General features: G+C 33.3%; 2 protein-coding genes and 1 pseudogene across 2 annotated transcripts; 2 read left to right on the top strand and 1 right to left on the bottom strand.

Annotated features, from left to right (window-relative positions):
- The first annotated feature begins 24482 nt into the window (after nt 1–24482).
- On the top strand, nt 24483–26302 carry LOC120188320 (annotated as a pseudogene).
- A 1668-nt stretch (nt 26303–27970) lies between these two features.
- On the bottom strand, nt 27971–31141 carry LOC120188331 (protein RETICULATA, chloroplastic-like). The gene is made up of 8 exons (XM_039191786.1): nt 31057–31141; nt 30372–30960; nt 30153–30257; nt 29346–29566; nt 29119–29187; nt 28974–29044; nt 28561–28635; nt 27971–28241 (listed from the first exon to the last, which is right to left on the bottom strand). Exons 2-8 carry the CDS (start codon nt 30912–30914, stop codon nt 28048–28050), a joined length of 1278 nt encoding a protein of 425 aa, XP_039047717.1. The 5' UTR covers nt 30915–30960; nt 31057–31141; the 3' UTR covers nt 27971–28047.
- A 31274-nt stretch (nt 31142–62415) lies between these two features.
- LOC120188149 (delta-1-pyrroline-5-carboxylate synthase-like) lies at nt 62416–66922 on the top strand. Its single transcript, XM_039191664.1, has 20 exons — nt 62416–62540; nt 62631–62702; nt 62797–62900; nt 63021–63123; nt 63274–63435; nt 63503–63780; nt 63865–64015; nt 64091–64255; nt 64342–64419; nt 64516–64605; nt 64733–64819; nt 64912–64998; nt 65093–65189; nt 65280–65383; nt 65634–65709; nt 65834–65984; nt 66066–66134; nt 66214–66280; nt 66418–66488; nt 66652–66922. The coding sequence occupies exons 1-20, from the start codon at nt 62490–62492 to the stop codon at nt 66725–66727; spliced, it is 2139 nt and encodes a 712-aa protein (XP_039047595.1). The 5' UTR covers nt 62416–62489; the 3' UTR covers nt 66728–66922.
- The last annotated feature ends 5167 nt before the right edge of the window (nt 66923–72089 follow it).

Consider the following 72089-nt stretch of genomic DNA (forward strand, 5'->3'; position numbering starts at 1 on the left):
TCCCGATGTTACTGGGGTTATCATTGCCAGCTAGACTGAACCGAGTTTTCATCTATTTGGTTTATCATATGCGTTTCATCCCCAACATCAAGAATTCTACGGATATCTTTCCATACATGGCTCTTATAGTGGGTGTGTTTCTAATTCCTACAACGCTCATTACAGAGGAAAATGTGATCAATATCACACTTACCCTTGCCTGAGACAATATCAAGATCAATTGGTATCTCTTATTCAATTCATCACTAGCATATCTTGAGAATTTGATCAACTTTTTGGTCATACCAGCATCTCATTTGTATTCCTATTAAGTTTTGTTCTCAAGTGGTCTTGTGATGTCATTCAAAAGCTTTGAACACTAGGCAAAGAGCTTCAATGATTGAGAACATCTGAGCAGAAACTACAGGAAATGATGAATGTGTTGTCAAATGTTTTACGAACATCTGAGCAGAAGCCACAAGAAAGGATGAATGCGCCGTCAAATGTTTTATGAACCTGCTATTCTGATGTTGAACCAATGTTACGATCATATGGTTTCCATTTATTGATCAAGTCTGTCTTATTCCACCCCAAGATTAGAAGTGAGATATAATGAAGATTTCTTTCCACAGAAGGGAAGCAGAAATTTTAACAACAAGAAACTAGTGGCACCAACTAAGGTTGAACGACAGGTTGTTGTTAAACATCTCGACATGATATGATCCAAGTTACCGTATTCGAGATTGGATTAGATGTGGAGATATGAAAGGAATTAAGACAAATCCTCCTTGTGATATGTTTTAAGAGTCAAATCAGAACAGACTCTACTCTCCTAATTAATCCCTGCTGAGTCAAACATATCTACATCTACATTATTCAAAGATGATAGATTCTCTCTTCAAAGATGATAGATTCCCTTTTTAAAGATGACAGATTCTCTTTTCAAAGATGAAAGCTTTATCAGATTTCTGCACAACTCCAAGCAAAGAAAGTTGGTTTTATCCAAGACAAAATGGGGCATCAAGGTCATAGTTCTGACTACGACAAGAGTTCCACAAATGAAACAATTCTTCTGAGACTTTCATGAAGCAAAGAAGACATAAAGATACAAGTTGATCAGATGGTTCTTCAGAAATGCAAGCTTGATAGCATAAGTTGCTACACTGATATCCAAAGGTGACCCTGACAATAAAGATGAAGTGGAGGAAAACCAAGTTCACAATTTTGAAGTCAAATGAAGATTGCATCAACATTCATGCATCATATTTAGGCATTTGCAAAAATAGGTGCATTTTCATTCATTTTATCCATGTTGAATTTTGACAGGAATTTCAAAGATTTTAGCAAAGATTTAAATCCATCATTCAATGGATCAGCATTGCCAGGTCGAGTTCATAATGAGAAGAACTCATCTGAAGAAGAAAGAAGAAGTTCATAATGAGAAGAACTTGTTCAACTTTTCGCTTGAATTCATCATTCGATGGATCAACTTTTCCAGAGAAAGTTCATAATGAGAAGAACTCATCTGAAGAAGGAAGAAGAAGTTCATAATGAGAAGAACTTGTTCAACTTTTTGCTTGAATTCATCATAAGGTAGATCAACATCAACTTTGCCAGAGAAAGTTCATAATGAGAAGAACTCATCTGAAGAAGGAAGAAGAAGTTCATAATGAGAAGAACTCATCTGAAGAAGAAAGAAGAAGTTCATAATGAGAAGAACTTGTTCAACTTTTTGCTTAAATTCATCACCCGGTGGATCAGCTTTTCCAGAGAAAGTTCATAATGAGAAGAACTCATCTGAAGAAAGAAGAAGAAGTTCATAATGAGAAGAACTTGTTTAACTTTTTACTTAAATTCACCACCTGGTGGATTAGCTTTTCCAGAGAAAGTTCATAATGAGAAAAACTCATCTGAAGAAAGAAGAAGAAGTTCATAATGAGAAGAACTTGTTCAACTTTTTACTTAAATTCATCACTTGATGGATCAGCTTTTCCAAAGAAAGTTCATAATGAGAAGAACTCATCTGAAGAAGAAATAAAAAGTTCATAATGAGAAGAATTTGTTCAACCTTTTGTTTGAATTCATCATTTGATGGATCAACATTGCCAGGTAGAGTTCATAATGAGAAGAACTTGTCATCTGAAGAAGAAGAAATTCATAATGAGAAGAATTTGTTCAACCTTTTGCTCAAAACCATCACATAATGGATCAGCTTTTTCAGAGAAAGTTCATAATGAGAAGAACTCATCTGAAGAAGAAGAAGTTCACAATGAGAAGAGCTTGTTCAACCTTTTGCATAATTCTATCATAGAAGGAGATAGATTAGCATCAACCTTTCCAAAGAAAGTTCATAATGAGAAGAACTCATCTGAAGAAGAAAGAAGAAGTTCATAATGAGAAGAGCTTATTCAACCTTTTGAATGATACTATCTCAGAAGGAAATAGGTCAACATCATCCCCAGCGGAAAGTTCATAATGAGAAGAACTCATCTGAAGAAAGAGAAGAATTTATTCAACATCTCCATATTAATCAAGTGAAGTCAAATGAAAAAAAACTTATTATCTTTTTGTCTTTGCTCTATTCTTGTTAACACAAGAATAAGCAAAGAGGGGCAGCTGAAGATACTCATTTTTTTCATTTAAATATTATTTATATTATTATTATTATTATAATAATAATTATTATTTTATTATTAATAAATATTATTACAGGCCCAAATCAGACTGGACCAGCCCAGTTACAAAGGACCCAACTGGCCCAAACCCATCAAGAAACCCTAAAACCAATTTAGGGTTTCCATATCATCATCCAGCCACCTCAGCATCACAACCGTTGGATCTGAGAGATCCAACGGCCCCCACGCATCCAGCACAAACCCTAGGGTGATGATACCCTAGGGACCACGCGGTGCCGTTTCTACTTCCAGCCGTACAACTACCGAGATCTACTGCCACCGCCTCAACTTCTGCTGCCACGACGCCAACAGAAACTTCCAGAGATCCCAACACAACCGTCCACGTCGCAGCTATGGGGTGAGTCACCACATAGCTCGGTGACTCACCAAACTCCAATCTTTTACCTAGTCCGAGACAAGCGTCGGTGATGGCTATAAAGCCACCACCGAACCTGCAAAGAAGATAAGACAACGACCACAGAGGCAACCAACAGAGAAAAAAGAAAAAAAGAAACAAGAAAAAAAAGCAAGCAAACCAGTAACCACAAACGAAAAAGCAAGGAGAAAACGGATAGATACTTACTGAGGAAGCTGCAACATCACCGGAGCCTTCACACGCCATCGGAAACCTTCGAAAATCGAAGGTATTTTTATAGATTTGCTCCGATCGGGAGTCTTTTAAGGGAAACGGCCATCGGAACCATCAATAGGATGGTCCGATCTATATTTAGGTGTAAAAAAAAACTTTTCCGGCCACCGGATGCGGTGGCCGGCGGCGGTGTTAACGCCGGCGAACGGCTGCCGGCCGGTGTGCTTCTCTCTGTTTTAGAGAGAAGCGAGAGAGTTTTAAACTCTCTCAAAGAAGAGAGAGAGAGTAAATGAAAGAAATCCTTTCATTTGTAATTAATTAAAAGTTAAACCCTTTCCGCAGCCATCCTAATTTGTAATCTTTACATTTTAGTCACTAAATCAATTTATAATCCTTTTAATTCGGTTCCTTAATTTTAGTTTTATTTATTTTAGTCCTTTATATTAAAATAATATATTTAGGATAAATATCATATTTAGTCCTTTAATTTTAATAATTAATATTTAAACCCGAGTATATATTTTTAATTTATTTTAATATGATATTCGAATTTTATATAATTTTATTTTAGTCACCAAATTAATAAATAAGGAAAATAGCATGTTTAATCCCTGTAATTTTAAATAATTACGAATTAGGTATTTAATTTTATTAGATTATAATTTAGTCACTAATTTTAAATATTTTCATAAAGTTTTACTGCTTTTAAATATATATAGTTCTAATTTTATTTTTATTATTTATTATTTATGTTTTAATTGTACTTGTTTATATTTAAATATTGTTTTATTATTATATAGTCATATAAATATATATAATAAATAATAATTTATATTAAATCTTAATTTGAATTTACATAAATTATGTTTTTATCATATTTTAATATATATTTATTTTTCAATATCAAAGAAAAGGGCAGTCTTAATACAAATGGATGTCCTATTCTGGTATTTTAAAATTAAATATTATGATAAAAAATTATATTTTAATTTTATTAATATCGAAGAAAAGAGCTGTCTTAAGGCACCTAGAAGTCCTTTTCTGATATTTCTAAATAAGTAAATATCTTATTTATGTTTAATATATTTTCTAAAAAAATATTTGAATTAAATAGGATTATAAATTAAATATATTTTGAAATTTTAAATATCTAATAATAGAGACAATATTTAATTAATAAAGTACCAATTTTGGGCGTTGTAGGGGTGCTAATCCTTCCCTAAACGTAACCGACCACGAATCCCTTTTTTATTAAAAAGAACGAATTTTTGGTTATAAACGAAGATCAGTTCATCTTTTAACTGATGTTTTCTTAAAACTCTTTTAAAAGATAATTTTTAGGTATTCGACCCAACCTGACCCAAAAGGCCGATGGCGACTCCCAAATTATTTTATTTTTTAAAAACCATTTATTCATATCACTTTTCCCGCCAAGAAAAAATTCGTGCCCGGACGAAAACCGGTTACGACAAGTATTATTAAAGTATAAATGCAACATGATAGAGAATATACTAACAATTGATACGGTATGTGTCTTTAATGGATGATTGAGTAGATCGTAACCCAACTCTTGAGTCAAGCAAGATCAAGGGCAAAGATAAAGTTGCCAAGTAGTTGGACATCCTTAAAGCATACAATCGAGGCATACCAGGTGAGTGCATTTATTATGTACAATAAGAGTTATAAATGTGTGTGTTAAAAGTATATGTTACAATTGTATATCAGTACTATGTGTACTTTTAGCACTATTTGTGTAACCCACATAATTCATCAAAAGTTGATGAACAACCGTTTTGGCACTATGTGTACAACCCACAGAATTCATCATAAGTTGATGAACAACCGTTTTGGAACTATGTGTGCAACCCACGAAATTCATCATAAGTTGATGAACAACCATTTTGGCACTATGCCACTATGTGTGCAACCCACATAATTCATCATATATTGATGAACAACCGTATAGGCACTATATGTTACCCACGAAATTCATCATATGTTGATGAACGACCGTATAGGCACTATGTGTGCAAACCACATAATTCATAATGTGTTTATGAACGACCGTATAGGCACTAAGTGTGTAACCCACAGAATTCATAATGAGATTATGAATGACCATATCAGTACTACGCGTGCACCCTAAAGAACATATAATGATATGAAAATAATTAAATTCGTATTTGGATAGTTATGATATACTTATGTTTTGATTAGGGATTTAGGTACAACTTATGCACCAGACATTTTCATTTAATATATATATTGGGCAAGCAAATGATAAACTAGAAAAATACTAAATAATAGGTATGCTGGGCATACTAAAGATAGTTATCATGTTATTTGATTAAAGATTTGTTCGCCAAGCCTATTTGATGTATTGGTATGAATTATACAATTTTCATTTATATTTTGATAATTTGGGATATACTTATATTTAAGTATAATTCATTTTGTATTACTATGACTCACTAAGTAAATACTTAACGTGTGTTGGTTTCACGCCTAGGGAAAAGTTGCGATTAGAAGTAAAGAGTACCGAACAACTCCAAGCATCAAGGAATATACTGCAATATCAGTAAGACATCCTATGATGGAATTTTTGACTTAGTTTAGTGGCATGTACTTATGAATGTCCTATTAGCTCTATTTTAATATTTTGGAAATTGGTTTGTAATAGATTAACTGGACCATTTTATATGGATAACATGAACTGATATTGCTAATCGGAGTAGAAGTGTTTAATATCTTATTAAATGGTTTTATTTAAAGAAAATGGAAATTTTACTGATTTTCAAGTATAGAGAATGTTTTAAAAGTCATGTGACATCTATGACTCATGTACGGAAACGTATACGGGAAATGGGTGTTACATTTATTGGTATTAGAGCTACAGGTTTAGTCGTTTCTGGACATGAAACGAGTATTAAATTTGTTAAGAATGTATACATGCCACTAGGATGTCAAAAGTTTACTGATATTTGTATATATACTGTGATGATGCTTATAAGGGAGTAAAGTTACTTTTTATTAATGTAAGATGATTTTGATTGTGTTTAGATGCCGGAAACTAAAAATAAAGGTAAGAAAGTTGGTAATATCAAAAAGAAGGTTGAGATAAAAATCGACCTAAGAGAATCCAACATGATTTCAGTATCGCGCCTTAGAAGGACAGAAGTTGCTAGGGAATTTCCTCCATTTTGTGGAAGGAATACCCCAGTGTTTAACAACGTTTCTGCATTTGAGAAATCCATTAAAAAGCTTGAACAGTTTATAAGAGAAGTTGAAATGGATGAGGATCTAGAGGAGATTTTTGAGTCTAGTGATAATTCTGTTGAGTTAATCGATTGACGGAATTGGACAAGAGGGGCGTGAATTGGCAATTAAAAATTTGGTGGAAGCTTTTGTAGAAAATTGAAAGTAATTGCACAGCGATTTAGAGTGGTTCTACTTTCTCAATCAAAGTTTACGTCCACTACCTTAGCTATCCACACTAAGAATTTTCCAACAAATTCACTAATTTGTTCTTTCTTTTGAGGCCAAAGAGATAACCTTACAACACCCTCAAGAATATACCCCAATTCTTGAGAACACTCTTTCCCAAAGAGAAGATTACAAATTTGCAAACTTACAAGGAAAACCTCACAAGTTAAGCTGTTTGCACAATTCTAGAACAAGAAAAGAACACTCACAAATAATTACAAATGAGCACAAATGGTGTTCTTTGAAAGCAAAATGAATATTGAAAGGAAAATTGGCTTGATTTGCACAAACTTGGTGTTTGATGCTTTCACTCTTGTTTTTCTATGATTTCTTCTTGATCAAAGGCTTCAGAACTTGTTTAAATACACCTTGAATCACTTCTGAACGTTGGGGATGATTAGTGAAGATCATATAGCCGTTTTAGTGTGAAAACAATTAATAAAACAGCTTGGAGCGTGGGGGGAATCGGTACCCCCTATGGGGAATCGGTTCCCTAAGTGTAAAATTCAAATATTTTGACCGTTATACAAGGGGGAATCGGTACCCCCTGGGGGGGGAATCGATTCCCTCCGAGCATACTGGAATTCTCGGAGCCAAACCATTCAGGGGGGAATCGGTTCCCTATGAGCAATCTGGAATTTTTGGCTTTGAAATGGTTCGAAATACTTTGTAAAATTATTTTGAAATTATTTTAAGATTAAAACTTAATTTTACACTTGAGTAAGGATTAAAAATGATTTTTTGAAAGATTTGGAGTAATGTTTTGATATTCGAATAGTTATATCGATTATACTTAGAAAATTATTTGGAAAATCTTAAAATTCATTTAACTTAATTTGTTATATCAAAATATCAAAATGTTTTCAACAATCTCCCCCTTTTTGATATAATAAAACATTTTAGTAATTTTAAGATTTTGAAATCAAGTTTTGAAATTACTCCCCCTTACTTTAACACTTCTCCCATTTATCATTTAAAACACATTTAACACTTCTCCCCCTTTTTGTTAAATCAAAAAGACATTTTAAAGAATTTAAACAAGTTTTTGAAATTATTTAGCCAATTGATTATATATAGTTTAAGCTGCTAAGATCACAAGCAAGAGAAACGTTAGCCATTAGTTCCATAATCAATATTCATAATTAATGTGACATGGCAAAATTGGTCATATTGCTAACATTATGTAAATGATGCAATAATGAATAAATCACACCAAATATATAAGTTCACATCATCCATAAATCCAAACAAATTCAAAATCAATCAATCCACAAATTCAAACATCCAAACAAATCCAAAGTCACAAAATCAAACAATCCAAAAAGTTGAAGCAATAATCGTTTAATTCAAGGTTTTAAAGCTAAGCACAGAATCACATATCCGGATCAGGAGGAGGAAAACGAGCTCGCATAGCGGCCATTTCTTGAGTGAGTTCATTAATACGCGCGTTGGTTGCTTCGTTGTTTGTACGCATCTCCCAAAGAATTTCTAGTTGTTGAGCTCTCATTGTGGATAAATGAGACTCTATAGAAGTAAAGCGCGAATCCATGGTAGCATATCGGAAATCAAATGTCTCCATAAAGGATTGAAAATATAGAGGCATTTGATGCATTTGTTGTGCTTGCTCCTCGGACTGCTCAGGCTCATCTTCGGCTTCATCGATATCTCGCATTAATTGCTCAAGCTCGAGATCGTCATCAGCTTCTGGTGGAGCTCGTGAAGAACTAGCTCCCGGAGTATTTGCAGAAGATCGAACCCATTCACCGGTTTCCTTATCCTTTATCCATCCCGCTCTCGTTAAGGAAAGAAGATTAATTTGTTTCTTAAGGGGAAAAACGACATCTAGACCGACTCTAAGCCCAGCTTTGGAAAACAAATTACTCAAAATGCAACCGTAAACTAGAGATGAACATAGCTTCTTGTTAGGAACAAGATTTACGGTTTCAACAATTTCAGCAAAAATAATATGAGGTAGGTTTATTTTAATATTATTTTTGAAATAATGTAACCACAAAAGATCTAAGGCTCTAAGAGTAGAATAACGACCTCCGGATGGTCGAAACCACCAAGAAATCATTAGATGAAGAAAACGTTCATGAAGGTCTAAGACATTTGCACTATCTATTCTTTTATAACGAGATCCTAAGATTTGTTTTTCATTTGAAATACCATCGTTATCTAATCCGAATGTATTGGCTATGTAAGCCGAGTCAATATATAAGAATTGTCCTATGAGGTAGGAACGAATTCCTATGGTTTCGGTTTCAGTTTGGTTTTTAACACAAACGGCATTAGAATAGAAAATACGAACAAGTTGATGGTAGACAACGGGTTCAAGATCAAAAAGTTTGTCAAATTTTCACTCTTGTAAAAGAGGAAGATATTTAAAATTAATATCTAACATAGCTTGACGAGAAGGAATACGTTCTTCCCAGATTTTGTAAGAGTCGAAATATTGATAACACCAAAAACGATAATTTCTAGGACCAGGATGATTGAAGCACGAATTTTGGATAGTCAAATTAGGATCAATGGGATTAGGATTAGGAATTGGATTTTGAGGATTTGGAAGTGGATTTGGTTGACGGTGTGAGCGACTAGATGATGACCTAGCACGTTTAGGATTGGACATGGTTTAGGAAATCGGAATAAAATGGATAACCTGCAATTTAGAAAATACATGTATGCAATTTAATCAATCCCAAAACTCAATTGAGTCCTCAATATTTCAAGGTTCTCTAAATCAATCCTAATGGGCAAAGTTTTTGAAAACTTTTGAAAAATACGGTTTTGAGAAACAATATATGTATAGTTTTCATAACAACAACATAATTCAATCAAAACACAATAATTTGAAAATCAACATTTTTTTATTTCAAAAATTTAAAATTTTTTGGAAAATTCTTGTGTTTTTGATGAAATTAGTTGTGATATCTAGTTTGTAATCACTAAACACTCAATGCCCGATCTAAAGTTCATCCTAGAACTAATTAAAACTAGTTCTATGTTCATAAATTGATGAAATAGAAGTTTTAGAAAAATACCTTGAAGGATTTCGGATTTGAGTGAGATTAGATGAAGTTTGCACGTTTTTGATGATTCCAACAGGTTTAGAAGATGATATTTGAAGTGAATTCTGATTAAGAACGTTGATTTGAGGCAAAAATGGAGATTTGAGAGAGTAGAGGAGTGATAGGCGATAAGGAAGAGAAAAGAAGAGGGTTTGAAGTTTTGAAGGGTTCTGCCCGTGTATATCCAGAACCCCAGGGGGTATCGATTCCCCTGTGGGGGGATCGATTCCCTCTGCACCAAAATGCTAAAATCCGATTTTAAACACCCAAAATGCTAAGTTAATTTCCTCTAGTGGTATTGGCAACTCATATATTGAAAATTAATCATGTTCAAACAATTAAATTAATCTTTAAACGATATTTGAACATAAAATTAATTTTTCATCAGGAATGATAAACTCCCCCTAACTAATAGCAATGAATGCAATAAAAAATTACTATTATAAGCATTTTTCATTTATTATTAAAAGTGCTAAAATTATTTTAAACACTAAGAGAAGATAGGTTGGTCAAACCTAATTCTCTCCTAAGTGTCCAAAATCGTTCCTTGTCTAAAGGTTTTGTAAAGATATCCGCTAATTGGTGCAAAGTATCCACAAATTCTAGAACTACATCTTCCTTAGTGACATGGTCTCTAATGAAGTGATGTCTTATTTCAATGTGCTTAGTTCTAGAGTGTTAGATGTGATTTTTAGTGAGACAAATAGCACTAGTATTGTCACACTTGATAGGAATGGTACCAACTTCAATTCCATAATCAAAAAGTTGTTATTTCATCCATAAAACTTGTGCACAACAACTACCAGCTGAAATGTATTCGGCTTCAGTAGTAGATAATGCAACACAATTTTGTTTCTTTGAAAACCAAGAAATCAGCATATTTCCAAGGAATTGGCAAGTACTGGAGGTGCTTTTTCTATCTAATTTGCATCCTCCATAATCCGCATCAGAAAAAGCATGCAAGCTAAAGCTAGAGTCTCTAGGATACCAAAGTCCTAAACTAGAAGTGTCTTTAAGGTATATAAAGATTCTCTTAACAGCTAGTAAATGTGATTCCTTAAGGCATGATTGAAATCTAGCACATAAGCAAACACTAAACATAATGTTCGGTCTACTTGCAGTTAGATAAAGTAGAGATCCAATCATTGACCTATGTAATTTAATATCTACACATTTACCTCCTTCATCTAAGTCAAGCTTTGTTGAAGAGCTCATTGGAGTGTCATGAGGTTTCCCATTTTCCAGTCCAAACTTCTTGAGTATATCTTTGATGTACTTAGCTTGATTGATGAAGATGCCATCTTTTCTTTGCTTGATTTGGAGTCCCAAGAAAAATGAGAGCTCCCCCATCATGCTCATCTCAAACTCACTTTGCATTAGCTTAGAAAATTCTTGGCAAAGAACATCATTAGTAGAACCAAATATTATATCATCAACATAAATTTGAACTACTAATAAATCTTTACCTTTATGCTTTAAAAACAATGTAGTGTCAACCTTTTCTTTTGAAAAACCTTTTTCAATTAAAAAATTTGACAATCTTTCATACCAAGCTCTAGGAGATTGTTTTAAACCATAAAGAGCTTTTGTCAATTTAAGAACATGGTCCGGAAATTTTGAATCTTCAAAACCTGGAGGTTGTTCCACATACACTTCTTCCTTTATAAAACCATTTAAAAATGCACTTTTAACATTCATTTGATATAATTTAAATTCATGAAAACATGCAAATACTAATAACATTCTAATTACTTCCATCCTAGTTACAGGAGCGTATGTTTCATCATAGTCTATGCCCTCTTCTTGAGTATACCCTTGAGCAACAAGTCTAGCCTTGTTTCTCACTATATTACCACTCTTATCAAGCTTATTGCTAAATACACATCTAGTACCTACAGTATATTTATTACTAGGCCTTTCAACTAATGTTCATACCTTACTTCTCTCAAATTGATTTAACTCTTCTTGCATAGCCATAATCCAATGTTCATCATTTAATGCTTCTTTAATATTCTTAGGCTCTATGCATGAGATAAATGCAACATAATTAAAAATATTTCTAAGAGAAGATCGAGTTGTTACCCCTTTGGATGGATCACCTATAATTTCACCATCCTTGACATAGTTGTACTCTCTTGGATAAGATACTTCCCTTTCTTCAATGGTTGGATTCTCAAAAGGATCATGAGTTTCCTTATTTTTTGTTTCTTCCTTTGATGATGGTTCTCCAACGTCATGTCTAACGTCATTTGTATTTATAACACCTACATCATCATTCACACAAGAATCCTTCCTCGGAAGGGGATTATCATCGAAAACAACATGTATAGACTCTTCTACAACTAAAGTTCTTTTATTAAATACTCGATAAGCTTTAGAATTTAAGGAATAACCCAGAAAAATTCCTTTATCACTTTTAGCATCAAATTTGCCAAGGTTCTCTTTACCGTTGTTTAAAACAAAACATTTACATCAAAAAAGTATGAAAATAGCTAATGTTAGGCTTTTTATTTTTGAAAATTTTATATGGAGTTTTCTTTAAAATTGGCCTAATCATTACTCGATTTATAACATAACAAGCGGTATTTGTGGCTTCCGCCCAAAAATATTTGGCAAATTATTTTCACAAAGCATGGTTCTAGCCATTTCTTCTAAAGTTCGATGTTGAGGGTTCTAGGTGCTGAAAATTTATGGCTAATACCGTTAGCGTTATAAAATTCAGTAAATCCAAGATTTTCAAATTCAGTTCCATGATCACTCCTAACACTAGTTATAGAGTAACCTTTTTCATTTTGGATTACTTTTGAAAACGTGATGAATTGTTCTAATGCTTCATCTTTAGTACTTAAAAATAAAACCCAAGTATATCTAGAATAGTCATCTACCAAGACAAATGCATATTGTTTTCCACCCAAGCTAGTAGTCCTAGTTGGTCCAAAAAGATCTATATGGATCAATTGTAATACTCTACTAGTTGATACGTCATTAATGGATTTAAAAGAAATTCGCTTTTGTTTTCCTTTAGCACAAGCATCACATATTTTATCATTATCAAATTTAAGCTTAGGCAACCCTCGAACTAAATCACCTTGAATTAGCCGTTGCAACACTCATACTAGCATGTCCTAGTCTCCTATACCATAACCAACTATCATGTTCATCCTTAGCAACTAGGCACAAATTAGTCATATCAATAGAATCTAAATGCACCATGTATATGTTTTCTATTCTATGACCAACAAGCATAATCTGATTAGATGCAATGTCAATGACTTTACAACCATTAATATCAAACATGACATTGAATCCCTTATCACAAATTGACTAATACTTATAGATTATGCTTTAATCCATTCACATATAAAACATTCTTAATTTGTATGGAAGAGGTATTACCAATAGTACCAATACCTTCAATGTGACCTTTTGAATCATCACCAAAAGTCACTTCTCCTCCATTTTTGGCGTTAAGCTTAATGAACCGGCTTTTGTCTCCGGTCATGTGTCTTGAGCATCCACTATCAAGGTACCATGAGTTTGAATTTGTTTCCCGTGCCTTGTAGCAATGCTCCTTTTCCTACAAACATGATTAATTTCTAATTTTTGGTACCCAAATTCTTTTGGGTCCATATTCATTAGTTTCCAAAATTCTAGTCCCCTTAGGTATCCATTGTGTAGGATATCCTTATCTTTAGTAGTAATGAGCTCTTTAGGAACCCATATACTTCTAACATTTTTCCATTAGAGGTTCTTTGGGACCTCTATGATTGTAGTTTTTAAAACTTTTTCTAACAAAGTTGGATTTAGAATTTTCTCCACATTCAAAACGTTTTGTTCCAACTTTATCAAAAGAAGCTTTAAGATCATCAATTTTCTTTTGATGATCATCATTGACCTTTGAAAGTAAATTTTGCAAATCTAAATTTTTCTTTTCAAACTCTTCTAGTTTGATTTGCAAATCCTTGATCTTACTTTCAAGATCGTTGTTGGTTTTGAATATGAGCTTATTTTCATTTTTCAATTTTGAAACATCATTTTTATATTTTAAAAACAATTTCTCATAATCCGAAGCCAACCCATTATATTCCTCTAATAACTCATCATAGGATAAATCATCAAAATCAGATGAGTTAGAGGTTACCTTAGAATCTTCCCCGAATGCCATCAAGCACAAGTTTGCTACTTCTTGTTCCTCTTCGTCGGAACCTTCTTCGTCGCTCCATGTAGCCACATGAGCCTTGTGCTTATTCTTTGATTGACCCTTTCTCTTCAATTGTGGGCAATCATATTTGACATGCCCCGATTTTTTGCATTCATAGCAAATGATTGGGTCCTTCTCTTTTGGTTCATTTTTGAGGCCTTCATTTCGTTTGAATTTTCTTCCTCGGTAAGGTCTCATCATTTTTTTGAACCGTTTGGCAAACAATGCCATTTCCTCGTCATTGTCATCTTCATCCGAATCACTCTCATCTTTTGTGGATTTGAGAGCAACTCCAATGTTTTTCTTCTTCTCATTCTCCTTCTCTTTTGGTGTCTCTTCAATCTTATCAAGGTCCACCACATCTTCAAGCATCATTTCATGAGTGAGGAGTGACCCAATTAGCTCTTCAAGAGTTAAGGACGTTAAGTCCTTAGATTCGATGATTACCGTCTTCTTTGATTGCCACGATTTTGGGAGAGAGTAGACTAACTTCCTCACAAGCTTTTCATTTGAAATGATCTCTCCATATGACTTGAGACCATTGACAATCGTTGAGAATCTATCCGTCATAGCTTTGATATCTTCATTTGGTTTCATCCTAAAATTTTCATATCTATGCGTTAGAATACTAATTTTAGATTTCTTTACCTCATCGGTACCTACATGAGTGACTTGAAGTTTGTCCCATATTTCTTTGGCGGTTGTACACGATGAAATTCTTCCGTATTATCTGGTCCAAGAGCACAAAAAAGATATGGATGGCTTTGGAGTTGAGCTGAACATTTTTGTTCTCCTTCACTCCACAATCTTGGATGAGTAGAGGCTTGATGTATCCTTCTACTACGACATTCCATGCTCCCATGTCACTTGCTTGAATGAGGTACATCATTCTATTCTTCCAATAGGCATAGTTAGATCCATTGAAGAAAGAGGCTCATTGACGGGCATCGAATCGAGACCGGAGTCGAAGTTTGAAGCGGAGGCCATTGATGACTTTGATTATCGATAATCTTCTCGAATCGACTCAAGAGGTGATTAAACCTTCAAATGAGTTAGGCTCTGATGCCAATTGTTGAGTTAATCGATTGACGAATTGGCCAAGAGGGGGGTGGATTGGCAATTAAAATTTGGTGGAAGCTTTTGCAGAAAATTGAAAGTAATTGCATAGCGATTTAGAGTGGTTCGACTTTCTCAATCAAAGTCTACGTCCACTATCTTAGCTATCCACACTAAGAATTTTCCAACAAATTCACTAATTTGTTCTTTCTTTTGAGGCCAAAGAGATAACCTTACAACACCCTCAAGAATATACCCCAATTCTTGAGAACACTCTTTCCCAAAGAGAAGATTACAAATTTGCAAACTTACAAGGAAAACCTCACAAGGTAAGATGTTTGCACAATTCTAGAACAAGAAAAGAACACTCACAAATAATTACAAATGAGCACAAATGGTGTTCTTTGAAAGCAAAATGAATATTGAAAGGAAAATTGGCTTGATTTGCACAAACTTGGTGTTTGATGTTTTCACTCTTGTTTTTCTATGATTTCTTCTTGATCAAAGGCTTCAGAACTTGTTTAAATACACCTTGAATCACTTTTGAACGTTGGGGATGATTAGTGAAGATCATATAGCCGTTTTAGTGTAAAAATAATTAATAAAACAGCTTGGAGTGTGGGGGGAATCGGTTCCCTAAGTGTAAAATTCAAATATTTCGATCGTTATACAAGGGGGAATCGGTACCCCCTGGGGGGGAATCGGTTCCCTCTGAGCATACTGAAATTCTCGGAGCCAAACCATTCAGGGGGAATCGTTCCCTATGAGCAATCTGGAATTTTTGGCTTTGAAATGGTTCGAAATACTTTGTAAAATTATTTTGAAATTGTTTTAAGATTAAAACTTAATTTTACACTTGAGTAAGGATTAAAAATGATTTTTGAAAGATTTGGAGTAATGTTTTGATATTCGAATAGTTATATCGAATATACTTAGAAAATTATTTAGAAAATCTTAAAATCATTTAACTTAATTTGTTATATCGAAATATCAAAATGTTTTCAACAAATTCCGAGGTTTCTTCAGGTAAGATTAAATATTTGAGAAATATTTAAGTGAAATATTAATTGTCTAAATTATTGTTAATTTGAGTAAGATGAAATGAGTAAGTGGTAAATGCATTGACCGCTATAAGTTTATAGAAAGCTGAGTTATTAGTAGATCAAATGATTATGAGTTTGTTTGAGAATAAATGTTAAGTTTTATGGACTTGATAGAGTTACTTTTAGAAAGTAATTTGTGAAAATGGATTGGCTACTCATTCCATGCTACAATGAATTATTATTTAGATTTGAGATTAATTCTCTAGAACTTGAAAAGTGTCAAGTTCGTAATGATAGGAAAAAGAGTAAATTTTGTTTACTAGTGAAATTTTAGCATTAACTGCTATTACGTTATTGCTACAAAGTTGTCAAGTCTTCTTATTAAATGACGTGAATATTTAGACTTTCATAGTTGAGAGGGAAAATGTTTCAACTACTCGAGAATATTTTCAATAGATCTAGAAAAATTACAAGGATTATCTCAAGAAATAAATAAGAAATTTTAAAATAAAAGTATTATATTCAATTCAATCTTGAGTGAGAGGATAGCGGTAAACCCTATGGGTCACGGTGCAAGTGTGAGTTGGATAAGTAGTAAATATTCAATAAAATTCCAGGGGCTATGTTCCCGGTGAATCTGATGGAATTATCATTTGATGAGTTAATATCATATTGGGTATAGGTTGTTTGTCTCTATAAATGATTAGTTCAGAAAGATGCAGAGGATATGAAAATTTTAGTTTTGGAAAGAAAGAAAAATAATCGCTCCAGATGATATCGACAATGATTGTGAAGAAAATGATGTTAGAAATATGTATAACTTTTCTGGATAATGTGTTAGATACTTAAATAATTAAAGTAAAATTGTATGATATTCCACAACTAGGGAATTTATAGATGTCTTTTCATATGAATTACTTGGGTTATCTCCAAATCGAGAGGGGAAAGTCAAGGTTGATGGTTATCAAGGTATTGAGCATGTTTCTATGATTTTGTATCAAATGATTTAAGTGAGTTAAGAGAATTAGAGTCTTAATTAAAAGAGTTGATGGATCAAGGTTGCATCAGACCGAGTGTTTCATTTTGGGGGAGTAATTGTGTTATTAGAAAAAAGAAAGATGAATATATGTAGTTATGCATAAATTATTGACAGTTAGATAAGGTAACAATAAAGAATAAGTATCATTTTTCGAGGATTGATAATCTATTTGATCAATGGAAAGGCACATCAATGTTCTTTAAGATAGACCTTAGGTCAGGATACCACCAATTTAAGATTTAAGAGGAGGATATATCAAATACAACTTTTTGAACTCATTATGGACATTATGAATTTGTGGTGGTATTTATAGATGATATTTTGGTGTATTCCAAACTAAGAGGATTTTATGAGAGACACCAATGTTTATACAACTTGAGTTGGATAAAGATTATGTGGTTGTTAGTGATGCATTTCTTAACGGCTTAGGAAGGGTGCTTATGCAAAAAGATAAAGTTGGGACATATGCCTCGATAAAGTTAAAGATTCACAAGAGGAATTACCCTACGCATGATTTAGAGTTGGCAGCAGTCGAGTTTGTTTTAAAGATTTGACACCTTTACCTGTATGGTAAGCAATGCTATAGGTTATGCTAATAGAAAAAGCCTAAAGTATTTGCAAACTCAAAAAAGTTGAACCTAAGATAGGTAAGATGAAAATTTCATGATAAGAATTGTATAAGTAGAAAATGAAGAGATTAAGGACTTTTAAGGTCAGGTCCAAAGGATGTTTGTATTATCATGAGAAACTTCGTATTCCGACGATGAAGAATTTAAGAAATATATTCTTTTTGGGGCATTAAGTCAATTAAGTATGCATTCAGATAGAAAAAAATGTATCAAGATTTAAAGAGTCGATTTGGTGGTTTGTTTGAAAAGAGACATCACGAAAATTGTGGCAAAGTGTCTGACGTACCAATAGAGGAAAAGGTGAGCATCAAATATTTTTTGGATTGTTACAATCAATTTCGATTCATGAAAGGAAAGGGGAAACGAGTCATTGTAGGCTTTGTTACAAGGCTACCTTTGACACTTAGCAAGAAAGACTCATTATGGTGGATTGCTGATAGATTTACTAATACATCTTACTTTATATTGGTACGAACATATTTTTCGATGGATACATATGATGAATTATGTATATAAGAGATAATTTGACTGCAAAGAGTTCCAGTATTGATCATGCCGAAAAGATCCAAGATTCACTTCAAGATTTTTGGAATTTCTTGCATAAAGTTTTAGATACTCGATTGAATTTTATTACAATCTTTCATCCACAGACAGATGGACAGTCAGAATGAACTATTTAGGTATTGGAAGATATGCTAAGGGTATATGCAATTGAGTTCCAAGGATATTGGGAAAGATATTTTCCTTTAGCGTAGTTTGCTTATAACAACAGTTACCACTCGAATATTAAGATGGATTCGTATGAAGCTTTGTATGGGAGGAAGTGTCGAACACCCTTAAATTAGTTTGAACTAAAATATCGAGACCTAGTTGGCCCTGATTTAACGAAAGAAATGAAAGAGAAAGTGATAGTTATCCAGAATAATATAAAGATAGTCTACGATCGACCAAAAGTCTTATGCTGATTTAAAAAGAAAAGAAATTGAATTAAAAGTGGGAGACAAAGTATTTTTTGAAGGTATTGCCTTGGAAGAAAGTATTACGATTTGGGCGAAAGGAAAGCTGAGTCCGAGATTCATTGGACCTTATGAGATTTTGAAAAAAAATCAAACCAATTGCATATCAATTAGCTTTGCCTCCGGATATGGATAAGATCCACAATGTTTTTCACGTATCGATGCTCAGTAGGTACCGATCAGATTCATCCCATGTTATCACACCAGAGGAAATAGAGATCCGACCGGATCTGACTTGCGAGGAAGAACCAGTGCGGATTTTGGCTCGAGAAAACAAAGAATTTTGTAACAAGAGAATTCCTTTAGTTAAAGTGCTCTGGCAGAATCATAGGGTAGAGGAAGCTACTTGGGAAAGAGAGGAGGACATGAGGAAGTAGTTTCCACACCTCTTTTTTTAGGCACTTCTCTAAATTCGAGGAAGAATTTTCTTTAGGGGAAGAATTGTAATAACCCAAATATCAGATTAGTGACCTTATTGAAAATATTTAAAATTTTGAAGACTTATTTAAATAATGATAAAAAGATAAGAAATGATTGGAATATTATTTTATACCAATTTGTAACCATGAATGAATATAGAGGGTATTTTGGTCCTTTAAGGAGAAGTGAATTTAAAATTCATTCCTTTTTAGGGATTTAAGGAATAAAATGGGGAAAAGAAAAGCCAACATAGTTATCTCATTTCTTTTTTTTCCCCATGTAAGGACAAACCTCCATAGCCAAAGGTAAGGCTTAATTTAACCATCTCTTCCTCTTGTTTTTGGGTTGTTCTTGGATCATTGAGTATTATAGAAGCTTATGGAAGGGTTAAATAAGATTAAAACTATGAGATGGATGAAATATTTGAGATTTAAGAAAATGGGTTTTTAAATGATATGCTAGAATATGAGTTTTTATTGGTGTTTATTTGTATATTTGACTTGTTAAAGAAGTAAATAAGATATTAGAAGCATTGGATGAGATTAAAAACATGTTAGAAAAAGTGGTATGCTTCTTATATGGAAATGATCTTTGGAGATTTTAGATGTTTTAAGAAGCTAAATGAAGGAAAATTAGTAGGGATAAGTAAATAAGAGTTTAATAGTATTATTGAGGGTAAACATAAGGAAATTTGACCAAATTTGGGTAAGAATCGGGCTGAAAAATGGAAAATCTGGGTAAAGGTATCGGTACTGATAGAATAATACCGATATTATAGGTTTAAATGGGTAGAAATATGATGAACAATACCAATAATAATGTAATTAGTATCGATACTGATGGGGTATTGATACCAAAAGGAAAATATTGATACCATGAATTACAGAATGTCAAAATGGTATCGATACTAAAAGGGGGTATCGGTCCCATAATATAGAAGTATCGATACCAGGGTAGGGGTACCGATACTATTGAGCCTAGAATTTAAAGAAAAGCTGAAATTGTTATAGAAATATAAATAATAGTACTTGTGAGTATTATTAAATTATAAATGCTACATGCTAGAGAATATACTAACAATTGGTATGGTGTGTGTCTTTAATGGATGATTGAGTAGATCGTAACCCAACTCCCGAGTCAAGCACGATCAAAGGCAAAGATAAAGTTTCCAAGTAGCTAGACATCCTTAAAGCATACAACCGATGCATACTAGGTGAGTGCATTTATTATGTACAATAAGAGTTATAAATGTGTGTGGTAAAAGTATATGTTACAATTGTATATCAGTACTATGTGTACTTTTGGCACTATGTGTGCAACCCACGTAATTCATCATAAGTTGATGAACAACCGTTTTAGCACTATGTGTGCAACCCACGGAATTCATCATAAGTTGATGAACAACCGTTTTGGCACTATGTGTGCAACCCACAGAATTCTTCATATGTTGATGAACAACCATATAGGCATTATGTGTGCAACCCACAAAATTCATCATATGTTGATGAACGACCATATAGGCACTAAGTGTGCAAACCACGGAATTCATAATGTGCTTATGAACGACCGTATAGGCACTAAGTGTGCAACCCACGGAATTCATAATGAGATTATGAATAACTGTATCAGCACTACGTGTGCACCCCAAAGAACGTATAATGATATGAAAATAATTAAATTTGTATTTGGATAGTTATGATATACTTATGTTTTGATTAAGGCATTTAGGTGCAACTCATGTACGAGGCAGTTTCATTTAATATATATATTGGGCAAGCAAAGGATAAATTATAAAATACTGATTGATAGGTATGCTGGACATACTAAAGATAATTATCATGTTATTTGCTTGAAGATTGGTTCGCCAAGCCTATTTGATGTATTGATATGAATTATACGATATTCATTTATGTTTTGATAATTTGGGATATACTTATATTTAAGTATAATTCATTTTGTATTACTATGCCTCACTAAGTAAATACTTAACGTGTGTTGGTTTCACTCGTAGGTAAAAGTTGAGATTAGAAGTAAAGAGTACCGAGCAACTCCAAGCATCAAGGAATATATTGCAATATCAGTAAGACATCATATGATGAGATTTTTGACTTAGTTTAGTGACATGTACTTATGATTGTCATATTAGATCTATTTTAATATTTTGGAAACTGGTTTGTAATAGATTAACTGTACCGTTTTATATGAATTTTAATATGAATAACATGAACTGATATTGCTAATCGGAGTAGAAGTGTTTAATATCTTATTAAATAATTTTATTTAAAGAAAATGAAAAAATTTATTGATTTTCAAGTATAGAGAATGTTTCAAAAGTCATGTGACATCTATGAGTCATGTACGGAAACGTATACGGAAAATGGGTGTTACAAAACCAATACATAATAAAATGAATAATTTTTCTTTTAACCGATCGATCATCGATCTCCAGCTATCGCCGTTGGTAATTACTATTGTCGACAAATATCTTTCATCAAATTCACCCCCCGTTAAATTAACTAAAACTCTCAAATTCATCATTTGTTCAAAATGGTCCTCCCCCCATTTTTTAGTTACCCTACCAATTCCAAAGTTTCGCCTTGATTCACACACTTGATTTTGGTAGGTGAGTGTTATAGCAGATATTTTCTGCATACACAAGGACTCAAATTCGAGACTTTACATAAGCGATATCTAGCTACTTACCACTTGAATCAACCCCTATTAGCGTCCTTCCCCATTTCAATTATATCTATTTCGTTTTTCTTTTTTTATTTAATCCCCACGCTAGCTTTCCATTTAGTAATTTTCCCTTTTTGACCTCCTAACACTAAAGCTCATTATTGAATCTTACGTTCAATAAGTAATTTTTACTAGGTAATTAATTATTTAAAGAACCATGGTAAGCCATGTGGTTATGTTGACTGAAATTTCTGTATATATTTTTGATATATTTTTTTGTATTTTCTATTGAAAATATGTGTTTGTTCTTAAAATTTTATAATTCTACTAATACAAAACACTCATTTCAAAAAAAAAAAAATTTATAAGTTCTCCCTACTTTAAATTTTACAAATTCAACTCTCTTAACATTAAATCCTACGTACATCCCGAGAATATAATGTGTTCCCTTTATCCCCTTTTCCAGCAAAACCATGGCCACTCATGCCCAATCCCCCATTACATATATATATATATATATATATATATATCATTGTCACTCATTTTCCCTTCCCTTTCACGATTCAAATAAAGCCAAGCTATATCATATTGTCTTTCACCTTATTTTTTTCCATTATAAAAGAAATGTTATTTAATGAAAAGCTCTTGGAAGAAAAGTCTTGTATTTTTTTTCTTTTCAACTATGGGTGTTTCAAGATGAAACAATAGACATGAAGAACTCGTGCATCGGATTTAATCAAGCTATAATAGGTAGAGGTAGCCATTACTTAGTTGTTAAAGGTATAACTAAATCACCAATTATAAACCCTACCGGTGAAGCACACCGACTGCTATTATATTATGTGAACAGATAAGGTGGTCTTAATTGGCTGCAAAATAGCCAACTTGTCTTTGGGCGTCGTCTTCTTCCACAATTTGCCCTCTCAATTATCACCAAATTAAGCAAACACTATATTTATATTATACTATCTACTTACAATTGTTTTCGATAATATAGAATCCACAACGTTCTACCATGTGAAAAGAAATGAAGCAACAAAACTCTCTTGTCGCCTTACCTATCTGGGTGAAGATGGCATATTTTGGCACTTGTTCAAATCCTACGGTCATCCTTGACTCCGTATATGATGTTATTTAAATCTTTTAAAATATACATATGATTTTTAGATAATCTAATTATATAGATTTTAATATTTGATATTTATTGAATAATAATTTCAACCCAATTGTTGTCTCCAAAAAAGAACATTTGTTGAAAATATACATATGGTCCCCGGTTAACCATTCTAGATAGACTTAGTATGAGAGATAGGCTTTTAAGAACAAACATTTTGGTTGATTCTAATTGTGTGATTTGTAGTAATGTTTTAGAGACCAAAGATCATTTGTTTTTTAATTGTCTATTTTCGCATTGCGTTTGGGGAGAGGTTTTGAGATTTTGTGGTTTGAGAAGAAATGTTACATATTGAAAACGGAAACTGGCCTGGACTGCTTCTTGTTGGAAGGGGAAGTCCTTGTTGGTTCTCATTTTAAAACTTAGTTGGTATTCTCATATGTACTATGTTTGGGAAGAGATGAATTTTCGCCTATTCAGGGATAGATCTCGGACTGTGAAGGAGATTACGGAGGCTATAGAACAAGTTGTTAGGGTGAAAGTTAACATCAATCAGTTTAATTGCTCGGACATTGTAAATAATAGGCTTTGTATAGTATGGATTATTCCCTAACTTTTGTTGGCGATCCATTTACTTTATAACTTCGTAGAGCAGTCTTTTACCTCTTGGATGATACAATTGAAACTTACAAAAAATAATTGTTGTCTCCAAGCTTCTAATTCAATGCTTACCTCCCCGCACTTTAAATTAGAAGCAAGTAAAATTCAATTTTATTTGTTTTAATTCATAATTTTATAAACATAATTTAATATTAAAAAAATCAGATTCAAATCGAGTTATAAAATAAAACTTGAATAATTCAAATTTTTTCGTAATTAATGGATTTTTTTTAAGTTCAAGTATCTTAACTAGTAGCAGAGCCACTTTTATGTGAAGCTGGACGCATATCTACTCTAGAATCCAAATTTTCCCTTAATAATTATCTATTTTTTATTATGTTTACCTTAATTTTATTTATGTTCATCTCGCATATAAAATTTTGAGTTATTAATATATGAGTACCCACCCTCAAAAGTATTTTTGGACTGTCATTATCCTCAACTCTATATGATATATGTATATCATATATGAAAAAATATGAAGAACTATACATGTATATCATATATGGTTATAAAAAATTATTTTAATTAAATCAATTAATACCATAATATTATAAATATTTAAAATTAAATTTAAATAGAAATTCAAACAACTCGATTCAACTAAAAAAAATTCAAATAAAATTTGAATTATAAAATATAAGTCATCAAATTGATTAATTAAAAATCTTTTAACTCGATTAAATGCTCACCCATACTCAAAACGAATCTATAACCTCAGAGTTGCTAAGGACCCACTTTTCGACTTACCGTTGAATTCAGTTAACCATAACTCCCAAGCTTCAAACATTTTATACTTTTCTAATTTTCTCACATTCAAAATAGATTCAGTTATTGTCAACGGCTCATATTTACTTGCTTATCATAAACCTTCCCGCACTTTATAATCTTGGGCTTTGCTTTAAATATGCGTCTTTTTGGTCACTCTTTTATCAGCCACTGTCTATCTTTTCTTTGTAATGGATGCCTCCTTTTCTTCTTTGTGGCTTCTCCAAATCTTAATCTTGACGACTCTATTTACAGTACACGCTCAGCTCCCAGGCGCGTGGGAACTCCTCGTTCCAAACGCCGGTGTAGCTTCCATGCACACGGCGGTGACTCGCTTCAACACAGTTGTTCTTTTGGACCGTACCAACATCGGACCTTCCCGCAAAATGCTACCAAAAGGCCACTGTCGTTACGACCGAAACGACGTCCTGCTCAAAAAGGACTGTTACGCTCATTCCGTTCTGTTCGATCTAAAAACAAATCAAATCCGACCGTTGATGATCCTCACCGACACCTGGTGCTCATCGGGACAGTTCCTCCCCGACGGGACGCTTTTACAAACCGGAGGCGACTTGGACGGGCTTAAAAAGATCCGGAAATTCGAACCGTGTGAACCGGACATGTTTTGCGATTGGGTGGAGCTCAAAGCGTGGAGTTAGTTAATGGAAGGTGGTACGCAACGAACCAAATATTACCCGACGGAACGGTGATTATCATCGGCGGGAGAGGAACGAACACCGTTGAATATTATCCGCCGAGGAAAAACAAAAATGGCGCCGTCGAACTGAAATTCTTGGCTGATGTAGAAGATAATCAGATGGATAATTTATACCCTTACGTTCACCTTCTCCCCAATGGTCACCTTTTCGTTTTCGCCAATAACAAAGCAGTGATGTATGACCACGAAGATAATAAAGTCATTCGTGAATACCCAAATTATTAGGGGGTCCACGGAATTATCCCTCAGCTGGATCGTCGGTGATGCTGGCACTCGTCGGCGACTTTTCAACCGCCGTGGTTGTTATCTGCGGTGGAGCCCAATATGGAGCTTTCATCGAGAGGAGTACCGATACGCCGGCGCACGGCAGCTGTGGCCGCATTGTAGCGACCGACCCGAACCCGGGTTGGGAAATGGAGGATATGCCATTCGGGCGGATCATGGGAGATATGGTAATGCTTCCCACGGGTGATTCATTGATCATTAATGGAGCTCAAACGGGAACACAAGGCTTCGAGATGGCTTCAAACCCGTGTTTAAACCCAGTTCTTTACCGACCCGATCAACCCGTCGGTTTACGCTTCATGACTTTGAACCCGGGAACGGTTCCCAGAATGTACCATTCAACGGCCAACTTGTTACCCGATGGGCGGGTTTTATTAGCGGGTAGTAACCCGCATTATTTGTATAATTTCGCCGCAGAATTTCCAACGGAATTAAGGCTCGAAGCATTTTCACCGGAGTATTTGTCTCAGGATCGGGCCAATATCCGACCCGAAATCATAGGAATCCCCGACACGGTACGTTACGGCGAGGCTTTTGAAGTTTTTGTATCGGTTTTGTTGCCGGTTGTCGGAATTGTGGAGGTTAATTTTGCGAGCGCGCCGTTTGCAACGCATTCATTTTCACAAGGTCAACGGTTGGTAAAACTTACCGTTACCCCATCGGTTCCAGATAATGGTCGGTATATAATTAAGTGTACGGCGCCGCCAAATGGAGCGGTTGCTCCACCCGGCTATTATATGGCCTTTGCAGTTAACCAGGGCGTGCCAAGCGTCGCACGTTGGGTTCATTTGGTTGCCTAAATTGTTTAATTTTAAAACAATTTTCTAATACATAATATTCTCATAATAATCCAGCTTCCCGTTAAACTGTTTAAATCTATAATTTTTTTCCATGAATCAACTAATCTTAATTATTAAAGAAATCATTATTGTTTTTTTGAGGTTGTAGGTTTAAAGATCAACGATTACAAAAGTGATTGAACGTTTATTGTTAAATGGTTAAAAATATTTAGAATATATTATTTTTGTAATCATCTTAGTTTAATAAAAAAAACTATAATTTCCGTCGTACATCTTCCCTAAAAATTAAAGAGTGTGATTAAAAATTCCAATTATACTTAATTCTATAAAATTCATAAATTAAATAATTAATTAAACTATGTATAACAATACGTAACAACGTAACTGTTTATCCATAAATATAATCTAAGTTTACAAATTATACTTAGGTTTTTATTAAAAGATAATTCTAAGTTTATTATTAAAATTTTACTTATTCCTTTAAAAGAACCTTCTTAGGTTGAATATAAAAAGCTTAATTATTATTATTATTGTTGTTGTTGTTTTGAAATGCTGTCAACATCTTAAGACCAACCCTTCCAACTTGTTAGTTAGGCGTTAATGATGATGCCGAAATGTGCAGTTAGCTTAGCTTATACAATTTGTAGGATAAAGATTAGCCATTAAAACCACATTTGATAGTTGTTGAAAATTAATTACTTAAACCCTCTTTCATCATCTTCCTTTCGTGCAAAAGAAGTTGCAATCTCAGAATACGTTAGTGTAAACTATATCTACAACCACTTAATTTTATTAAGATATATTTTTTTGTCATTCAATCCTAAAGCTTAATTAAAAAATAATATTTAAATTATACCATTTTCCCATTTTAGATACTTTGAATATTTTTCGCTCAATTTAGGTCAAAGCGTCACTTGCCTGTCATCATCCTCCCTAATTGGCTATCGTCTTTGTCATCATTCCAAACCCCTAAATCTCTAAACTTAAATCCATATATTTGTAAAATTTCAAATATTCAAATCCTTAATCATCATCAATCGTCCCTTAAGATGATTAAATAGTAGCTAAGAAATTACTTGTGGCTTAAAATTGATTTTACTTAGAAGCAAGGGATTCCGGTGGTTCACACGATGTTGGGGTTTTGGTTGGTCGATGTTGTTGTTGGCGGTCGACAACAGTAAGGAGGATTGAAATTAGGGACTCTGAGTATTTTTAGGGATTTGAGTTCTTTTATAATTTTAGTAAAGTTTGGTTTTTAGAAAAATTAATAATCTTAAGTTTTTTTTAAACATAAAATTTTCAAAAATATATATATAACGTGACATATGTCATACGACGATTTCTTTTAATAATATTGACGGACAAAACACTTAAAATAATAACAAAAAAAATATCAAACATCTATATTGCACGAAAAATACTTTAAATACATAAAGTGAACAAAATATATAATTTAGGCACTTATTTTTTTTTCTTACTTTGGTGAATTGGAACCTTTGTTCTTATAGCATGATGTATATTACAGCCAATCCACCATGAAAATTCCGGAAGAAATACCTGGGAACTGTCGCAAATGTTCCTGCATCACCAATCCTATGGTATTTGAAGCAATCATCTATGTTAACAGCCTTCTCTTACACACCACTTTAGGAATAATTCAATCAACATACAGCAAAAGCCACAGACCATTCTTTCCTTTTTCAGCCTCGCAAGCAATGATTCATCTAAATTCAAAACATTTGTGGCTAAAACATTCATGTTTAACATCCATTATCATTTCCCAAATGGTTAAGGGATCTTTATAACAAAATATAGTTTCAGTTTACTGCACTCCACTCCATTTTGCCCAATCTACAAACTGCATCCCACCATAAATATTGTTTGCAAATCGGACACCGACTGTGAAAGCCATTGCAACCGGTGGAACCTGCTTAGCCAAAGGTGAGGCCTCCACCAACTGTTCCAATCCGTTGATGATCTGATAACGAGTATTCGAGGAAACTGCAAGAAAAACACCTGAAAATAGGAGATGAAATCAGTACATGCATAGTAAAGAAGCAAGATTACCCAAGCAAACAGAAATCCCAATTCCAACCAATAAAATTAGATGACCCTTATTCCCATATGTAATGGGTAAGAGGGAGGTAGGATATAGATTGCCCCCAACGCTAGGTTGAGAACAGCTTCCGTAGGAGACCTCTGAATTATGAAATACCTTCCGTGGGACTCGATCCCACGACCCAAGGTTAAAACCTTGTGCTCTACCAACTGAGCTAGATGTCATTTCAATGCCAACCAATAAACAATCCACATTTTAGTGATAGATCATACGTACCCCAGAGAGCTGCACTCTTCAGAAGAGGTGGCACAGGTATGTCCTCTTCCGACTTTTTCACGCTCCTGAGGGATGGAAAAATATGTATGGTAAGAAATGAGAAAATTCAAGAAAATGATGCATCCTTAAAACCTAGTCATTCCTTCATAATAGCAGCTCAATTTTCCATAAGTAAATCCATATCAGATTAAGTTTTTGTACAAAGCACATGATAAGAAGAGATGGTTGGTTTGAATTCACATCAAAGAAACACAATTTGTTTAATGAAGAAAACATCATATACAGCATAATTATACTTCGTTTTAATCATTAAGATTATCGTAAGATCTCTGTAAAAAGATAAAAATAAAAAATAAAACGAACAAATAGAAGTCAGCAACTGAGAGAAATAAGGATGCATATACCTCTTGGCATCATTATCAAATTTGCGATTCCTTGGCCTATGATGCCACATGCAAATCCAACCGATCCATAAAGGACTCCTGAATTTTTTTTATCATTAATATCTTTCGAACAAAGATGTGCCTAGAAGTTTGTTTCCATATGATAAATTTTACCTTGTAAAAGTATGTACCAATTCTCTGGTTTACCGTAAATCTACAACCAGGTCTTTCCGCTTCAAACACACTGTACAAGATTATAAAGGAAGAGACTAATGAAGAAAGTTTTTATACCTTCAAAGCTGCAAATAACACAAGTACATGACACAAAATATACTAAGAAACAAAGTTAGAAAGTCATGCTGAGTCCATATCTAAGTAATTTCTATTGCTTGTTATGATAACCTGCTAGGGAGAGCTCCATAAGCACGTTGCACACGCCCAAGGAACCCTTTCGATATAGATGGTTGCCCGATACGTACATATGGAGCCAGCATGCCAACTAAAGCAATATTCACCACCACTCCAACCAAAAGATCAGCAAGATACAACTCAAATTCGGCCCAGAAATCCTTGCCCCTCTTTTGAACTTCCGCAAGGGTGGCACAGCAAGAATCAATGACTATCTGCATTACAACAAAGCAATGATGGTAATCAATTTATATGAATCTTGGTAATGGAAACCCCATATTGGGGTTATTCTCAATTTCTCATATACTTTAGATTTTAAAAGATCTAAGCTTTTGCTTCCAACGAGCATCAGAGACTATAATAATAGGAAGTCAAAAACCATTTCTTCAAGTTTCAGCTTATTAACTCATCTTTGGCAATTGACCATGAAAATGGAGACCCGAAGCCGAGTCGCCATGTACTAATCTAAACAGATAATAAAAAGTCATTATAGGATAAAACAATGATGGCAACATGAAAATTGGCAATGCAAACCCCACATTAAAGCACTCTCGAAAACTTTTGTTTTAGTGTTCATAAAGATCTTAAGCTCTGCTTCCAAGGAGCCTGTAATAACCTCAAACTATTTCTTCAAGTTTCAGCTTATCTTTGGCATTTCAACATGAAAATGGAGAACCAAATTATCATTTTCCAATCGGAACAGGTAATACATGAGTCATCATACGAATCCATAGCTAGCAGTACATTATTCGGTATAAGAGTTCATAACAATGTAGGCACAAAGATGATCATTGAACAAACCTCAGTTCCAATCTTGAAAAGAAAAGACGGGTCGGCCAACATCCGGTTTCGAAGCATTCCCCATGACTTCATCGCAAATCCTAGAGGCCAACTTGATCCCTGCAACAAAATAAGCATCAAATACACTTCAATCACAAAATTTACTCAAATTTTAATGCAAAATTTGAACATTCACCCAAAAATCAGCAAACTTTTACTATTATTGATTGATTACTGCAAATCCAAATATCGGAGGAGTAGCAATTTACGAATCCCAGCACTTTTTGCTGCCTCCAACATGTCTGAAGGAAGCGTAGCCCCTCTAGCATTTGACTCCTTCATAACTTCCTCAAATTTCATTATTGGCCCAAACTCTTCCTCTTCTGGATCACCCTTTTCACCGTCACTGCCGGCGCCACCGCTGCCTCCTCCTCCGCCACCGCCATTATTGAACTTGCCATTTCCATCATTCCCGTCAAAAAATCCCCCACTGTTTCCTTCATCGATTTTAGCTTCCTCATCACTTCCCAAAATCCTAACTTCTTCTGTCCTAATACTACTCTCACTACTTTTCTTACTTACTATACTGGTTGCCGCACCAGATTGAGGCTCTACCTCAGGTCGTTGAGACAAGCTTAAAGTTACTGGCTTTGGTTTCTTCTTCACTGAGAAAACAAATCTTCTACTACTATTTCTAACAAAGCTCAAATCGTGACCCCATAACTTCCGTAAAACGGCATCGTTCTTGACATTCACCAAATGTGACAACCCGAAACCCGACATTCTTTTTTCTTTTGTTGTGTCAACAAATAGTTGAAACTGCAAAAAGCTGCAACATTATTAAACACCAAAGACGATTAGCTTATAATACAAAAGAGAAAGTTTGAACAAAAGAAAAGTTAGCAGATTTTAAAAAGAAACAAACCCTTGTTTGTTGGTGGCTGTAAAAACGAATACTTTGAAGGCGGGGACGCGGCGGGGCGTAATAAGAGTTAGAGACGCTCCTTTGATTATTTGATTCCCCCTGAGTTTAGGGATGTAAACGGACGGTCGGGTGCGGATACCTCCTATCTTCATCTCATTCCTATACTCACTTAATATTTTTTAATCACCACCCGTCCACCATCAAGTACAAATTTTAAATCTACACCTGCCCACTCGTGTATATTTTTAAATCCATCCTACACCAATACTACTAGCGACATACTATCTAGACCCGCCTATAGCAAACTAATGGATGTTGGAGTTGATTCCAGACAGTTCGTGATGGGGTAACAGCGCATGTTTCAATTTGTCAGAGGAGTAGCTCTATGAATGTTATGGAGATAAATTGTAGGGAGCATGTAGTCGCAGAGCTGGATTGTTGTGTTGCTTTCGATGTTATGAAAACTGTTGCTTTTGATGTTAATGTTTATAGTACGATTAATTTGTGTTTGGATGGGCAACATGAGCTAAAGAACATGAAAAGTGACGTGGTTAGTGGGATTATGAGTTTAATCAAAGAGTCGAATATTTCCCTAATTAAAGACCAGATTAAAGACTAAATATCTTTAATATTTAGATAAATTATATGTTATATATTATATAATATTAAAATTTATAAATTAGTCTCTAAAATTACACCAAAATTCGTAATGGTCCAAAATTTAATAAATATTTAGTTGGGTGGGCGGATGTGGGGAGGGCGAATGCGGGGCGGGTGGATGCAGGGCGGATGCGGGGCGGGTAATGTCTCAAACCCATTACCCGCCCACCACCCATGACGGTACCACTTTATAAATCCACACCCGTCCACTACCCGCTAAAATTATACCCATCCCCGTTCCAATTAAAACGAATGCAGTACGAAATCTACGAAACTGTACCCGTCTGCCATCCCTAGTTGAGTTGAGGAACCATTGGGACCAAGGATTTGTATGCTCGGTGGGATGTTGAGGCACGTGTGTCTAGGGTTTTGGTAACTTAGCACGTGTGGGGGAGTTCATGCAAGCTTCAAAGTTGGACAAAGATCAAGCTTTCATCACTTTATCATAGTGGTGATCACACTAGCTTAATCCGCTTCCAACTTGGAGAAAATTAAAATTACATTTTAAAATGATAAATAATATTATTTACAATTGAATGACAAATAATACCTTTAGATTTTCAAAACAAATATAATGAAGTACTTAATTTGATTTGGATTGAGTTAATATCAGAGTGTTTTTCATAATAAACTTAAGTTGATTAAAAAAAATTGTTCCTTCTCGGACAAAAGATGACATTCTTTTAAAGAAGTTGGGTGAACAAAGCAAACATCGTAGGAATTTTTTTGATGAATCTTTTATAATAGTAAAAAACTTTGATCTTTATCAATATTCTTCGAAAATTTCTAATTAGGGATTGCTTGAATCTTCTTAAGATCGACTTGGATTCCAGTAAATAACACGATACGACTTAAAATAGGAAGTTCAAATAATAAAAACTCATTTGCTTAGTTTTACACACAATTGCTTCTCTTGAATAGTTTAAAGAACTATTTGAAGGTGCTAATCATAATCATTCTCGATTTTGGAGCATACAAGGATGTCATCAATGAATACTATTATGAACTAATTTAGATAGTGTTAAAAAATTTGATTAATCAAATCCATGAAAAAAATAGAAATAGAAATATACACATGACTGAACAGAATAACTTAGAACTTATAATATCCGTATCAAGTCCTAAATGTGATTTTCGAAATGTAAAACTCTTTCATTTCCATCTAATAATATCTAAATTAAATATTGATATTGAAAAATACTGAAACTCCATTTAACTAATCAAGCAAATCATTGATTCTCGACATTAGATATTTATTTTTTATTGTAGGTCTGTTTAACTATTCTGATTGATATAAAACTTCATCTAACCATTTTTTTATGAACAATATTAGAGCATCTTAAAATGATATATATATCGTACAGAGTCTCGATCTAACAATTCTTGAAGCCTAAACCTAGAATTCAACTAGATTCATTCTATACAAAGCGATTGAGATATAAGTAGATCTTCTAAAGTTGAAAGATGCGCTCTTCCCATATTCTCATCGAAGATCTTTCATAGTTTGGAAAACGTAACAATTGAAAGAACCTTTTTGGGCATATATCTCATGCTTATTAGTCCAATGGCAACTATTTATTCAATACCCAAAATCAAGGAAGGACTTAAACAAGAGATTAACGATTCTTTTCAGAACCCTTTTAACGATTACAGCATAAAGTTGTAGTTTTTAGGTCTGATTAGGAATTAGGATCCTTTCAAATCAACCAAATTTCAGCCTACTGCATGATTTATGAAGAGAAAAATAATTATTTTTAATAGTACGTGTATATTATAAGGTAATATTTATTTAAAATTTTATTAATCAATTGACACATATTCTACTGACGCGGCTGCTAGAACCAAATACCTCTAAAAATAATAATATTATTTTACCACTGATAAACGTAATTTCAGCACTGTCTATGAAATAATGACTATATTGACTTAAGTATATAAAATTATCGCAAACCCTGTTGAATAATTACATTTTTTTAATACTTTGAAATGATTACAACTAGGGACAGATGCAAGATTTTATGTTATAGGTGACAAACTTATAAAATTTTAAAGGGGAGATAAACTTATAAAATTGTAGGGGGCGAAAACATTTTTTCAACTAAAAATACAAAGAAAATATCTATAATATATACAAATTTAAAATTTCTAGGGCGATATCGCCCCCTCCAAGTCCATCCTTGATTACAACATAATATTTGTTCATAGTTTTCTTAATTTATTAATAACGTACACATACTCTGTTGACACATTTGTTCGAACCCCGAATCCTAAAAAAAATAGCATTCCCTTTTATCACCAAAATCACTCAAAAAATATAATAACAATTACGTTAATCATTAACAAAAAACATGAATACAACATAATATAAATATTTGATGTGTTGACACCCGTTTTCATCCTTCTATTATTATTATTATCAATATTATTATTATTATTATTAGTATTATTATAATTATGATTATTAATATTATTTTTTATTTATTTTACACCCCAACATAACCGACCCATAACCCCTTACACCCAAGTTACAACTTAAGAATTGGGCCCAATTACAAGTAACCCAAACTTGGCCCAATACTAACCCTAATTTAGGGTTTCTAACCCCTCTTCACGCAACCGCCTCCCAGCCGTTGGATCTGATTTTAGATCTAATAGTCTAGATGTAACAAAATTAGGGTTTTACCCTAAGTTTCCACCCATCGCCGCCCCACCAAGGGTCTTCTGCTGCCGCCCATCTCCACCAATCAGATCTTCCCCCTTGCTGCACCAACCCCTGACCACCAATGTTACCACCAACCAAGTCCCTTGCCATTATTAGATCACCCAAATCAGCAAGACAACCAACATACACGCAAGCAATGATTTCCTTTTCTAATCATTTGTTTTTTTAAAAGAAAACAAAAAATTAAAAGCTGTAAAAATATGGGTTATAAAACCCGAATGATGTAAAGAGAAAGGGTTCTCCTCTCGATTTTCCAAAAAGAAAAGCAATAAAAAAGGTAGAAACATTGGAAGGTATTTTTTTGGTTTTATTAGTTTCAAACAAAGCAAAAAAAATATTAAAAAGACTTGCATGCAACCGAAAATAAAGAGAAAAGGGTTAGATCTACCTTAGAGTGGGAGTCAAACCGGAGAGGGGTCGATTCGTCTTTGTCGAAGGTCTCTGGAGTGCGAGAAAACTGAAAGGTCGGGGGTTTTAGGGTTGTTTAAGGTCTTTTTAGGAAGTTTTAGCCTTGGATTTAGGATTAGAGAGATAGATCAGGGTTTAAGGAGTGTTTCAAGGTTGATTTAAGGGTTTCGATCACCGTGTGTGGTAATCAGAATGGCGGCCGAAGGTGGAGTAAGGCGGCCGACAGTGGGTCAGTCGAGGGAAAATGAGAGAAAAGTGATAGGGTTTTGATTTTTTTTAAGTTTCGGTTTAAAATGAGAAAAAATGGAAAGTTGTATTAATAGAAAAAGTTAGAGGGAAATCACACTTAGGTTCCCTTACTTGCACGTGTTTTTACAAAATAGCACCTATAGGGGCAGGTTCTGTAATTTACCCTTTTCCATATAAGCTTTGTAATTTTTGGTTTAATTGCTATTTAGTCCCCTTAACCTTAGCGTGTTTTTTCATATTAGTCATCTGTAGGGACCGATTTAGTAATTTACCCATTTTTGTGCATGTTATATATTTTTAAGGTTATTTGCGTTTTAATCCTCTATGTTTAATGTGTTTTTACATTTTAGTCATGTATAGTGATGATTTAATTTTTTTTAAATACTTATGGATTGTTTAGGCAATTTACCCATTTTTATTTTAATGCATGTTTTAGGCTTATAAAAAATAAAAAATTAGGAAATAGTCCCTATAGTTTTTGCATGTTTATATTTCGAACTGTAATATGTTTTTCATTTAATTTAATTTGGCCATGCAATTTTATTTTATTTTAATTTGGTCCTCATGTTTTATTTATTTTTATTCTTTGTACTTTTAGCACTCAATATTAAAAATGCTCATTTTAGTCACTTTTGCATTTTATTTTGTTTTAACTTTTGACATGATGTTTTGTTTGTTTATATGTTACCCTATTTTCATTTTATTTTATTTTAATTTTTGCATGTTGCTTGCACGTTATTTCATTTTAGCCATTAATTAATTTTGCATGATACCCTCATAAGTATTTCTTGACTCGAATCAAAATAATTTGACTAAGGGTAATATTCGTTCATGTTAATATTGTCATAAAGTGACTGCCTTAACATATAAGAAAGTTACTTTCAATAATCTTAAAATGAAAGTCCATCCCACTTACTGACACAAATTAAATTGAGTCCATTTTAAAATTTGGGGATTGGGAAAAATATCATGTTCTTTTAAATAAATTCACCAAGAAACGATTGTTAGATCGAATCTACTCTCTCGTCTCAATGTATTTAAATAATTGAACATCCTTATTCTCATTAAGTATTGGTAAAAACAAATAATTAATTATACTTGTTTGATGTATGCTTTTAATTTGTTTTATTTTTGCATTTTTTTCCAATAGGATTTCAAAATAGTTACACTCGAATCGATATTGAGAATAGTAATGTCTTTTCATTTCGATTGGAGTAATGAATGACTGCTTTAAGGCATGAGAGGTCATTTATTCTCGATTGGAAATAATTAGATATTATCGTTTTCACTCAATCAATATTGAATTTTAAGACGAAATAGTGATATATCTTCATTTCGATTGAAGTAATAAATGACTTCTTTAAGGCACGAGAGGTCATTTATTTTCGATTGGAAATAATTAGATATCATCGTTTTCTCTCTTAAAATTATTTTGGTGTTGTTATGTTGAATTAATAATGAACTTTAGAATGAAATTTTAATATTTCTTTATTTCGATTGGAGTAATAATCGATTCCTTTAAGGTATGAGAGGTCGATTCTTCTCGATATTCGTCCTAAAATTCAAAGGATATTACTTGTATGTGATCTTAAATTAAATTAGACTAGAATTCTTAAGTTTCATTGCAAAGACAACTAATTAATCAACTAGGTACCGATTTAGGGCGTTGTGGGGGTGCTAATCCTTCCCCACACGTAACCGACTCCCGAACTTAAATTTTGGTAACACGGACCACAAATTTGTTATTTTAATTAAAATGAATGTTTTTAAAATGACAAATACTTGTTGGGTGCCCAATCACACCCTAATCAAAGATTGATGGTGACTCCTCAAACCACATTTTATCGTTGACAGGTCATCAAAATAATTTGAAACGAGCTTCCATTTTCAAAAAACCATTTCGATAGCTTGACGACTCCACTGGAGACTTTTTTATATAGTCAGACTGATAGTCAATTAATTAATTTTCTTTGCAAATGAAAATTACAAGTTCGTTCTAATTTAGCTCTTGATCCGTTGATTGGTTTAAATAATTTTTTTATAATTTGATCAACCATTAAATAGTTGTATTAATTCGTTTGTTGGTGTCTTCAGCGTAAATAATTGTTCAAGATTTTGAGTTTTCTGTTTGGTGCTTTGTTTCGCTTTTCCTCACACACTGCACAGTTGCATTTGAATAACATGAGATAAAACCCTGCTCCGTCCTATTTAAGTAGGATTGAGAAAGTACTCCCTCGTGTGGTTTTCACCTTTGTATGGGATAGTGAATAGCTCCTAGGGCTCACGCCTTATGATTCTCGTGATGGTTTTTCACCTCCGTGTTGACATAATGAGATGCGCCCCTCGAATTGAACTCGATCTGAAAGTCTGTAATGGGCCAGGATTGAGGTTTCAGTAGCCTAAGGGGGCACCGATAAGGACAATTTGAGAACCTTTCACTTTAGGGCCAAACCCAACATATAGTGAGCTTAGAATCCAGATAGAGCCTTATCCAAATCTTAAGAATCCCGTGAGGAGAGTACATAAGGAAAAACCTTTTTTAGCCTTTTAATTTTTGTAGTATAATTTTAATTTTTAAATAAATATATGTAAACTATAGATCATGCAGTTAGGTTTATTTTTTTTCAAACAAGCATGCGAACTAGATGACATGAGGTTAGGATTTTCTATAAGCAAAGCATGTGAGTAAAAATCCTATTTGGGTAGGATTTATTAAAGCATGATTGGGTAGCCAACATATGGGGTAGTTTTTATCGACAAATTATATTATGTCCAACTAATTCCTTTATGATTACTGACTAATTTTCTCTTGTCCTTTTGTTTATTTTGTTCTCATTTTTTAGTGCACTATTCATTCCATGGTGTTGTTCCTAACCGATGTCCATATATAAGGCTAGTAATATGGAATGAAAGATTCAAAAGGAGGTAGAAGACAATGCAAACGTTATAAGATGGTCTGAGTAGTCCCATCTAGCAAATTGAGACAATTTGCAGACTGGGTATGTGTCAGATCTGATTGGGTACACACATATCAATGTCCGTCAAAATAACTTAATCGCTAGCTACTTGTAACTTACTTAAGGAGTGGCTTAGTACTTAGTTGACTTATCACATGAAGCTGACACTGTAAGCGAATGATTGGAGCTTGAGATCGAAGAAACTCAGAGGATTTTATATTTACTTGGGCACATGTAGCAATTAGGAGAGATAGCTCAGATTTATCTATGATATTTTTAAGCCTTGTAACCAAACTTCGTTTATAATATAAAAAGTTGTTCTAAGGAATCATTCCAGAATCAACACATTGTATTGCATCTACATTGAATTTACTTTTCGCATTTCATTTTATTCATTAATAGTCATATTTTTCACATTCATTAATAAAATATCAATATTAATAAAATGATTGTATGGCAGAATACTGGAAACTTCTAAGCATCCATACCATACTAAAAAAATGCAATGGATGAGAGAATTGACCAAATTGTGAGGACTTAACTCAAAATGCATGAGAGTTTCAGGAAATCTCAAGATGAGATGCGAGAACAAATGTTAAAAGATTAGAATGATATGATGGAAAAACTAGCAAGTTTGTTGCTAGGAAATAATGCGAGTCATGAAGATACTCTAATTGTCGGTGTTATTATCGAGGAATATGTGTATCCCTCATGCTTCAAACCAAGGGCTGATCGTGGAAAGGCTCCCACTATTGGTTCCGCCAAGAGCCCTTATATCTCTTTGTCTTTACATCACCGCATGTTAGAGCACAACAGACAACGACTGCTCAGCCAGGAAGAATACACATAAACTTACCTGACACATCTGTAAACCCTCACCCAGTTGAAGATGTCCTGGATTTTGATGAGGATGACAAGGAACAATAGAGGAAACAATTCGAAGAGAAAGAGAAACAACTGAAATATGAAATCAGAGCCATGAAAGAAGACACTAACATGTATGGGATCGATGCCTATGAGATAAGTTTGTTTCATGATTTAGTGTTGCCACCCAAGTTTAAAATTTCAGATTTTGAAAAATTCGATGGTACAAGATGTCATTTTGAACACATCACTATGTTCTACAGAAAAATGACCGCTATGTGGGGGATGATCAACTGTTGATCCACTGCTTTCAGGAGAGCCTGGCAGGATGAGCCATCCGTTGGTACAATCAGTTGAGCCAGACTCAGATTAAATTTTGAAAGGATTTGGCTAAAGCTTTCCTAGAATAATATAAGCACGTAAAATATGCCTAATAGAATGTTGCAAAGTATAGAGAATAGATCTAAAGAAATTTTCAGGCAATATGCTAGAGGTGGACGGATATGGCTGTACAAGTTCATCTGCCACTTGAGGAAGAAGAAACCAACATGCTTTTTGTAAACACTCTAAGAGCTCATTCTTTGTCCACCTCATAGGAAACCCATCAATGAGTTTTGCTGATTTGGTCACAATAGGAGAAATTATCGAAATGTCAATCAAGAGTGGAAAGCTTGACGAAGGAGAATCTAGCAGGAAACTGTCAATGAAAAAGAACGATAATAAAGTTAGTAATATGAAGAAGTATGACTCCAACAACATTATTGTGACTCGACCTCAAGCCACAGGGTCATCCACACAAAAGTCTGCCAGACAAGGGGTAAAAGAACCAAGACATGAGAGGGAAAAACTTCAATTTGACCCGATCCCCATGACCTATAAAGAGTTATTTCAAATTCTTTATGATAATCATATGGTGTCACCTTACCACACATCGCTGATGCAACCTCTCTACCCTAAGTGGTATGACGCTAGTGCCTAATGCGAATATCATGCAGGGGCTTCAGGACATTCAATAGAGAATTGCACCGCCTTTAAAAAAATTATTCAAAATTAAGGCAGAGGAACATCATCAACTTTGGTGACAGTGAGCAACCCAATGTGGCTCAGAGCCCACTGCCAACCTATGCATGGCAGGGGTTGATGCAATTATTGAGAAAAAAGGAGGTTTATGCATTAATGCAATTTTGGGTGACGAGGCTGAGGAATGAAGAGTTGTAGGCATTTATTATATACCGTCGGCTTTGTGCTAAACAGTTGGACTGCAAAGGAATTGCCTGTAATTTACAAAACTTTTTTCAGAGTAATGCACAAAAACTTTCCATATTGCCTAAAACCCGGGGCAATAGATGATCTTTTGTAAAGGGTTAATCTACTTGTTTTTAAATATTTAATGAAAGATTGATTCCTATCAATTCATCAAATGGCAAACATTCTCCCATGTATATTTTTTCATTCTTTATTATTATATATATTATTTTATTCTATTTTTGATATGGGATAGATTTCCTGTATATGTATATGTATATATATCCTCTCGTTTGTTATTCTTTCAGGACCTCTGGTATCAATAATATGAATACTGATGACTCTGACCCGAAGATAGATTTCAAGTTGCCCATATGTCAGGGAAAGTTGAGGGTTATGATAATGATGAGGAATGCGACTTACCTTCTGAACTGATAAAAATGGTGGAGAAAGAAGATAAACAGATTATGCCTCATTAAGAGCCCGTTGAAATTTTGAATATGGGATCAGAGGAAAATAAGAAAGAGATAAAGATTGGCACCACCCTATCTGCTGAGGGGCGAAAAAAATCTGATTGGGATGTTTCAAGAATATAAAGAAGTGTTTGCTTGGTCATATGAGGACATGTCGGGTTTAGATACTGAATTGGTGGTACACAAATTACTGATAAAGCCATAATATAAACCGGTACAACAAAAGCTCAGAAGGATGAGACTCGAAATGCTACTGAAAATTAAAGAATAAGTGAAGAAACAATTCAATGTTGGATTCCTTAAAGTAGCCAAGTATCCAGAATGGGTGGAAAACATTGTTCCAATACTAAAAAAGGATGGAAAAGTTCGTATGTGCATTGACTAAAGAGATCTGAATAGGGAAAGTCTGAGAGATAATTTTCTTTTGCCACACATAGAAACCATGGTGGACAATACTGCTAGAAACTCCTTATTTTCATTCATGGATAGGTTTTCGGGTTATAATCGATTAAAGATGCATCCAAAAGATATGAAAAAGACTATGTTTGTCACCATGTGGGGTACGTTTCGTTACAATGTGATGCCATTTAGCTAAATAATGCAGGGGTAACCTACGAGAGAGCCATTGTAACACTGTTTCATGACATGATGGATAAATAAATAGAAGTTTATGTTGATAATATGATTGTTAAGGCCAAAACAGAGGAAGAACATGTAGATAGTCTAAGTAAACTCTTCCAAAGATTAAAAAAATGCTCGCTAAAACTCAATCCAAGTAAGTGTACCTTCGGGGTAATATATGGGAAATTTTTGGGGTTTATAGTGAACAAAAAAAGATTGAAGTAGATCCAGTCAAAGATATTCAGGATTTAACATGCCCACAAACACAAAAAGAAGTTCGAAGATTCTTGGAGAGATTAAACTACATCGCCCAGTTTTTTTCACAATTAACCTAGAACTCTGATACTATTTTTCGCCTTCTCCGTAAAAATAACCCAGGGGTGTCGAGTGATGATTGCCAAGAAGCTTTTGAAGCAATAAAATGATATTTTTCAAATGAGACATTCTTAATGCCACCAATCTTCGATAAACCCTTAATTATTTACTTGTCAATCTTCGAGAATTCAATGGGGTGTGTATTAGGGTAGCATAACCAAACTGAGAAAAAAAGAAAGAGTTATTTACTACCTTATCAAAAAATTCACTGATTGCGAAACAATGTATTCACTGATCGAAAAGGTGTGTTGTGCTTTAGGTTGGACTACTCGAAGGCTCAGACAATATATATTGTATCACTTTACTTGGTTGATCTTTATACTTGATCTTCTGAAATATCTAATGGGTGTACCTGCTTTATCTAGAAGATTGGCTTGTTGGCAGATTTTATTGTCTGGGTTTGACATTTAGTATAGAAGCCAAAAAGCAATTAAATAGAGTGTTGTAACAGATTTCATTGCAAGCAGGGCTTCTGAAGAATATGAACAACTGAATTTTGATTTCCCAGATGAGGATTTGATGGATATTTCAGCTGAATATATAGTCTCCTTTACTGATGAACTTTGGAAGATGAATTTTGATGGTGCTTCGAATGCCTTAAGGTACGAGATTGGGGCAATTTGGGTCTCACCTAGTGGATAACACTATCCTTTCACCAGTCGGCTGAATTTCGATTACAAAAACAACATAACTGAGTATGAAGTGTGATTTTGGGTCTCAGAGCTGCTATTGAGCGTAAAGTAAAAACACTCAAAGTGTATGAGGATTCAACTTTGGTAATTTATCAGATTAGAGGTGAATGGAAAACGAAAGTAAAAAAATCTCAAAGAGTTTGCATAAGTGACATTCCATTACCTCCCTCAAGAAGAGAATAAAACGGTGGAAGCTTTAGCCACTTTGGAAGCAACCTTTAAAGTAAATGAACAATTAGATATGATGCCTATTGATATACAAGATTATGAGTATTCAGCCCACTGTTATAGCATAGAGGAGGAGAAGGATGGAAATCCCTGGTATTATGATATCCTGCAATACATCAGATATCAAAGTTACCTTGAGCAGACAATTGAAAATGACAAAAGAACTATTCGAAGAATGGCTACAAGGTATGTGCTTGATGGTGAGATCTTGTACAAGAAAAGTCATGATCAAGTTTTGTTAAGGTGTGTGTATGCCAAGGAAGCCTAAACAATCATTGAAGAAATGCACGAGGAAGTATGTGGTACCCATGCTAATGGACATGCAATGACTAGACAAATAATGAGATTTGGGTATTATTGGTTAACCTTAGAAACAAATTGTATCGATTGTGCCAGAAAATGTCACAAGTGCCAGATTTATAGAGACAAACTCTATACCCTCATCATCCATTACAAGTGATGACTGCTCCGTAGCCATTCTCTATGTGGGGCGTAGATCTCATTGGACAAATTTCGCCCAAAGCTTCAAATGGTCATAATTTCATCTTGGTGACAATAGACTACTTTACCAAATGGGTAGAAGCCGATTCATATGAAAATGTCACTTAGTCAATAGTTTGTATGTTCTTAAAAAAGGATTATTTGTCGATATGGATTACCTGAAAGAATCATCACTGATAATGCCTTGAATTTAAACAATAAGATGATGGAATCAATATGTAAGCAGTTCTAGATAAAACATCATAATTCCACCACTTATCGCCCAAAGATGAATGGGGTAGTAGAGGCAACCAATACGAACATCAAGAGGCTCATAGAGAAAATGATTGAGACTTATAAAGACTGACATGAGAAGTTACCATTTGCTCTATTTGCCTATCGAAATTCAGTAAGGACGTCAACTTGTGCAACTCCATTTTCTTTAGCCAATGGGATGAAAGATGTGTTACCCATTGAGGTAGAAATTTTATCACTTCGAGTGTTATCAGAGGTTAAGCTAGACGAACCAGAATGGGTACAATCTAGGTATGACCAGTTGAATATGATTGAGGAAAAAAGATTAAAGGTTATCTGTCATAGACAAATGTACCAAAAACGTATGATGAGAGAACATAACAAGAAAGTTAGCCCACAAGAGTTTTAGGAAGGAGATCTGGTACTTAGAAAGATTCTGCCAATTCAAAGAGACTTCAAAGGTAAATAGATACCAAATTGGGAGGGTCCTTATGTTTTGAAGAAGGCATTTTCTAGAAGAGCTTTGATCCTCACCAAGATGGATGAACCAAAGTTACCTAACCCTGTGAATTTTGACGTTGTCAATAAGTACTTCACCTGAAGTAAGAAAAAAGAAATGAAAAAAATAAAAAATATATATATAAAAAAGAAAAAACAAAAACAAAAAACAAAATGTGGTTCAAGATGAAACCCGTAAAAGGCGTCTTGAAACCAAAGAAGGTCTCAAGTTGAAAACCCGTAAAGGGCAGCTTGAGAATTGTGCAAATTCAGAATTTGAACATGGTGGAGGTTCTGAATTATTTTTGAAGACTTGAACAGTAACACCAAATGGTGGTAAGGGTTAGGAATAGAGATTAAGGCTTGGATAACCATAAAGGACATGAAGAATACACGAGATTCAAATACTGGTTTATGACATCCAACATTCAGGAAATTCGATAGTACAGGGGGAACTTCACACCCTTGCGCATTGTCACAATTCTCAAGATCCCTTTAACAGAAGCTACACTCGAGTCATTTTGCGGTGTGCCAGTTCAAAATCATTCGTACTATTGATATTTGATGACGCCTACTATATTTTCTTTTGATTATTGTAGTTAAAGTTTGACATGTATTTACCCCAAAACTCCTTATTTATATAATAAAAAGTGGTTTTTTTCTTGTTAAAACCATGTTGCAACCATCATAATTTGAAAATAAAAACATGTAGATTAACTTGGGAAACATGAGATCATTGTGTATTATTGTACAAAAAGTTTTGAAAAAGTGCATGTATTTCCGAAGCTGAAAATAGATTTAGCATGAGGCTTACTTGATGATGGGCTACAGAAAGTTAAAAACTTGGGCTACAAGTAAAAGTTTAGCAAGGTGGGATAATCCAATAAATTTGTCACTGATCAAGTAGCTAGTCGTGAGTAGTGCCTGGGTTCAAGAGCAAAGAGAATCAGAGTCATGTTCAACCAAAGAGTGTCTGACCATAATTGTCAATTGAGGTGAACTGCTGTTGATATTCGTGCCCAAGATTCGACTGAATTACAAGGCGGTCGACAAAAGAGTTCTCATTTGAAAAGAAAATACCCTAAAAAATTGCACCATTATACACATTTTAAGCATAAATAGGATAATGAAATTCATAAAATGCATGATAATGATAAATGCAATTGAGTACTTATATGTTCTCCAAAAGGAAAGAATAGAGATGTAGAGACCCAATATAAAAGTAACACATTCAGATTCCCATGTTTGGTGGCGGCGAGACAAGCTCCCACAAGAGAAATCACTTTCCAATGATTGTCCTCCCAAGACTTTCAGGTATGATGTTTTCTAATTCTCAAAACACATACTAACAAGGGTTAATATTTAATTTTTAGATTTAATATTCTTGAAGACAAGAGAAGCAAATTGAACTCGATTTAAACTTCCCTGAAGAACAGTGGAATGAATCAATGTCCCCAGATATGATTTTCCCTGAAGAAACAGTGGAACATATCCCCTCTCTTTCCATATTTATCTTCCCTGAGTAGCAGTGGAACAAGTCTGCCTAGATTCATTCTTCCTTAAAGTACAATGGAATGAATCAACATCCACATATATGATTAACCATGAAGAAATAACAGAATATGTCCCATCTCTTTCCAGATTTGATATTCCCTGAGTAGCAGTGGAATAAGTCTACCTCAATTCATTCTTCCCTGAAGAATAGTAGAATCAATTAACGTCCCCATATCTGATTTCCCTGAAGAAACAGTGAAATAAATCCCCTATTTTTCAGATTTGATCTTCCTTGAGTAGTAGTGGAACAAGTCTGCCTCGATTCATTCTTTTCTGAAAGAACAATGGAGTGAATCAATGTCTCCAGATCTATTTTCCCCCAAAGAAGCAGCGGAACAGATCCCCTCTTTCCAGATTTGATCTTCCCTGAGTAGTAGTGGAACAAGTCTACCTCGATTCAATCTTCCTTGAAAAATAATGAAATAAATCAACGTTTCTCGATCTGATCTACCCTGAAGAAATAGTGGAGTAGATCCCTTATCAGATTTCAAAGCATATATTTGACCGGACAAAAACTCATTGCCTCTTCGTCTTTGTCCTATTTTTGTTAACACAAGAATGGGAAAAAAGAGGCAACTGTTGACACCCATTTTTGTCCTGCTATTATTATTATTATTATTAATTTTTTTTATTTATTTTACTGCCCAACAAAATTGACCCATAACCCCTTACACCAAGTTACAACTCAAGACTCGGGTCCAATTACAAGCAAACTAAACTTGGGTCTAATGCTAACCCTAATTAGTTAGGGTTTCTAACCTCTCTTTACATAGCCACCTCTCAACCGTTGGATCTGATTTTAGATCCAACGATCCAGATGTTATAAAATTAGGGTGTTCACCTTAAGTTTCCACCCGTCATCGTCACCACCAAGGGTCTTGTGTCGCCATCCATCTCCATCAATCAAATATGTCACCTTGCTGCACCAATCCCCGACCACCAATGCTGCCACCAACCAAGTCTATTACCATTGTCAGATCACCCAAATCAGCAAGGCAACCAACACACACTCAAGCAATGATTTCCTTTTGTAATCATTTGTTTAAAAAAAAAGAAAAATTGTAATAATATGGGTTATAAAACCAGAACGATGTAAAGAGAAAGGAGTTCCCATCAGTTTTTTAGAAAGAAAAGGCAATAAAAAAGGTAGAAATATTTGAAGGTATTTTTTGGTTTTTTTAGTTTCAAAACAAAGCAAAACAAATTTTAAAAAGCCTTGCATGCCATCAAAAATAAAGAGAAAGGGTTAGATGTATCTTAGAGTGGGGAGTCAAACCGGAAGGGGACTGGTTCGTCTTCTTTAGAGGTCACCAGAGTGCAAGAAAGTCGAAAGGTCGGGGGTCTTTATGGTTGTTTAGGGTCTTTTTAGGAAGTTTTAGCCATTTGATTTAGGCTTAGAGATATAGATCGAGGTTTAAAGAGTGTTTTAGGGTCGATTTAGGAGGTTTTGACGTCGTGTGTGGTGACCAAAGGTGGGGTAAGGCGATCGACAGTAGGCCGGTCAAGGGAAAACGAGAGAAAAGTGAGAGGGTTTTGATTTTTTTATGTTTCAGTTTAAAATGATAAAAAAGGGAAAGTTGTATTTATAGAAAAAGTTAGGGGAAATCAAACTTATGTCCCCTTAACTTGCTCATGTTTTTACAAAATAGTCACTTGTAGGGGTCAATTCTGTAATTTACCTTTTTCTATGTATGCTTGTAATTTTTGGTTTAATTGTTGTTTAGTCCCCCTAACCTTAGCGTGGTTTTGCATGTTAGTCACCTGTAGGGATCGATTTAGTAATTTACCAATTTTTGTGCATGATATATATTTTAGGGTTATTTATGTTTTAATCCCTCTATGTTTAGAATGTTTTTACATTTTAGTCATGTGTAATGATGATTTAATTTTTTAAATACTTGTGGACTGATTAGGTAATTTACCTATTTTTATTCAAATGCATTTTTTTAGTCTTATAAAAAAGGAATAATTAGGAAATCGTCTCTGTAGTTTCTGCATGTTTATATTTTGAATGGTAATTTATTTTTTATTTAATTTAATTTGGCCATGCAATTTTATTTTAATTTGGTTCCCATGTTTTATTTTTTTATTCTTTGTAATTTTAACACTCAATATTAAAAATGCTAATTTATGTCACTTTTGCATTTTATTTTTTTTAATTTTTGACATGATGTTTTTTGTTTATATTTTAGACATATTTTCATTTTATTTTATTTTAATTTTTGCATGTTGCTTGCTTGCTATTTCATTTTAGCCATTAATTAATTTTGCATGATACCCTCATAAGCATTTCTTGACTCGAATCAAAATAATTTGACTAAGGGTAATATTGATTCATTTTAATATTGTCGTAAAGTGACTGTCTTAAGTATAAGAAATGTACTTTCAATAATCTTAAAATGAAGGTCTATCCCACTTAGTGACACAAATTAAATTGAATCCTTTTTAAAATTCATGGATTGGGAAAAACATAATGTTCTTTTAATTGAATTCACAGAGAAAAGTCTGTTAGATCAAATCTAACGTCTCATATCGATGTATTTAACTAATTGAACATCCTTATTCTCATTAAGTATTGGTAAAACAAATAATTAATTATACTTGCTTTGTAATGCCCCAAATACCGATTTAAGGACTATATTGAAATAATTTAAAAATATGAGGATTGATTCTTTTAAATAATAAAAGATAAGAAGGATTAGGATGAATAATTCAGACTAAATTGTAATAATGGAGTATTAAGAGGGTATATTGGTCTTTTAAATGAAAAGAATTTAAAATGTCCTTTAGATGGGTATTAAAGAAAGGAGAAAAGGGGTTAGGTTACAAAGGTCTTCTTTCTATTTTTTCTTCCTCTTTCCCTATAACCAAGCTCCTCTATAGCTCAAAAGTAAGTTTTCTAGTTAATGATTTATTCATTCAATTTTTCTTGGTTATCGAATCCTTTTATATGATAGAAGCTTAAGGAAGGTTTAGATGAGATTAAAACGAAGTTATGAATGAGATATTAAAGATTAGAGAAAATGGGGTTTTGAGTGATATGTTTAAATAAGAGGGTTTATAGATGTTTATTGGTAAAATTGACTCGTCGACGATGTAAATGAAAGAATAGAAGCCTAGAATGAGTTTAAAAACAAGTTGGAATTTTTGGTGTGATTCTAAGAATCAAATGCATTTAAGATATACTAGATGTTTTAAGTATTTAAATGAAGTAAAGTTAGTAGGGTTAAGTAGATAAGTGTTACATAGTATTGTTAGGGGTAAATGAGAGGAAAATTGGCCAAAGTTGGATAAGTTTCGGGTTGAAAACTGGAAAATCTGGGTAGAGGTATTGGTACTGATAGAAAAGTACCGATATTATAGGCAAAAATTAGGCTAAATCAGTTAAGAAGTATCGATACTGATTCAATCAGTATCGATACCGAATGAAGTGGTATCGATACCATGGTGAGGGTATCGATACCGGGTAACATCGAACCTAATTTGGTATCGATACCATATAGGGGTATCAGTACCATAGTATATTAGTATCGATACCATGGTAAGGGTAGCGATACTGGGCCACATCGAATCTAATTTTGGTATTGATACTGGAAGGGGGTATCGATACCAAAGTAGAGTAATATTGATACCATGGTAGGGGTATCGATACTGAACGGCCAGAAATTTTAAGTTGGGCTGGTATTGTTGTAGAAAGTTTAATAATAAGTATTTTGATTAATGTTTAAGTTATAATTGATAGAAAATACACTAGCAATTGATATTACGCATGCAATTAATGAATGTGGGATATATCGAAATCAAGCTCCCGAATCGAGTAAGGCGAAAGGTAAGGGCCAAGTTCCGGAGTAATCATCTTCCCAATTTGAATATTTAAGCAAGGCGAATCAGGTGAGTGCATTTAATTATGTATGTATATACTATAATAGTCATGATAGTATTATTTATTGATGTATGTATGGTGAATTAGCAAATGACACTTTGTGTGCTAAAAGGGTAAGGAAATCATACTAAGTGTATAAATTTTCAGATAGGGCACTTCGTGTGCTAAAATGGTAAGAAAATCATGCTAAGTGTATGAATTTCCAGATAGGGTACTTTGTGTACTAAAATGGTAAGAAAATCATACTAAGTGTATGAATTTCCAAATAGGGCACTTTGTGTGCTAAAATGGTAAGGAAATCATACTAAGTGTATGAATTTCCAGATATGGCACTTTGTGTGCTAAAATGGTAAGAAAATCATACTAAGTGTCTAATCATGAGAAACTGGGTGGAGTTGTATCATTACTCATAGGATCAGATCGGGTATGGTAGACAAACACGACGATGTTTACGTCGCCCGAGCAAGTGAACTGCAGTTCTTCCAAAAGGAGTTCAAAAATAAGTATATTGGGAAGCAGATCATGAGATCAATGTTACTGAGGTTTTTGAGCTTAAAACAAGGGGATCGAGCGGTGCATGAATACGAGGTCGAATATAATAAGTTCGGCTGTTATGCTATAGAAGTTATTCCTAATGATAAAGCTCGCTGAGATTGGTTCATTGAGGGTTTGAGGCCTAAGCTAAAGAAAATGATGTTGGCATTAAATCTGTCTAGCCTAGAAGAAGTGATAAATAGAGTGAAGCCGATTTAAAGGGCTCAAAAGGAGACTCTAGCGACAGAGCAGAGTATGCAAATGAGAAAAAAATCGAAACGTCTTCATCTGCACAATATGCAGAAAGGGGCAAGGGATCAGGGTTTCAATTCACCATTAGAACTGATCATTCTGTAGCTTCACGGAAAACTAAGCAGTCCTAATCCTATACTACTAGCTTGGGTAGAACTTATGGAGAGAAACCTCGATGTCAGACATGCGACAAGTTACACGGAGGAGTATGTATGTTGATTTTCGGTGCTTGTTTCAATTGTGGTGAAGATGGTCACTTTGCTCGAAATTGCCCGAAGAAATATGGTGATAGATCAGTACAATCTGAGTGATCAGTAGCAGCACCTAATAGAAGCAGAGGGAGAGGAATATCCGATGGTCAATCTGAGGCTGGTCAAAGACAAAAGACTTGGGGAGACACCCGAGTATATAATATTAAGACTAATGATGATCGGGATGATCTGGAGATCATAACAGGTATATTTCACCTTTTTGATGAACCTGTTTTGTTCTAGTTAATCCTGGTTCTTCACATTCATACATTAGTACCAAACTGATTAGAGCTAGAGGAATTCCTTTAGAACCAATTGCTAGTGAAATGATAACGATAAATCTCATGGGTCAAAGTGAAAGGGCAACTAAGGTGTGTAGAAAATGTCCAATTAAGATTTAAGGGGTAGTATTCTTGGCAAATTTGATGGAGTTGCCCTTTGATGAGTTTAAAATCATTGCGGGCATGGATTGGTTGTCCCTACACCATGGATGGGTAGATTTTCGTCAGAAGTGATTATTCTTAAAGGATGCGGAAGACTCTGAAATTGTGGTGATAGGGGAGAAGGCATAATCCATATCAAATGTGATATCAGCTATGACCGCAAAGAAAATGATTTCAAAAGAATGAGTTGCTTTTCTTGCTAACGTGATAGACACTCGATTATCGGGTGTGCGACTACATGATATTCCCATAGTTAGGGAGTTTCCAGAAGTTTTTCCTGAAGAGTTACCGGGTTTACCTCCAGATCGCGAAGTTGAATTTAAAATAGAGGTTTATCCGGGTACTGAACTTGTTTCTATGGCTCCGTACCGGATGTCTCCAATGGAGTTAAGGGAATTAAAGGCTCAGTTGCAAGAATTACTCGAGAATGGATTTATCCTCCGTGGGGAGCACCTGTGCTATTTGTGAAAAAGAAAGACGGTCTATGCGGTTATGTATTGACTATCATCAACTAAATAAGGTAACAATAAAGAACAAGTATCCTCTTCCAAGGATTGTTGATCTGTTTAACCAGTTGAAAGGCGCAACAGTGTTCTCTAAGATAGATCTGAGGTCAGGGTATCATTAATTAAGGATAAAAAATGAGGATATTTCCAAGACGACTTTTCGAACTCGGTACGGACATTATGAATTTGTAGTAATGCCGTTTGGATTTACAAATGCTCCTACTGCATTTATGGATTTAATGAATAGATTTTTCCAACCATACTTGGATCAGTTCGTGGTAGTGTTTATAGATGATATCCTGATCTATTCCAAGTCAAAGGAGGATCATGATGCTCATCTTTGAGTGGTCCTTCAGATACTTCGTGATAAGAAGTTATATGCTAAATTGTCCAAATGCAAATTTTGGTTTTCTAAGATTTCCTTTCTTGGTCATATAGTGTCGGCAGAAGGCATTAGAATGGACCCCAAGAAGATTCAAGCCATAGTATAGTAGATTGACAATCTCCAAAGAATATTCCAGAAGTTCAGAGTTTCTTGGGGCTGGCGGGTTATTATAGACGATTTGTGAAGAATTTTTCAATGTTATCTCTGCCGCTAACTAAGCTTTTGCGAAAGGATGTGTCATTTGTTTGGACAGAGAAGTGCCAAGAAAGTTTTGAGATGTTAAAGAGAATTGTAACTGAGGCTCCAGTGCTTGTGCAACTTGAGTCGGGTAAAGAATATGTCGTGTATAGTGATGCATCCCATAATGGGTTAGGTTTTATGCTGATGCAAGAAGGGAAGGTTGTGGCTTATACCTCAAGACAATTGAAGAATCACAAGCGAAATTACCCGATGCATGACTTAGAATTGGCTGCAGTGGTTTTTTCTTTAAAAATCTGGCACCATTATTTGTACAATGAGCGTTGTCGTGTTTACACATATCATAAAAGTTTAAAATATTTATTAACTAAAAAAGAGCTGAATTTAAGGCAGAGAAGATGGATAGAGCTTTTGAAAGATTACGATTTGATTATCGACTATTATCCGGGAAAAGCTAATGTGGTAGCGGATGCACTCAGTCAAAAAACTTTTGCAGCTTTAAGGGCTTTAGAAGTACGTATGTCTGTGGATGGAGATGGTGCTTTGATTGTCGAATTAAAGTTTTGATGTTGTTGGATCGAGTAAAAGAGCTTCAAGGGAGAGATAAAAAGTGTTTGATGACATTGGCGCTGATTAAAAAAGAATAGAATAAAGATTTTGAATTAAGAGATGATGGATGCTTATATTACCGGGGAAGGCTTTGCATTCCCGATGATGATGATATGAGGAGAGATATTCTTTGCGAAGCCCATTATAGCCCTTTGACTATGCACCCAGGCGGGAATAAGATGTATCAAGACTTGAAGAGTCGTTATTGGTGGCCTGGCATGAAAAGAGCAGTAACAGAATTTATTGCTAAATGTTTAACATGTCAGCAAGTGAAAGCTGAACATCAGGTGTCATCCGGATTACTGCAGCCTATATCTATTCCTGAGTGAAAGTGGGATCGGGTAACAATGGATTTTGTTTCGATGTTACCCTTATCACTAGGTAAAAAGGACTTGATATGGGTTATAGTGGACAGATTGACCAAGACAACTCATTTTATTTTGGTGCAAGTAGACTACTCGATGAAAAAGTTTGCGGAGTTGTATATAAAAGAGATAGTCAAACTACACGGAGTGCTGATATCGATAGTGTCCGATCGAGACCTCAGGTTTACTTCAAGATTTTGGAAGTCTTTGCATAAGGAATTGGGTACTCGATTGAATTTATGAGATCGTGGGAAAGGTATTTTCCTTTAGCACAATTTGCGTATAATAATAGTTATCAATCCAGTATTAAGATGGCCCCGTATAAAGCTCTATATGGGAGAAAATGCCGAACACCATTAAATTGGTTTGAACTGAAAGATCGAGATCTAGTCGAGATGGATTTGATGAAAGATATGGAGGATAAAGTGAAAATTATACAGAGTAATCTTAAGATAGCCTCAGATCGCCAAAAGTCATATACAGATTTGAAAAGGAAAAAAATAGAATTTCATGTGGGAGACAAAGTATTTTTGAAAGTATCACATTGGAAGAAAGTATTACGATTTGGGTGAAAGGAAAGCTGAGTCCAAGATTTATTGAACTGTATGAGATATTGAAAAGGATTGGACCCGTGGCTTATCAATTATCTTTGCCTCCGGATATGGACAAGATCCATAATGTTTTCCATGTATTGATGCTTAGAAGGTAAAGATCAGATCCCTTACATATTATCACTCCTGAAAAGATAGAAATCCGACCATATTTGACTTATTAGGAAGAACCGATACGGATTTTGGCTAAAGAAACCAAGGAATTACGTAGTTAAAGGATTCCGTTGGTCAAAGTGCTTTGGAAGAATCATAAGGTGGAAGAGGCTACCTGAGAGAGAGAGGAGGATATGAAAAAGCAATCCCACATCTCTTTGCTTCAAGTATTTCTTTAAAATTCGAGGACTAATTTTATTAAGGGGGAGAATTGTAAAGCCCCAAATGCCAATTTAAGGACTATATTGAAATAATTCAAAAATATGAGGATTGATTCTTTTAAATAATAAAATATAAGAAGGATTATGATTAATAATTTAAACTAAATTGTGATAATGAATTATTAAGAGGGCATTTTGGTCTTTTAAATGAAAATAATTTAAAATGTCCTTTAGATGGGTATTAAAGAAAGGGGAAAAGGGGGGTTAGGTTACAAAAGTCTTCTTTCTCTATTTTCTTCCTCTTTCCCCGTAACCAAGTTCCTCTATAGCTCAAAGGTAAGTTTTCAAGTTAATGATTTATTCCTTCAATTTTTGTTGGTTATCGAATCCTTGTATATGATGGAAGCTTAAGGAAGGTTTAGAGGAGATTAAAACTAAGTTATGAATGAGATATTAGAGATTAAGAAAATGGGTTTTTGAGTGATATGTTGAAATAAGAGGGTTTATGGATGTTTATTGGTAAAATTGACTTGTCAATGAGGTAAATGAAAGATTAGGAGCCTAGAATGAGTTTAAAAACAAGTTGGAATTTTTGGTGTGATTCTAAGAATCAAATGCATTTGAGATATACTAGATGTTTTAAGTATCTAAATGAAGTAAAGTTAGTAGGGTTAAGTAGAGAAGTGTTACATAGTATTGTTAGGGGTAAATGAGAGGAAAATTGGCCAAAGTTAGATAAGTTTCGAGTTGAAAACTGGAAAATCTAGACAGGGGTATCGGTAATGATATAATAGTACCGATACTATAGGCAAAAATTGGGCTAAATCAGTTGAGAAGTATTGATATTGATTCAATTTATATCGATACCATGGGTGAGGGTATCGATACCGGGTAACATCGAACCTAATTTTGGTATCGATACCATATAGGGGTATCGGTACCATAGTATAGTATTATCGATACCATGGTAAGGGTAGCGATACTGGGTCACACCGAATCTAATTTTGGTATTGATACTGGAAGGGGGTATCGATACCAACGTAGGGTAGTATCGATACCATGGTAGAGGTATCGATATTGAAGGGCCAACAATTTTAAGTTGGGCATATATTGTTGTAGAAAGTTTAATGATAAGTATTTTGATTAATGTTTAAGTTATAATTGTTAGGAAATATACTAACAATTGATATTACGCATGTATTTAATGAATGTGGGATAGATCGAAATCAAGCTCCCGAGTCGAGTAAGGAGAAAGGCAAGGGCTAAGTTTCGGAGTAATCATCTTCCCAGTTTGAATATTTAAGCAAGGCGAATCAGGTGAGTGCATTTAATTATGTACATATATACTATAATAGTCATAATAGTATGATTTATTGATGTATGTATGGTGAATTACCAAATGACACTTCGTGTGCTAAAAGGATAAGGAAATCATACTAAGTGTATGAATTTCCAGATAAGGCAATTTGTGTGCTAAGATGGTAAGGAAATCATACTAAGTGTATGAATTTCCAGATAGGGCACTTTGTCTGCTAAAATGGTAAGGAAATCATACTAAGTGTATAAATTTCCAGATATGGCACTTTGTGTGCTAAAATGGTAAGGAAATAATACTAAGTGTATGAATTTCTAGATAGAGCACTTTGTGTGTTAAAATGGTAAGGAAACCATACTAAGTGTATGAATTTCTAGATAGAGCACTTTGTGCGCTAAAATGGTAAGGAAATCATACCAAGTGTATGAATTTCCCGATTGGGCACTTTGTGTGCTAAAATGGTAAGGAAAGCATACTAAGTGTATGAATTTCTAGATAGGGCACTTCGTGTGCTAAAATGATAAGGAAATTATATTAATTGTATTAATTTCCTATTGAAATTATATATTCTAGTAATGGTTGATAAATGAGGTTAAAAGCATCAGTGATGCAAATTATAGAATTACCTATTGAATTTAAAGATTCCTTGGAATGTGAAGTATAATAAAATAACTTGTGCTTAGAACTTTACTTATGATTAATCATGCCTCACAATGTAATACTTAACATGTGTTTATTTCACGTGTAGGTTGAATACAGCTGAGTAAGGAGATCTTTGGACATCCAGTCAGATTCGCCTCATCGGTAACCGTATGACATACCTGTCTACTTTTGTTATATTTTAGTTGGCATGTAACAGGGTTTAGTAAAAACACTCTGATTAGTATTTAGATTAAACGGTTGTAAAATGATGAAGTGTTTGAACGTCTCTTTTTGTTTGTTTATTTAAGTTAATTTATGTTTTCTTTAAAGTGAGTTAAATGTTTTATAAAATGAAACAAAATTTTACATTATTTCAAAATAAGAATATTAATATTAGCAATGTGACATATGTACCTCGTATATGTATGGGTATACAAGATATGGGTGCTACATGCTTGATGTATGTTTTTAATTTGTTTTATTTTTGCATGTTTTTTCCGATAGTCTTTCAAAATGGTAACACTCGAATCAATATTGAGAATAATAATATCTTTTCATTTCGATTGGAGTAATGAATGACAACTTTAAGGTATGAGAGGTCATTTATTTTAGATTGGAAATAATTAGATATTATCGTTTTTCACTCAAATCAATATTGAATTTTAAGACGAAATAGTGATATCTCTTCATTTCTGATTGAAGTAATAAATGATTATTTTAAGGCATGAAAGATCATTTATTTTCGATTGGAAATAATTAGATAATATCATTTTTTTCTCTTAAAATTATTTTGGTGTTGTTATGTTGAATTAATAATGAACTTTAGAATAGAATTTTAATATTTCTTTATTTTGATTGGAGTAATAATCTATTGCTTTAAGGTATGAGAGGTTGATTCTTCTCGATAGGAAATAATTAAATATTATTGTGATTTGTCCTAAAATTCAAAGGATATTACTTGTATGTGATCTTAAATTAAATTAGACTAGAATTCTTAAGTTTCATTGCAAAGATAACTAATTAATCGATTAGGTACCTATTTAGGGCGTTGTGGAGTGCTAATCCTTCTCCGCACGTAATTGACTCCCGAACTCAAATTTTAGTAACGCGTACCACAAATTTGTTATTTTAATTAAAATGAATTTTTTTAAAATGAGAAATACTTGTTGGGTGCCCAATTACACACTAATCAAAGATTGGTAGCGACTCCTCAAACCACATTTTATCGTTAACATGTCATCAAAATCATTCAAAACGAGTTTCCCTTTTAAAAAACCGTTTCGACATGATGTAAAGAAAAACACTAGCCATATGACAAGTAATTAAGAACAAACAAGAAAGTAATTGAAGCATTAACTTTCAAGATTCAATTATAACCACAAGTCTAAGATATGGAACGTATAATCCCAATTGGATTGCTTAAAACATCTGCAACAGCTGTTAACCAAACACGTAAATGGTGTCGAACATTCAAAATATCTATCTATATTATAAAAAGGAACGGTCTCTTAGCCCTTAGCAAAGGGGTAAATGCCCTAAATATTTCACTATCTTACATTGTGATAATATCTATGGATCAGATCCGACCAAATCAAGAACAAACTTGACAACAAAAAATAAAATAAAGGGTAAAATATATAAATGGTCATTGAACTTTTTAGATACTTGCATTTAGGTCTCCCAACTTTTAAAACTTGTAATACAGTCACCAAACATTTAGTTCGTTTGCAATATAGTCTCCGACGTAACGGTCGTTTCAATGCCTTTAGGGTAAATTGTATAAATGGTCATTGAACTTTTCAAGCACTTGCATTTAGGTCCCCCAACTTTTAAAACTTGCAACACAATCATCAATTACATTCTAAACCCTAAATTCCAAAATACTTCAATTACATTCTAAACCTCAAAATCCAAAATGCTTCAATTACATTCTAAACCTCAAATTCCAAAAATACTTCAATTACATTCCCAACCCCAAATTCATAATCCATTCTCAAAATCTACCATAACAAATTGAACTTGAAGGAACAACCCTAAACCCCAAAATATAACCCTAAATGCTAAATTTCCCCACCAATTAACCCAACATAATCAACAACATTTAGTTCATTTTGGGTCCATAACAATAAGTGATTATGTTGGGTTTAGGATTTAAAAGTTAGATTTAACCAACTATAAGTGAACAATACTCAATTCGATTCGAAAAAATTGTTTTTCGACTTGAATTGATTCAAAAAATTTGATACAAATTGACTTTGAGTTGTAATTTCATAAACTCAACTTAAAAAAAATTCAAGTTAAAATCGAGTTGTAAATTACAACTCGAATATCTCAAATTTTTTAGTAATTAGTGGATTAATTTTTAAGTTTGAGTCAAGTCCCTTGACTCTGTATGATATATGTATATCACATATGGAAAAAATATGAAGAAATATATGTAATGTACATGGTTAAAAAACTATTTAAATGAGAATCAAATAATATTATAGTATTATAAATATTTATAATTAAATTTAAACAGAAACTCGAAAATTCAATTAAATTCGACTTGATTTAAATTTTACAAACTCAAATCGAAAAAATTTTGAGTCAACTATTTTATAAACTAAACTGAATCAGAATCAAATAATATTATAATATGATAAATATTTATAATTAAATTTAAACAGAAACTCAAAAATTCAATTCGACTTGATTTAAATTTTATAAACTCAAATCGAAAAATTTTGAGTCAACTATTTTATAAACTGAATTGAGTATTTAGGTACAACATAACCCTAAACCCAACATAATCACTTATTGATCACTTATAGTTGGTTAACTTTTTTTTGAAATAGTTATGTTTTGAGGGTTTAGAATTACTGCATCAAGTTCAATTTGATATGACAGATTTTGAAAATGGATTATGAATTTGGGGTTGGGTATGTAATTGAAGTATTTTAGAATTTGAGGTTTATAATGTAATTAAAGTATTTTGGATTTTGGGGTTTAGAATGTAATTAATGACTGTGTTGCAAGTTTTAAAAGTTGGGGGACCTAAATGCAAGTGCCTAAAAATTTCAGTGACTATTTAGATAATTTACCCTAACGGTGTGAAATGACCGTTACGTCAAGGACCATAATACAAACGAATTAAATATTTGATGGCTGTATTATAAATTTTAAAAATTGAGGAATCTAAATATAAATATCTAAAAAGTTCAGTGATCATTTAAATACTCTACGCTAAAATAAAATAGGGAATCATAACAGCTTAAACATATTGAAGAGTCAAAGAGAAATGTCATTTCCTGTAGGAACAACGAGATCACGTATCTTGATCTGCCAACACATCCAAGTTAATGACAAAACTACTTATCTTACAAAAGATATCCCTATCTCCAAAAATTTTCAGCTTCTTATACAATAGAAATAGTTTCTTACAGGCGTTGGATATATATACAAACGTAGAATTTTATGGTAAGAGAAATTATTAAAATTTTAAGAGAAATATAAATTATCAATAAAATATATAAAAAAATTTAAAATATATAATAAATTAAAATTTTAGAAAATCGTTGGACATCTTTAATGCACCTGTAAAGTTATAGTCAAAACTATAGTTTTGATCCTTGTACTATACACAAATTTGGGAGTTAGACCCTTTACTTTAATTTAACAAAAATATGATCCTTTATTTTTATAATGTCATTAATTAGTTCGGATAATTGATCCTATTAACGTTTTAAAATTCAAATCAGTATTTTAACTTGAATAGTTAATGGTGTTAACTCTTTGGACAAACTAATGAAAATTTGCTTAATTTCTACTTCACAAGTTAAAAAATCGTAATTATTTAAATTAAATTATATTTTTATTTAATTTATGAATAGTTTTTAATTATTTTAAAATATAAAATAAATATTTCATATTTAAATTACTTTACAATAATTAAAATTCTATGTAAAAGTTATTTTTTTTAAATTTTGAAACATGTAAAGTGAACTGATGAAAGTTGGTAAGATTATGTTTGATGGTTTTTTTAGATTAAGCATAAAAAAAGGGACCAAAATGGGAGTTTAACCAGTGATATTAGAGAGTCGTGAAAGAATTGAATGAGTTTTAAAAGAACAGGATGAGAATTCGATGGCTACCTTTATATTGTCGTATTGCAGTACGTGGCTACAATATATATTGGAGATATCAGCTTGATTCTGATTGAACACCAACGCCTGCACATTTTCGAGGAATCCCCGACACGAACTAATCAAGTGATACTAATAATAAAAGATAATGTTAATTTGTTTTATAGATATTAATTTCAAATTCATCAAGTTCGTTTCACATATATCACCTAAAATTTAAAATATAAACTTATTAAATAAAATTTACCTATTTATCTAAAAAAATTAAAAATGACTGTATCTTTTTTTTTTCAAACGATATATCTAAATTAGAAAATATAGATGAAGTAATCCATAAAACCGGTACGAGAGGATCCAAACAAAAAACTGTCGGGTCGGGTGTTACATTATAAGTGGATGCGTACATGACCGAATTTAATCTGTCGGGTCGTGTGTTACATTATAAGTGGATGCGTACATGACCGAATCTAATGTTGTTTTGTCATTTCCAAAAGTCCCATATGACTTATGGCCGCACACGAACTTGATTAATTTATATTTCAATTTGAAAAAGAAACCCAACATCTGATTTTTTAAAATATTTTAAGATAATTACATAGTAATATCTCATAAGATATTAAATTAAAGTACTTTATTTATTTTTTAATTTTGAAATTAGATAATTTAAATTTAAATTTTAGTTTTTTCATTTTTTTCTAAATTTAATTATTTATAGATCTCTATAAATTTTAAAAGTAAATTACTTGGGTCATTATCCATCACTCTTCAATTTAAATATTTTAAAGTTTCTATTAACTTTAAAATTAAACAAATCACACTATAATCTTCAAATTTTAAAAATCTAGATTTATGATTTATTAATTAAATTCTAATTATTATTTTATTATTATTATTTATATTTATCCTTCAATAATAAAAAAAAATTATTGTTCTTTGTAAAAAAAATTAAATTTCAAATAATTACGTTTATAATATATATATATATATATATATCAATAATTAAATTATTTTTAAAAATAATATATTATAATAATCTCATATTTGGTGAAGCAATTACGCCTAACGGTGAAGCAAGGTGCCGGTAAGAGACCAATGATTGGTACGACGGTGGAGTATGATAGTGAAAGAAATAACGATTAGAACGAGTTACACGGGGATCAATTTGGTGAAATTTTAAAATATTCAAGATTAAATTAAAATTAAAAATTAAATATGCTATTATGTGAATTATATTAATCATCACAATTAATTTGTTTTTATGAAAACTATCAATTTATTATTATTTAAATCGAGAGATTATTTTATAACTTTTCAATAAGAAAAACAAAAACATCTTATAAGCGAATGACTATTACATATATCTTATCATGAAAATAATACTATGTATTGAAGTCTCGAATTAAAATAATATATATTTAAAACAATTTAAAAGGTAAAGTATATAAATGATTTTTCTACTATAAAATGTTGCTTTGTTTAGTCATCCGACTATTAAAAGTTATAAAATGGTTATCCGACTCTAGGATGTTGCTTTATTGAGTCTTACAACTATTAAAAGTTACAAATGGTCACCAAACTATTCATATGTTCCAACTCGTCATTTTTAATTTGAAGGTCGTCTGAACTAAACGTTAACATGTTGATTGAGATATGATAAAATCATATTTTAATGATGTCTAGTGGTTAAGTCGTTACTTTCAAGCATTAGCTCAACGCCATAATATAAATGGAGACTCGATCCACAAAATACAACTCAAAAGGATATGAGATCAAATTTTATCATATTATAGTCACCAAGTTAACGTCCTACTCAAACGACCATCAAAATTTTAACAAAACAAGATAAATTTGAAATATATAAATAGTCAGGTGACCATTTATAATTTTAATAAGCGAGAGATTCAATAAAACAATACTTTATAGTTGGGAGATTATTTTGTAGCTTTTAATAGTACCTACAGTCTATTGACCGTTTGTGTACTTTATCCTAATTGAAATTCAAAATAATCTTTTTTATTAATCTAAGATGATTATAAGTAGTATATGTTTTAAATATTTTCAATCATTTGACAATGAAAGTTCAAACACTTTACAATCTCTGGTACTCGAAACTGAAACCACTGGAAATATTTATCATCTCTTTAATCACTGAAATAAATTAGTCGAAGATAAATTCAAAATAATCTAAATCTTTATTTATCTCGAATATGAAATTATTCGAATTATGAATCTAACGGAGAAAAGAGAAATGGAACTCTTCGTGTTATTAAAATAAAGAATCGTTATTTTTTCCTCAATTAATTGATTCGAAAGAGAGAGAGTTGTAATTTATTCTGATGAATTTGATTTAAATTAATTTATTCTAAAATAATATAATGTATCGAATCAGAGTAATCAAAATCTAATTCCTCGAAATTTACTTCTCACTAATGAGATCCGAATTAAATCATTCTAAAATCAATCTGATCTGATGAATCGACAGGTATACTGCGACAAATCCACGCCGTGCTCCACAACTGCAATGAAACACTCTTCTCTTCAAAGAAAAAAAAATCAAAATTTTATTTTGTTTTATTTATAAAACATAACTCTATTTATTGAACGTAGCAAAACCTTGCCTCATTCATCTTCTTTCTTCTTCAAAACCTCTCTCTGGCTGAAAAAAGAAGAAGGAAAAACTGAAAGCTTTTAATTGATCGACTCGACTCAGATTCGACTCCATGGACCCTTCACGTGCTTTTGTGACAAATGTCAAGCGTCTCATTGTTAAGGTTCATTTTTTTTAATGAGGTCACAATTTGATGTTTTTAGTTATGAAAAAAGCTAATTTTATTTCATGGGGTTTTCATTAAAAAAAAAAGGTGGGAACAGCAGTGGTGACTCGAGGTGATGGGAGATTAGCAGTGGGGAGACTGGGAGCTTTATGTGAACAGGTAAATACATAAAGATGACAAGGGCATAACGGGAAATATGAGATTTTTTATGTCTCATTGTTAACATTCTTGAATTTGATTTGGTTGCTTGCAGCTCAAGGAACTCAATTCTCAGGGGTATGAGATTGTGTTGGTTACTTCAGGTGCTGTTGGTCTTGGTCGTCAAAGGCTTAGATATAGGAAATTGGTAAACAGCAGGTGAGATTATCAATCATTTAAAAAAAATAGAAATTCATTAGATATAATCACTTTCTTATATATCCTTTTTTGGTGCAACCATAAACAGAGGGATTTAATGGCTCTTTTTTATTTGTGTAGCTTGGCTGATCTTGAAAATGCAGAATTTGAACTTGATGGGAAGGCTTGTGCAGCTGTTGGACAGAGTAGTTTGATGGCTCTTTATGACACCTTGTTTAGCCAGGTTAATACTCTTGCTTATTAGTTCATTACCCGTTTCCATGGTTGCGAAAAACCAGACGGATCGGCCTGTTTAATCGTCGAAACTGAAATACTAATTGATTCCATGCTTGTTGTTTCACTTGCATTAACATGATACTCCAAATCTTTGCAGCTTGATGTCACTTCTTCACAATATCTTGTAACGGACAGTGAATTTAGAGCCAATAGTTTCAGAAAACAACTCTCTGAGACGGTGAAATCCTTACTATCTTTGAAAGTGATCCCCATTTTCAACGAGAACGATGCCGTCAGCACTCGAAGAGCACCTTACGAGGTATCTCAATTCTCTTCTGCTCTTCATTCTCTTTAATCAATTGATTGATTGGTAGTGTTGTTTTCAGGATTCTTCTGGTATATTCTGGGACAACGACAGCCTCGCCGGCCTCTTAGCTTTGGAACTAAAAGCTGATCTCCTTGTCATGTTGAGTGATGTTGAGGGCCTCTACAGCGGTCCGCCAAGTGACCCGAACTCAAAACTGATCCATACGTATATAAAAGAAAAACATCAACGTGAAATAACGTTTGGAGACAAGTCCAGGCTAGGTAGAGGGGGTATGACTGCAAAGGTTAATGCAGCCGTCTGTGCGGCTTCTGCCGGTATCCCAGTCGTTATTACAAGGTATGGTCTGGAACTGAACTCTTCAAAGACCTATTAACAAATTGGGTTTCTCACCGTAAATTTGGCTTTTACTTCGTTTTAAAGTGGCTATGCCACTGGTAACATTATAAAGGTACTTCAAGGGAAGCATGTTGGTACCCTATTTCATCGAGATGCACATTTATGGACTTTGGTTAAAGAAGTCGGTGCACGCGAGATGGCGGTTGCGGCGCAGCAATGTTCTAGACGTCTTCAGGTGGGAACACACAGTTTCTCCCTTTTGTCACCATAAAGATGTCCGCATGTATTTCTGAATGATCTTTTTTCACAGGCAATAGACTCTGAAGATAGGATGAAGATTTTGCACAACATTGCTGATGCCCTCGAGGCCAATGAGAGTTTGATTAAGGATGAAAATGAAGCTGACGTCGCTGCTGCCGAGGACGATGGATATGAGAAGTCACTGATGTCTCGTTTGTCGTTGAAACCCGGAAAGGCAAGACGTTTTAATTCTTGGGTTCCATTAAGTCATTAGCACAAGCACATTGCTGGAGTTTCATCCAAGTTATTCCAATTCTACAGATAACTGGTCTTGCGAAATCGATTCGAGTACTTGCTGACATGGAAGATCCTATTGGTCATGTTTTGAAGAGAACAGAGGTTACAAAGCATCCCCCAAAATGTTCCGAGGAGTGTGTGGATTTTTGTTCCTTGGTTATGGAATTTAACCCTTACTTTTGAATGCCTCTGTCCCAGCTTGCAGATGGACTCATCTTGGAGAAAACATCCTGTCCTCTTGGTGTACTGCTGGTTGTATTCGAGTCTCGACCAGACGCCCTTGTTCAGGTACCCAAAAACGACTTTTAGACTCATCAACCTGGTATTGTTTAAGCATATAAGGTATTGGTGGGATTGCAATGGTGTATTTCTTAATACGTTCCCCACGTTATTGTTTCCCTTAATGATTGAACAGATAGCTTCCCTAGCCATACGAAGTGGGAACGGCCTTCTACTGAAAGGGGGGAAAGAAGCAAAGAGGTCTAATGCAATCTTGCACAAGGTTCGGTTTTTGTTGGAGAGTTTTTGTTGCCATTATTCCTATTACTTATGTGTTTCTTCACCACTGTTTCTCCAATAATAAATATCGTTAAGGTCATTACTTCGGCCATCCCCAAAAACATCGGAGAAAAACTCATTGGACTCGTGACTTCAAGAGAGGATATTTCTGATTTACTTAAGGTGATTTGTAGGATCTACAGTTGACGAAAGCTCTTTGTTATTTCATATATATATATATATATATATTTGTATAAGGTTTCTGTTTTTGTCACAGCTTGATGATGTGATAGATCTCGTGATCCCCAGAGGCAGCAATAAACTTGTTACCCAGATCAAGAATTCGACTAAAATCCCTGTTCTTGGTCATGCCGGTAAGAAAACACACTTACATATATGTATATGTAACCTCTTTGATCCTCCATTAACTGGAGTTCAACTGATATTTTCACTTTTCTCTGCAGATGGAATTTGCCATGTTTACATTGACAAATCAGCTAAGGTCGATATGGCTAGACAGATTGTTCTCGATGCAAAGACAGATTATCCTGCGGCTTGCAATGCCATGGTAATTTCTTTTTGTTTAGACTTGTCAATTGGACGGATTCGGTTTTGAATTGTTTCAATTTGAATCGGATCTTTGAGTTCAATTTGTTTTAGGTTTGAAGCTCATCATTAGGGTTTGATATTTGGGTTCAAGTTGTTTTAGGTTTCAGTGCAGACCAGAAATGACATGCCTAATTCATTTTACTGTTCCAGTTCCCATGAGGATATTAAGTGGATATTTGTAGCATATGATTTATCCATGTTGTTTTCAGGAAACACTTTTAGTACACAAGGATTTTTCGAGTAATGGTTTGCTCAATGATGTTATTGGGGACCTCAAACATAAAGGTAAGGATTATGTGAATTTCTTTCTAATCACAGTCCAAGTAAAATTCACTTACAGTTTCTGAAAACCCGAATTCAAATGCTGAAATTTGTAATCATCTGAAGATTATGGGATTGTTTCCTGCAGGAGTTACTCTTTACGGTGGACCGAGAGCGAGTTCATTGTTAAACATACTGGAGACGCGTTCCTTCCATCACGAGTACAACTCTATGGCTTGTACAATAGAAATCGTGGATGATGTGCATGCCGCTATTGATCATATACATCAACATGGAAGGCATGCCGCATATTCATCGCCTTTTTTGTTCCAGTGAGTCGTTTGGTTGCCTTTGATATTAACTAACTTGTTTCTCTGCAGTTCTCACACCGATTGCATTATCACTGAAAATCATGAAGTTGCTGAAATTTTCTTGCATGGGGTCGACAGGTTCGAGTTTTCTCTCTTGTTTTCGGGTTAATGTTTGTTAGGGTTGTCTACTTTAACAGAGACTCTGTCATTGTTACAGTGCTGCAGTTTTCCATAATGCAAGCACTAGATTTTGTGATGGAGCACGATTCGGGTTGGGTGCCGAGGTATTCGATATTTTAACCAAAATCAAACAAAAGAACCTAATTAACTACATCGTGTTGTTTAATTCGGTTAACTCGATTTTAACTGCGTTTTGAACGCTCGGTAGTACTGTTTTCTAATGGATGCATGGATTTAACAGGTTGGAATAAGTACTAGCAAAATCCATGCCCGAGGTCCGGTTGGAGTCGAAGGATTGCTAACAACACGTTGGTATGCAAAGTCTCGAATTAATCTTCCTTAAAATGTTCAGTAATCTCTGGATTTTACTGCATCATGCTCTTCATTTTTCATTTGCATGCATTGTCTTTTCCCCTGCATTTGAATCTCTTATGCACTTGTGATATTGATTTCTACATTCTAAAAAAAATTGTAGGATTTTGCGAGGAAGTGGGCAGGTAGTGAATGGTGACAAAGGGGTTGATTACAGTCACAAGGATCTTCCCCTTTAAACTCAATTGTAGGTTATTTTAGGAATACGCCTTTTTTACTTTTTACCCTTTTCATACTTGCCGTTAATTTCTTCCTTGTAATATGTTACTGCTGCAACTACTTAGATAACTTGCGTGTCATGTAATACTCTCTATCCGGCCTAGGCGTATATCAAACAGGGAATGTTACATCCAAATAACAGAACAAAAATGAATCAATTTAGAATCCAATTATAACTTAGTTTGTAAAGGAATAAGTAAACTAAGTTATAAATCATACTAAATATACGTGGGCACATAATAATTTTCGTCACACTAAGTCCTAATTATAAATTAACTTACTCTCATATCGATATTTGGCTATTTGGCATAGGTATCAATACCCTTTGGCTAGTATTGTTACTATATCAAGGTGTCGATACCATTTTAAGATTCACAGTTTGATAAGTTACAAATTTAATCAAAGGTATTAATACTTAAGATTTGATATCAATACTTGTTGAATAAGAATTAATACTTACATCATATATATATATATATATATATACTAGATTGAGTTTTAAAATTTCATAAAATTTTATTTTATAATCATACATTGTCGCATCAAAAGTGTAGAAAAAAATATAACGTTTTATATTCGGTTTAGACGAAAATCTAAATGAAGATGTTATCAGAAAACATAAATCAAAATTAATCATTAGACACACACAATTTTATAATCATACATTGTCACATACTTATCATATTAAAGCATTTATAACTAAAACAACACCAATCATGCTAATATCACACATAGTAACTAAAATGTACTTTCAAATAAAGATTATGAACATATATTACTTTGTAATCATTCCATACTATTAAAAAAATATAGTATGCACTTCAAGGTTTGTTTTAGATTAATAGTGGAATATACAATTATGTTGAGTTAATTATTATTTTCATAATTAAATTACGTTGTTTATTGTTATGAGGTAAATATTCATTATTGATCATATTATCATAATTAGATTAATCAAGATCGATTAATATATGTAAATTTATGTTAAATGCTTGTTTAAAAGATAAAATGGATCGTACGAATCAAGTGATATCAATGATTAAGAAATTATTGTTATTTTTTTTGATCACCAAAAAAAAACATCTATACCAAGTGCTAACTTCACTAGGCTTACATGCTAATTGTTGTGCTAACTTTATCGGTCTTACTCTACTATTGCCGATCAAATTGGACCCAACTAATTTTGAAAGCTCTTCTTTCGCTCTTCTGAGGCAACATATCATATAAGTGAAGGATAAACTATACACCATTCATTACTCTGAATTTTATTCTTCTTTTACACTGCTTTATTTATTTAATATCTTCATGTCATGCCGATTCTTGACCATTTTTTCTATTTTTTAATTAATTTGAAGAAAGTATAAAATAATATACTTTTAAAGATAACTCTTCACCATTTGACATTAAACGCTTACACCCCTAACATTCATGATACTCAAACGTAAAACCACAAAGAATAATAACAATTCATATATCACCGATGTCTTACAAATAGTTTGAAAGACTTATAATAAAGCTCATAATTTTTTGTGATGGTCCGCATGTCCATTACATCTCATCCAAAGATCTTAAAAATGATTCAAAGGTCCTAGACATATTATTTAAATTCTATTTAATGAATAATCATTTAATATATTTTTAATAGGAGTATTTAATTTCAAAAATAGTATTATCGGATAAATATTATTTTAATCTTTTTTTTAATATTTAGAGTGATTATAATATAATATTTTTATATTCTTAATCATTAACAAAACACATACTTTGTGGTTCAAGCTTAATATCTCAAATAAAAATAATATTTCCTTTAACCATATAAATATAAATTCAATAATCACATTCCTCTTAAGTTTTATAAATCTGTGATAAACTCTAGCGCAATTGGGGGAAAAAACATTTTCAACTGCAGCCTTCGGTTCTTATTTGACAAATAATAAAACAACATATAAATAATAACAACAATAACAATTTTAAAAAATGAAACAATAACCACCCACCAACTCCGAAAACCACCCCCACTTTCATAACTATTTTCAACAGGAAAAAATAACACCCAGACATAATTATCCTTAATTACTGCATTTAATTTCACAATTAACATAATACAAAGCCCTCTTTCTTTTTCTTTTCTTTTTGCTGTAAAAGACATTGATCAAACATCACAATTATATTACATTTCTTAACACTAAGGATAACAAGAACAACAAGCACATAAGGATCGATCCCTTGAATTTTTTTATCCACAATTTCACACTAAAAATAACATACAAATTAAGCGTATGGTATTTTCCCCTTCGGTTTTTCTTTTCACACGCTTATTAATTACTTCAGAAAAAAGAAAAAAAATACACCAAAATATGAAATGAAGAAATTACCACCACACTATGACTTAATGTACCACACCTTCAGCTTCCTTCATACACGTCAATGCATTCAACGTAAACCTTTAGCTTCGACGTCGGCAACGATGCCGGCGGCAATTATGATGGTCGTGTAACGGCACAGCGAGATGTCAAACGGTGAGAGAGGGGTGAAGGGGAAGCGACAGGCGAGTAGGTTGAAAAATTATCGGATGTGTGATGGAAGCGACCGGAATCTCCGGTCGGGAGTCTGAAGTAAGAGGGTGAAGCTGAGTCATTGAACCATGTTGCTAAAACGTGGCCTTGTCTTCCATTCTTGTATTGAACTATTGCTTTGTAAACAAAAGGAATAAGCCCCTCCATTTTCTTTCCAACAGACACAGTTTTGGTTTGGTCTGAAATTTTTGTCTGATTGAATTTGAAGCAAGAAATCAAGGGGGGGGGGAATTGGTTATTTTAATAGGGAACGGAAGCTGGTGACGTGGCGTAATGGGTCAAATTCTCAGCTTTGTAAGCTATACCCAAACTATATTAATATGTGTTGTTGGAAGATGGGTTTAGAGTAAGGTAGTCGATTAAAATAAGTTGGCGGCACATCATTTGGTTTCTTGTTCAATGCCATATGTTTGGGTTATTTTAAATGTGCTAATTAAAATGTGATTGTCCTCCAAAATCTTTCATTCCATAATTTAGTTATTCATCCTCAATATGTTTTAAATATATGTCCAGCTGTTCTTTATAGTTTCTATTTTCCACTATTTTATTATAATTTAAATATTTTATATATTTATCAATAATTTAATTTCGTATTTCTAAAATTAAAATCATATTTTTATCTTTTTGACCCACCACTTATTCAAGGGTTTTGTAGTAACCAAGTAGGTAGATTCATGTTCCAAGGCTTTATCCAAATATTGACCACATACATTCCAACAGAATGTATATATATATATATATAGTCACCGTGACAACTAAAATCAAACTATTTTACGACATTAATAATTAAAAGAATAATTGTTAACCAACAACCAATTAGTCTAGTGGGATGATACATTCGGTCCCTTAAGCAAGATCAAGGTTCGAATCCTGGCGTTTGCGAATGGAGCAAACTGAGTTGAGAGGGTCACTCTTGCCTTTATAGTACTCGATCTGGATTAGTCGGTCAAATGATCGAATACCGGTGATTAATTCAAAAAAAAAGAAATAATTGTTATCTTTAGAGATTTTAGGTTTAAGCATATTGTTTGTAGGAGTATTTGAACGTTCATTGTTAATTGATTAAAAATCTTTCAAACAAATATTATCTTATAATTATCATAGACTAATAAAAAATAGATTTATAAAAAATGAGAATTCTATGGTTAGAAAAATTATATTTCAATTAAATGTTAAGAGCTTGAATTATAATTATTATATTTCAATTAAAGGTTAAAGCTGTATTTCATTATCATCTGGTTAAATAATAATTTAAAACAAGGTCGAGTCGGCAATCAATACTTTGGGTTGGCACATAGAATATGTATGACCAATTCTCAAACAAAATTTCCTTAGACCGATACATGCTGTGCAATCATATAATATATATTAATTAAACTGATATTGGGGTTGACCGTCCTTCACATTAATTCTATGCATTCATCGTATCCTATTGTTTATTTTAAAAAAAATTGTTAGCGTTTTAATTAAAATTAAAATAACATAAATATTAGATTATGGTCAGATTTAAAATAATTTAAATTTAAAACTGTGAGATCTAAAATCATTCTGACTAGTTCAACTAATATATCCATTCTATATTAAACTTATCGAAATTAACAAACAAAACCGACCTGAAATATCACTGTTAATTTTTTTTTCTTTGCTTTATTAAAATTTTGTTTCCATCCCATATGAAGTCATTGTTTGCATCATCAGGCGATTGGAAATTAATAAAGTCGTTTTCTTAATCTAATAAAATAAACTTTTATATGATCTTAAGCTTCGTCAGAGTAGACACGTATCATCCTGAAATTTTAATTTTTTGTATTAATTATTCATCTTATTGATAATATTTATTTTGAAATTTTATTTATGTTTGTATAATATAAAATATTTTTTATCTTTATTATTATTCTTATTATTATTATTATTATATATACTTAAAAATATTTTTAATTCGTCCGATTTTCTATACTCCTAAACTGAAGCCAAAAACTGCGTCCGCCGGTCTACTTTGTACAAGATTAGGTGATGATAAAGCAAAGCGTGTCACACCCACATTCTTTGCTTTTTCGTATTATTTCCTCTTTTCAATTTATATAGATTGCAATGATAAATTAATTAAGGATAAATTATTTATTTATTCAGCTATTTGTTTTAGTACTTTTATTTTAATCATTAAATTATTTTTTTAAATCATATCTAATATTCCGTTTTTATTTTGATTATTAAGAGTACCTCTCAAGACGATTGTTATGATATAAACCTAGCTACTGAGTATAGTAAAAATAGAAGAGAAAGTAAAAGAATACTTTACATCTTATTAATGGAATTACTTGTATACAAGAATGAAAGCTAACAACTTATTTATAATAGCTGATTAACAAACTGCAAACTTCTCTTAACTAACTAATAACAACCTTTAACCAACTCATAACAATTTAGTTGAAACCAACTCCATACTAACATTCTTGTTGTTGTTCATATACACTAACATTCTTCATGTTGTTCATATACACTAACATTCCCCATGCAGTCCATATCTTCAGCTTCACCATCATTCTCATCTTGAGTAAAGCTAGTCAGCAAAGCACATCCATCCTTATGAACCCGAGTGACCAACAGCTTCTGCCGATAACGGATAAACATCGGGGCAGACAATGGCTTAGTGAGAGCATCACCAACCTGCTCATACGCTGAGACCTCCTGTACATGCAACCGACCGGCTGTTACTACTTCTCGAACAAAGAACAAATCCAACTCG

Source organism: Hibiscus syriacus, unplaced genomic scaffold, assembly GCF_006381635.1.
Source record: "Hibiscus syriacus cultivar Baekdansim isolate YM2019G1 unplaced genomic scaffold, ASM638163v2 tig00004046_pilon, whole genome shotgun sequence".
In the NCBI taxonomy this organism is placed as follows: domain Eukaryota; kingdom Viridiplantae; phylum Streptophyta; class Magnoliopsida; order Malvales; family Malvaceae; genus Hibiscus; species Hibiscus syriacus.

Coding starts and splice junctions, on each gene's coding strand:
- LOC120188331 (XM_039191786.1), bottom strand. CDS start 30,914: ATGTCGGGTTTCGGGTTGTCACATTTGGTGAATGTCAAGAACGATGCC. Junction 29,188..29,345: donor TATGGAGCTCTCCCTAGCAG/GTTATCATAACA, acceptor AATCTTGTACAG/TGTGTTTGAAGCGGAAAGAC. Junction 29,045..29,118: donor ATTGGTACATACTTTTACAA/GGTAAAATTTAT, acceptor TAAAAAAAATTC/AGGAGTCCTTTATGGATCGG.
- LOC120188149 (XM_039191664.1), top strand. CDS start 62,490: ATGGACCCTTCACGTGCTTTTGTGACAAATGTCAAGCGTCTCATTGTT. Junction 64,016..64,090: donor AATGTTCTAGACGTCTTCAG/GTGGGAACACAC, acceptor CTTTTTTCACAG/GCAATAGACTCTGAAGATAG. Junction 66,281..66,417: donor GATTCGGGTTGGGTGCCGAG/GTATTCGATATT, acceptor TGGATTTAACAG/GTTGGAATAAGTACTAGCAA.